The 72,089-nt window shown below is 37.7% G+C and overlaps 2 protein-coding genes across 3 annotated transcripts; one reads left to right on the forward strand and one right to left on the reverse strand.

Moving 5' to 3' along the window:
• Positions 1-1,969: 1,969 nt before the first annotated feature.
• On the reverse strand, positions 1,970-11,620 carry znf281b (zinc finger protein 281b). 2 transcript variants are annotated; one of them, XM_065242619.2, is made up of 7 exons: positions 11,404-11,620; positions 8,915-9,334; positions 8,700-8,813; positions 6,342-6,465; positions 6,145-6,228; positions 5,925-6,043; positions 1,970-5,734 (listed from the first exon to the last, which is right to left on the reverse strand). In XM_065242619.2, exons 2-7 carry the CDS (start codon positions 9,281-9,283, stop codon positions 4,049-4,051), a joined length of 2,496 nt encoding a protein of 831 aa, XP_065098691.1. In that variant the 5' UTR covers positions 9,284-9,334; positions 11,404-11,620; the 3' UTR covers positions 1,970-4,048. The 2 variants fall into 2 exon arrangements, with proteins under 2 accessions (XP_065098691.1, XP_065098690.1); XM_065242618.2 differs by having other exon boundaries at positions 8,700-8,816; positions 11,404-11,617.
• Positions 11,621-13,346: 1,726 nt separating this feature from the next.
• Positions 13,347-25,232, forward strand: kcnj19b (potassium inwardly rectifying channel subfamily J member 19b). Its single transcript, XM_065242620.2, has 3 exons — positions 13,347-14,601; positions 20,975-21,191; positions 23,433-25,232. The coding sequence occupies exons 1-3, from the start codon at positions 13,936-13,938 to the stop codon at positions 24,068-24,070; spliced, it is 1,521 nt and encodes a 506-aa protein (XP_065098692.1). The 5' UTR covers positions 13,347-13,935; the 3' UTR covers positions 24,071-25,232.
• The last annotated feature ends 46,857 nt before the right edge of the window (positions 25,233-72,089 follow it).

The raw sequence follows: 72,089 nt of genomic DNA on the forward strand, positions 1-72,089 counted from the left end.
AACTTTTTGAAAAAGAATGTGAAAGATTGTTCTCCTTGTTTCACAACTAAATGCTATCAGTGTGATGCTGTCTGAAAACTGGCTATATTTTGCCACCTGGTGGTAAACAATAGATAAAGGTTTAGTAAATACAGCTACACATGTAAAAGGTAAATTAGCTTTAATATTAGTAAAAATCTTAAATCATTATATTGCCAACAGCTACAGAAGCAAATGTAAGATCAACTTGATCTTTATTGCACTTTTAACTGTTTAGATTTGTCATCTCCCTATTATTAGATCTCTTATGTGATATATGATATATCCCTATACGTGATACCAGTGGCGGCTTGTGACTGCTTATCCGAGGGGCGCTAATTGAAAAAAAGTGTTCAGAGTGTCATGTGTGTTGCTTGCGTCATGTGAACAACAAACTATTAATTGTTGTAATATTTCATCAGTGTTTTATCAAAAAAATTATGTAGGGAGAGAAATTGATTAGTTTGTGAAGAGAGTGTGCCTCAAAACATTTTTATCCTGCTATATATCACTGACCCGCCAGTGGGAGGCCTACGTTTACTTCATGTTTTGCATGTGAATTCTTATCTAATCATGACAAACTATATAACATTGGAAAGCTCTAAAGCCCGGAAAACACTGGACGATTTTTGCCCTCCTATAAGATCATTACATTATCACACTGTGCGACATGTATCGTTTAAACTCGGATACGAGAGGCATGTAGACTGTACGATGATGACACGGAAGCTTCGGCGGCAGCATCAAACCAGCATGCGCTTGTGGTAAACAAATACCGGTGCGCAGGTCGTAGCAGCAAACACACTGCACGGTGATCATGCCGAATTTCTGACACTGTCAGAAAACTATTGTAGGCTATCTTTGGACGCAAGACTGGGAAAACGGCCGTCTTTGAACATCTCTCATTGAAAGACATAGGACCACCGATGAAGAGCCACGATCACAGAAATCGCGACGATTGTTTCACGTTGGAAATCTTTCGTCTGGGACAGCCAATAATAGTGCAGTGTATCCCGGGCTTAAGAGTGTAGTTTTCAGAGATCATCACCATTTTGGGAAATAAATGACATAGTGAGAGTCAGTTTCTAAAAGGTCACGGCCCACATGTAGGCTCCAATTTGTTTTTACATATTTGTAACACTAAACCCCTACTCTAAACCACAAAAATCTTGATAAACCATATATCAATGGAAAGCTCTCAGAATGTACTTTTCATTTTCATGTGTCAAGGTCATCTGATGATAGAAATAATGTAGTGAGTTTTTTTGTTACATGCCCCCCCCATATGTATACACACTATATCCTAGTATAAATCTACAAAAATGTTGATAAACAGTCAAATATCACTGGAAAGAATGTAGTTTTCATATGTTAAAACGTTTTTGCCGTAATAATGCAGTGACAGTGATTTATTCATTTATGACAAGAGTATGCAGCAAACAGTTGACACCTAGTGGTCGTTGTTGGTAAAACCACAGAAAGTGTGACACAAACCTAATTTTTGTGATTTTAACTTGAAATTTGGATCACAACTACTTGAGAAATGTGGCTTCATGTTTACATTACTACTTTTGTTAAACAGACATTTTTATATTATTTTATTTATAAAACTAATATTTTATTTATACAAATAATATTTTATTGGATTATTTTTAAGATAAATTTAAACTGTAATAAAACTATAACATTCATACAAAATAAGACCAAGATTTGGCTTCTATACCAAAAAAAATGCCAGAGTTATATTCATTTGAAGATGCACATCAACTTTTAACCCCCCACTCTACACTCTTAACATTGGCTGCCATAAATCTCTCTGCCTGCTTTTAAACGCATTGGAAAGGAAGTTGAAACGAGTTTGTTTTATATAACAAAAGGTTTTTATTGGCTTACCTAATCATTTATAAAGTCATCTGACATGTACAGCCCTGTCACAGAAACGAGACTGAAGTCGGGGACGCATATGCTACAAACTTTTGGTGCAATGGTGATCAGGGAAAAGCCATAAACAAAAACAAAACAAACTTCATATCATGCATACTCGAAAACAAAAAAGAAAGCAAAAACATTTTAGTGTTTTTGTACATTACTGTAAACAAAGTATTTCTAGAAATCATATATCAAAACACATGGCAAGTAACAAAAACAAAGAGGAAAACAGACAAAATCATGAAATTCTAGGCATTTTCTACAATGAAACACTGCTTGGCATCACCGCTTAACAGACAAAAAAGTAGTACATTTGTTTTCCATCATATCAGCTTAAACTGTAAACAAAGGTGGTATTATATGATTATACAATAAGCTGATGCATACTACAATATTCCCACTACATGAAACACATGTCCCTGGTTTTCTCATTTTTACAATGATATGAGGTATATTAAGGTCAATCCTATTCTTCACACCACTCTCTTTTTATTTTATTTTTTAAGTTTTTTTTTCTTTCTATAAAAGCATGGAACGAGTTTGGAGTGCAGCATTCAGTCTTTGTTCTCAACATCACAGCAATGGCATTTCTGTGACAGGACTCCATAAAAGGCAAGGAAAAAACAAGGCAGGACAACTGAAGGCTCTCATACAGGACAGCAATGGTTCACTGCATGGGCCACAATCCACAGGAAGTGGAAGACAAAGCTGCCCACCACTTTTTCCAAGGGCATCAAAATTGCATTGGGAAGACGACAACCTCGTTTCAAAGTCAAGTCTCTCTGTGATCGGCTTCATTCCTAATTCATTGCTCAATCAAAACCAAACAAGATTTAAAATTAACACACCACAGGTTTAGGTCCTTTCGTACATTTCACAAGTCGACGCGTTGCGCTCTGCTCCTTGCAACAATTTAAAAGGGAAGCTTGGAATTTTGTCAGGCATTAAATTTAAAACTATGTGGTGAGAGGTTTGCTACTCAAACCATGTCGAATAATTACCTGAACACTTTGAAAGCATTAGACCTCAAAGCTTGTCTGCTCTGCAAGGGTACTGTTGTTAACCTAAGGGCCACAACCATAAAAAAAAATAAAAAAGGTACTTCATAACAGTATATCCCCAATACCACCAATGAATATTCAAAAATTCGAATGCCCTTCGTCAATCAGCAAATCTGCCGCTCCTTCCCTCACTTTTAAAAATCACAGCTTTCTTCATCAAAAATAATAATTTTTTGTGTCCTGAATCTGAATTCTTGCTTTTAATGGTGTATAAAAGTGCTTATTTCATTCCTTGAGACATAAAAATGATTTCAACTGACAAAAAAAGTAAAGTTTAAAGAAGGGGATAAGAATTACTGCTCACCCTGAGACAAAAGTTATGTAGTTCCATGTAGCTACAAATAAATATCTACAGATTCTTAAATGTTCCTATCTGCCTACTTGACTACCAGTATTTTTTCTTTACATGGCCCTTAGTGATTAAAGTATGCAAGTGTTTTCACATTAACATTAGAAGTACCGTAAGCAATGTAAAGTAGTGAAAAGAGTCACCAGTGTCAAAAGTTGAATTCCAAATTGACTTGTCTTTCTCTTTAAGGAACTTCAAAAACAAAGCTTTACTGTCATTTCAAAGTACACCTGTAAAAAACGGCGTTCCAACACCTCATTAAAAAAAGGTTACTGCTTTTCCTGAGTAATACTTTAGATTTTTGTAACAGACAATACATTTTTTTGCCATTGAATACTGGGCCACTCCCTGACATCTTTCATTATTAATTTAATCTTACACCTTAATTGGACTACGCTAGCTAAGACATATAGGTATCTGAAAAAAACAAACAAGTCCATTAGCTAACCTCTAATTTTGTTGAAAATGTCATTAAATCTAATCTTACATCCACTATACTAATAAAACAAATGACTAAAATACATTAAAAAGAACATGAAAATTGCATTTGAGGTCGTGTAGGCCTTCCCTGGTAAAGTCCTCTATTGACATTTAATGGCAGTGTAATATAAAAGTTTACTCGGTGAAGAGGAGGAAGCATTAGAGAAAGTCCTCATCCCCCAAAACAGGGTTAGGTGAGCTACCTAAACCCTTACCTGTAACTTTGGCTTGTGGGGGTTTTGGATCCTGAGCTAGCTGGCTCATTGACGTCTGCTAACAGACTAGTATACCCTGAGAATTCAGACACGGTAGTCCGCTGTATTCTGTGGTCAACTTCCCCAACCCCTACCCGCGGGTCGCCGACGTAGCCAAGCGGGGTCTGGCGACCAGACTTGAACTGGGACCCAAAGGCTTGGGCAAAGTTCTCAATCTGGTAGGTGGAACGCATGTCCACTTCTTTAGAGGGCTCGAGTGAAGTGAGGTCAGGAGGTTGGCCCAGAGAGTAGACGGAGCCATTAGATGAACTGCCATTAGTGCAGTTTCCGTTGTTGTTGGCCGAAGAGGTGCCATTCTTGGTCTGCTGGTCTTTCTGGCTGCTGCTGTTGGTCAGCTCCTGAGTCGTGAGAGGATATTGCGGTGAGTGCTGCTTCTCTAGCTGGTCAGTAAGCTCCTGAGATGGGGTAAGCTGCTGGTGTGTTGCTGGTTCCAGGCTGCTAAGATGAAAGCCTTGTTGGGAGGACGGCGAGGCATGGGAAGGCGACGGAGAACCTACCAGCATTGCAAAATGGGACTTAGTTAGGGAAGACGAGGAAGGCGCTAGAGGGGAGGAAACAGGCTGTCCAAATCCACACTCCATCGAGGAGGCACTGTAGATGTTCTTGTCTGTGAAGAGAGTGCTAGAAGGGCTGCCACTTGACGACAGGAGGCTTGGGAAGGGTCCGGATGGACCCAACACGAAGCTGCTGCTGTGGCTGGTTCTCTCCAAGGTCTGTAGCAAGAACTTTGAATATTCGTTCATCACCCCACTCTTGTCACCAGAGGACCCGTCATCTTGAACGAGCTCAGGGGTGGATGAGGCCGGCTGCAATTCCACATGGTGTGGATCTTGCAGATCAAATGTCACATCAGATTTGTGGGTATAGTGGTCAAGCAAGCTCTGCAGCACCTCATCTGGGATCCCTGACTTGTCATGTTTGTCGACACTTATTAAAGGTGAAGTGTCAAGCAAGGCCAATGTGGGTTCTCCTATCCCTCCCTGGATGACCGTCGGCTGGGGAAGGTGGACGGAGCTGAAGTCAGGACCACCGCTGCTGTTAGCAGCGTGCAGGTACCGTCTCTTTTTCAAAAATTGCATGGCATCGTCATAGTTGCTGCTGGTACCTCCCTGTTTGTGTCCACCGGAGGTTTGGAGAAGGCCAAGACCGTCCATGCTTCCAGGGCCAGACATGTCCAGAGTACCTGGCTTCTGTTCATGAAGACTAGAGGCCTGGTGGGCCTCATCCATAGACACTTGATCCTTATCCATTCCCTTGCGACCGCCTTTCTTGAAGACAAGCTTTGGCGTGCGTCCATGCTGGTTGTCCATGTTCGTCTCAGCCAGACCTCCTGAAGAAGATGCCCCTGATCCACTGGGGAGGTCCGCATCATAGTGTCCCCGTGTCATATGCGCCCCTCCTCCCCCCGAAGCTTTCTTCCGTCGTCGCTCCCCTCCCTCGTTGCCAATTTTGGACTTGCCCCTCTTGCGTGGTGGAGCGCTGGTGTTTCCCTGAGTGAGTAGGTAGCTGCCTTGTCCCATGTCCTCATCTCCAAGGTCTAGCATCCCTGGGTCCAGACCTTTCTTTATGGCTTCTCCACAGGTTCTCTTGTGCTTTAATAATCGATCCGTTCTTGAGAAATACTGCAGGCATAAAAAGAAACGATGAGGGTTTACATTTAGCCATTTACCTCACGCATGTAGTCGCACATAATGCACACTAGATACCAGCAAACAGAAAACAAAGCATACATTTAGCTTTACTCTTACTTAAAAGCTAAGAAATATTATATAAGAATATGAACATAGACATGAATCATCTGCTATAACCTACCTGTAGACAGGTGTCACATTTATATGGCTTTTCCCCACTGTGTGTCCTTTTGTGCCTCTCCATGTGATACTTCTGAATAAAGCGCATGTTGCACTGGTCGCAGCTGAAAGGTTTCTCCCCTGTTAGGCAAGCAAAGCAATTTCAGCACAATCTCCATTTTAAAAGCTTATGACATGTACACTTTCCCTCTTATAGACCTCAAAAGCAAACTTAGACTCACCACTGTGGATTTTCTCATGCCGCTGCAGCAGATACTTCTGTATGAAGCTCATATTACACTGACTACACCTGAAAGGCCTCTCACCTGTGCAGTCGAAAAACAAATCCAACATTTTCCACATTAGGTTGCATCCCCATAAATGCTGCTTACGTTCGAATCTCATTGCTGTAGTGAAGTTGGCAGTATAAGCTTGTCACCTGTGTGAATGAGCACATGTCTGCGCAGGTGATAGGAACTGCGGAAGGCTGCGTTGCAGTGCTCGCATATGTGTGGTTTAGAGTTTGGAGAGAGAGGTCCAGCATCCCCATCTAGCATGAGCGACTAAAACAGCAAGGTAAAACACACAGGCATTAAAACATCAGCACTTAATAACCTTGATATCTTTAATACTGACAAAGAATGAAATCAATGTGAAATCAATAAGTAAAATCAAACTCAGGTGCTCCAAATCTCACAATTAGATTTTAAGACTTTAGCCCGGATTTCGGTCACTTTAATTGACATTTATTGAGATCAGTGGTCAGTTTCACTAGTATTAAAAGTTATTCATGTCTTTTCTTCTTCAAGACTGATCATAACCTTTTAGGCATGTTACATAAAAAGGTAGATTGGTTGAATTTTAATCCAAAGAGTAAGAATGATTAGCCCAAACTAATTGCTAGTTAACTTCATGGCTATGTTTATGCAATAGGCCACAGCTTACCACTACGATAGCAATATTTCACAACAACAATATTTAAATTTTTAATGAGTGCGTTTATGTGCAGTCTTACACTGATTATTTTTATTAAACTGAAAACATGTGGGGTCGTATAAATGCGTAAAATGGTTATCTGGAAAACCCATTTTACGGCATAAGCAAAAAACAATCGGCAGAGGTTATTTTTTTGCCCCGATTTCACGTTGCATGTAAACACCTTAAATAGCATTCTCACAGTTTTGTTCATGTGCGCATGTCTCTGTGTGTAAAAGATAAACATCACACGTGGAAGTACGCATAAAGTAACGCATAAAAGTCTGCGCTTGATTCAAGCAATTGGCAGAGAAACTGCGAAAATAAAAGCTTTTGATATATTTACAGAAAAAGAGACAACGAAAATTTCATATCAAGATTATTGTGACCAAAGTTATCACGGTTTTGTTAAAATGACAATTTAATATTTCATGTCGATGAAATTATTTCTGTGGTAAAAAATAAATAAATCTGTCTAATAAGTTTACCGTGAATGAATACAATACTTTATCCCTTAAATGCCTTCTTGTGCATGTGCATGCCTGCGTCAAACTGATTCTGGCTGTACAGGATTTACCGTGGGTTTTCAAACTACCGGTAATCAAACACGGTTGTAATGATAATTTAACTTTAAACGATAATACTAAATGTCTGGACATTTTATTGTGGTTAATCGTGAAACCGGTAATCGTCCCATCCCTAGATACAACAGTATAGCTTCAGACTAGGGGTGTAACGATACACTAAGCTCACGGTTCGATCTGTATTTCAATGCTTGGTTGGCGATACGATACACAACACAGGTTTTTATTAACAATTTCAGTAACTTTTTTGTTGAACATAAAACTTAAAGAATTTTTATAATTTTAAGGCCTAACTGAACCTTCTGTACTGCAGGTCTGTCACTGAAAAAAGGGAATTTTTACATAAAATTAGAATTAAGGGACTTAGCAGGGGCGTTGTTAGATATATGGCTCTACTTGGGCACAGGCCCCCTATTTTTTTCTGACTTTTTTAAAAGCCTAAGACTTCTATACAATGTCCTTTGCTTAACCCACATGTATTTAAAAATATTTAAGTATCATGTTCATTATACTTAACATGAACATTGTTATCATGTTTGGAGGCATAAAAGGTTTGGAAATGAAAATATTTTCTTGCACATTTGCATTTTACATTATACAAATATAACCATGATTAATAACTTATTTTTTACAAGAATAATTTTACAATAGCACTATTTTAAGAAACCATTCATTTTATGACTGCTATACTAAAATAATCTTCAGTCATAGTTACTGCCAACTGTGTCCTACAGCTAGTGAACTAAATATTAATTTCATATCTGAAAATGCAGAATAGTAGAACACATACATTTGTTGATTTTTTTTAGCAACAATGCAATTCTGTAGACTTGACAGAGGTTTACTTGAGATTTTTCCTCTAATGTTTAAGACCTAACTGGGTGAGGATTAAACTACTTTAAACTCATCATCTCTCATTTCTGCTTCCTTTTCCCTGCTTTGCACACAACATTTCTGATGTCCATCTACAGATGCCAACAGTGATCGAGTGCGGGTCAAAATAAGATTACCATTATTATTTAGAAACTTACTATAGTTTTGTTATGTTTTCATCAGATATCTCAATCGCGTGGCGTCACCCAGACTTTTTTAAGCTTCTGCGCGCGCCTGAATGGACAGAAGCGCGCGTCTCGACATGTTTTGGTGCGTGTACGCGTCCGTTCGATTGATTAAGATTCCTGTCAAGTGATATGATAACAAAATGCTGGAGTAGATTCAGGATTTAACAAAAAACAAACCTTTGCAGAGTCCCCTTGTTTTCTTCTGGATTTGCCCTCTGGTCCTTCTCCATTTGCCTTCTTCCCTCTTCTATTTCCAGATTCTTTTGGGTCTTTCCCTAATCTCCCAGAGAACTGCTAATGAAGCATAACATTTTTTTATTATTATCATCATCCATTGACACTCCAATGTATATACACTGTATAGTGTATATTTCTTATTCAACTACACCTACATTTGAAAGGCTTAGGTCATGCAGAAGCATATTTTGGTGGTTTCCAAGCGACATGTCCAGCATATCAGTGCTTTTTCCTCCTGTCATTCCAGTTCCTGCATACATCGGGAGACGGTAGTCGAACTCGCTGAGCTTCTCCTGTTTGATACCCATACTATGGAGAAAGCCACCACCATGGTCGGGAGAGTCACGCTCCTTCTTCAGGATCATTTCCTGAGGCAGATCCCCCATGGAGGCTTGAGAAGTCAGCCGTGTGAAACTGGTCACTGGTGGTAAATGACTAAACATAATCATGCTGGGGGGAAAGTTGGGGTCCATGCCTCCGTTTCGTAAAAACTCATTGCCTAGCTTGTCCTGGATAATACTCATGCTTGGGTCTTCAAAAGGCCAAAGTTCATTCAGCTTAGATGACAAAATAAGCTGTAAAGGAAGAAGACATGACATTGCTTATTCGGGAACAATAAAATTTCTGCAAGTAAATGATTGTGCTTACTGTATACTACTTAAATCATATATATATATTAAATTAGGCTTACACACATGCATATTAACCGAATTAGAAATATAACTTACACTGGCCTTATTAAAAATAGCTGATGATTCAGTGATATTCATACATTGTACATGACCGCAAACATGTATTTAGGGCTAAAATAAACTATGTTAACTGTGTAATTTTAAGTATAGCATTGCTATAATGACAAAGCAAAATCAGAGAATACAATGTTTGTATAATGACCACATTGTTGCTGTTGCATTGGGATTATGAGACACCATAGGTCACATACCACCAGAGGTTATCAAATATCTTCAAAATAAAGATTAGAGATCATATGCAGTGCATACTTAATATATAAACGCTTGATTAAAGACTCAATAGGCCAGGTAGACTGCACAGCTTTACCTTCTGACCTCCAGAACCTGACAGACATGAACGGCAACTAAATTACTAATTTACTGATAACCTTGAAATCATTGTGCCGGTCATTTTAAACAGCCACAAGTAAATGCAGATATCTGCCAAAATGGCAGGAGTTCATAAATTATCTTGGCAAGCTTTGTCATGGTAATGAAGGTCTATCATAGGTTTTATATAGTCATGACTATAATGTGCCTAGGCTGAATGAAAAATAAGGTAAAAATCGACATTTATATAGGCACTTTATAAAAATTATAATTCTGCAATCACACTAAAACATAAAGATTTGATGGACATAACACAACTTTAAACATATAAATGACATAAACATATTCATGCTATAAACAGAACAAAAGAACTCACATTGCTTCAGTTTAATTTAAATGCTAAAGCACACAAAATTTAAAGGAAACAATACAATATTAACTCTTATGGGAAACCAGATAAGCACATTCGATTTAATGTTAGCTAGCCTTAGCAATATCAGATCGGTGATACTTGCTAAAAATGACGAGTTGTGTTTTCCGTAAAGACCTTAAATGGTTTATAATTAGTATTTTAAACACCTAAATGTAGTTTATTTAGTGCCTGTCGAGGCAAAACATGGTCCTGGTTTTGTGTGTGTCGCAGCATTGTTCTCTATTGTGATCAGCTAACGTTAATAGAAAGCTGCTTAATCGTGTTGATATGGCTCAATCTTTTGATACGTATGGTTTCATTCATAAAATCAAGTTCAGGCTTTCAGATACTTAAGTTTTACTTCGTATATGTTAACTCACAGCTTTCTTCTGAGCTAAACTAGGTAAAATTGATCCAGTTTTATCAAATCCGGCTAATCTAGTCGTTCATCACAATTACCAAACACATCTCCGTCTAAATGACTCCATTAGCAGCTAACGGCTAACTAACACCAAAGAGTGAGGCAGGGAAACTTAAGCAAGCTTTTAAACAAACTTATTGGTGTAAATATGGAAATATCTGCAAGTCCACACAACGTAAATGCAAAATAAAAATTAAACTCATAAGCAAAGTTAAGTGTTTTATTGAAGTGAGTGATGAACAGGGCTAGCCAGCAGTAGCATGCAGATGAAAGAGCCATGGCTACACTGCACGCGACACACCAAAACGCTATCATTAAAATCTATTAATCTGATACAGTTTGAATGCAAAATTATATACGCTTTATTTGATCACAACTGCAGCGTTGTACTTTCTTGCACCGTACACGGTGTGATATATTGTTACCATTCATTGCGCACACCATCACTAATTATAGCCCGCACACAGTAACACAATCCGCAGAGAATATACGACGATAAATACGATATCGCAAACACACCAAGAGTACTACGCGGGTAAGGGCTCTAAAAGAAAGAAAGTGATTTAGTTAAAGTAACTCTAAACGAGTCGGTCTAAAGCAATGGTGCGTGTCCCTGAAACAATGATGCTCGCGATGAACGCATCTCTCGCTCGAGCGACTGTGATTTCATTTGAAGATTTCAACCGCGCGGAATCTCTCGTCTTTGTAACCTTAGGGACAAATAAACGATAGAAATTGAATCGCACTTACTTGTACATGACCACGGCCGACTCGCAGCGTTCAGAAGAATCTCGGCGTTCGGGTCTTGAAGTTATTTCACAGCCATAACATTGTTCTCTTGCAGCTGTTGGCCTCTTCCATGTTGTGTCGACGCTGGGAATTGTGGGTTGAGCGGACGGGTCGTGAGAGGAGACAGACGGAGACAAGCAGGACTCGTCAAGCAGGGGGCCACTATGCAAATGCGGATTGTGCTTGAGCATCTGCTATTTGTGTCCAATTGCTAGCACACGTTTTATTTTGGCCACTTATTTCTTTAATTAGGATATAGATTAATTTTTGCAAAAATAAATATATACAGTTGTTATTAAATAAATATCTATCTATCTATCTATCTATCTATCTATCTATCTATCTATCTATCTATCTATCTATCTATCTATCTATCTATCTATCTATCGGGTAGGGTGTAACCTGAATAATAATTTGGAAAATCAAATTGTTCAATTTTTCTTTATTGTAACCCTGAACTGATTTAATTATTTTTTTTATTAAGATTTCTTTCTTATTATTTAGTTTCATATGCAAAACTTTTCCTCTGTATCCATGGTTTAGACTTGCACAAATACCAAAAAATGGCACATTTGATTGCAGCTATCCTATGTTGATTAATTGAATGTTTTGACCCAGAAGCCAAATTATTAAACATGATCAATAAATAAAAAACAGAAGCATACAGACTTTGAACATTAATATATTGTTTAATGTTTAATATTTAAATCAGAAGTTTAACTTTCATTGGCATGTTTATGTCAATAACATTAATTCCTTAGCATTCCTGAAATAGGCTAAAAAATGCACAAAAGGACACTACTAATTGTACCTGCTGTGCAAATAATGCAGTGTTCCTCCCACGGTACATTGAGGGGTGGTTTCCTGAGAGAGATTATTTTAAACCAGGACTAGGCCTGTTTAATTTGGAAATATAACTAGTTTTAACAAACATGGCTCACTAAAAACATCACTTGTGTGCATTTTGAGGCAAAACAAAGGGCACTGATGTAGCCTATTTTAAGATATGTCAGCAAAAGTTGTTTTCAGTTTGGACAGCTCTTATAATTTATTTTAGTCTAGGACTAGTCTAATCCCTGTCCAGGAAACCACCCATAGGCCTATGTTTTTTAATAAAAATCAAATTGGTCACATCTATAAAACCATCATTTGTGTACACTCTAAAAATATTTAACCCAGGGCTGGGTAACTATAGGACAGAACACATTTCTGGGTTAAAATTACCCAAATAATGGGTTGTTATAACCCAACTGCTGGGTTATTGTTAATGAACCATGTTGAAACAACCCAGCCCCAGGTTAAAAACAACCCAGTATTTTTTAGAGTGAATGGTAGTATCACTCACATTAGCAAACCTTATTAATTAATAGTTGAACTTAAAACCGTGTATATTAAACAAAAATTTTTTCTTTTTATAGTAAAAACCCCCAAATCCCTGTATATATTAATTTTAACTAACCTTTCTTGCAAAAACAAATAGACCAAACTCTGACTCACAAGTACATAACATGTCAATATTTGACAAAATGCTTAAAAGTAAACTCTTTTAGCAATAAATCCAACTCTCCATATAAAACAATGATTTAAACATCATTATTTAAAATTCCAATATCAAATTCCTGTCATTCCTTGTAATCATTCCTTGATTGAATTTCATAAATGTTTATAAAATTAGTCAAATATCTCATACATGCAATCATCTGAGACATCCAAACTAGATCTGTTTGTGAAAAATATGCATTCTGTACTAGTATATAATTAGTATATAATTAAACATGGACACTTAGTTTAAACTCTCATGCCTCAAAATGTCTTAGGTGTTGTATAAGCATGTGAAGTTTTGTTTCAGCCATAATTCCCTATTCATTATCTATATCTTATATATTGTTAATCTCTCTATATAATTTATTTGCTACTTATACGTGTTTTTGTTTTACACATTCCTGTATTTGATTTTGAGGGGTGTGTCTCATTCTTAGCCAATTATTAGTTGGTGTTATGAGCAGTATGCCTTCAGCAGATGGCACTCTAATGCCAGAATTTCACACCAGCCATACGCGTTCTCCCCACCACACTACAGCTATTCACTGGTTTGGACACACACACGCACACATACACACAAGCACATTTGCCCAACCCCTGCCTATCTCATAGCATATAGGCAGCACAAGCGTCCGTACAGAAGTAGCCTTATTACACAGTGCCGCAGTTAATCTACACCAGAATCTATAGAGCTCAACAGAGATGTAACCTCATGCTGGAGACGCTGGCGCATAGAAAACAGATTTACTATGTTTTTAACTTGGACTACTTTTTGAGTATCCCTACTATGTTTTAATAATCCGAGAATATCAGACTTTACGCAAATGCTCCAAGTGAAGTTAGACAACTCGCAACATCTATGGACCCCTACGTGCCATGCGTAAATAGACTAGTGTAAACCTTAAGGCATTTTACGCGTGGCTTTATCTGTCAACCGCGGTCGGTGTCATCATGTCTGCGATCAGGAGGAAATTCGGCGAAGACTATCAGGTAGTAAACACCAACCGGGGCATGTCGTTTTCTGCCCCGGCCAAAAGAAAGCGCCAGCGATTTGTGGAGAAGAACGGACGCTGCAACGTCCAGCACGGTAACCTTGGCGGAGAGACCAGCCGGTACCTCTCCGACCTCTTCACCACGCTCGTGGACCTAAAGTGGCGCTGGAACCTGCTCATTTTCCTCCTGACATACACGGTCGCGTGGCTCATAATGGCATTTATGTGGTGGATCATCGCGTACATCCGTGGAGACCTCGGCCACGGCCACGACGAGTCGTACACGCCGTGCGTCGCCAACGTTTACAACTTTCCCTCCGCTTTTCTGTTCTTCATCGAGACCGAGGCGACCATAGGCTACGGGTACAGGTACATAACCGAGAAGTGTCCGGAGGGCATCATACTTTTCCTCTTTCAGTCCCTGTTGGGCTCGATCGTGGACGCGTTTCTTATCGGCTGCATGTTCATTAAGATGTCACAGCCCAAGAAGCGCGCAGAGACGCTCATGTTCAGCCAGGACGCGGTCATCTCGCAACGGGACGGAAAGCTGTGCCTCATGTTTAGAGTTGGGAATCTCAGGAACAGCCACATGGTGTCCGCGCAGATCAGGTGCAAGCTCATAAAGGTAGCTTATTTTATAGAAAACAACATAGGATTGGTGTTGAAATCCTAACGTTTAATGTATTGTGAAAATTTGCCAACGGGTAAAGATAACACTCTGAATAGCAAAGGGATTCTCATTGGGAAAAGCTGTAGTAGATGTATTGATGCAATGAAAGCAGGGGAGCTTTTATTGATTTTACTGTAAAACAGGCAATTGGCTAATACACGTTTGCACCTCTAATGCAATTTAACTCAATGCCACCCTTAGCAATCTATGATTTGCATAAAGATTTTATCTGCTCCTGGAACAAAGACTAAGGAACAACATGAATAATTTGGATGGGTTCCCATTCTGATTAAATTGATTCCCACGGGATGCCTTGGGGTAAAGTGTGTGCTCCTTGGACACAAGTAGATTTCCCATTGCTATGTAAATTGTCAGAAGAAGCTATTGGATCTTGGTTGTACAAAGGAGTTTTATACTTGTGATATGTAGCTTAAAGGGAACATTAGAGAAGGAGAGAGAGAGAGAGAGAGAGAGAGAGAGAGAGAGAGAGAGAGAGAGAGAGAGAGAGAGAGAGAGAGAGAGAAGGGGAGTTAATGTGGGGGCACTTTCCAAGGTCCAAGGTCACATTGCCTGATCAATACACAGGCAAGATGTTTGTATATAGTGATCGTAAACATGACGTTCAAATCTTGGGGTTGCATGAAGAATCACATGCATGTTGCAAATTTTTATGTTTTTATTGTAACACATTCATAAAGAATTCTAGTAAATAACATATTTAAGCTGCAACAATTTACTTTTAATTTAAATATAATATTCAGATTGATAAGACATCCATGCAATCTATTACAAAAAACAGAATCTGAACTTGGACAGGTTCCAAAGGTCAAAATTTGACCGCAGCTCCCATGTAATGACAACCTAAGAGTAAGACATTGTACATTATGAAGAATAAGGAAGGAAAGAAAGAAATAGAGGCTCAGGTGAAACTGTATGAAATACAGCAATTCTGTAATTGTGATAAAAGGCTGGAATTGAATGGGCTGATCACAACAGATATTGTAGAAGTGTGTACTGAGAAAAGGAGATCATGATTGACAGACACATGGTTCTCACCATGTACTCTTGACAGCAGTGGAGCTCAGCAGGCGCATTGCAGCGAGTACAGAATGAGGGATGAATGACTTCAGAAGCACCTTCCTCTCCGCTCTGTTCTTTAACCGTTACTGTCCAATACACAATGTTAGAGAAACAATAGGGGAGGAACATTAACCCATCTATTGCTCTCAAAGTGGCCTGCCATGTAAGCACTGTGTCCCACCTCTGAAATGTACAGCATCTTTAGTTAAGTACAGTGTCTACAGTTGTTTAATGTTAAAACTCTGAATTGGCTAATGCTCAAGCATTTGTGATTGCGTTTAAATTGGTAATGTTACAGCATTTTGAGATTTACAAATACGTTTAGAAGTTTTCCTTTAGGATGTATGGTAAAGAAGTTTTTTAAGCACATGCAAAAAACATGCTTTGAGACAAACACACCACACCAACTCCATGCCGTTTCATGTAAGCTTTGACACATTTCACAGTTCTAGATATTTGTTAAAATTTATGTTGGAGGCCCCTCGCACCCCCCTAATTTTCAGAACAATGTGAGAAACTTTTATAAAGTGTTTTTCTACCTTGTAAGAAATAATTTAAGCAATAAAGTTATCAAACATGTTTTCCCCATAAGTTCAAAATTATGCAAAACCACACTTGTTAAACATTTTAAGGCAGATAAATGTGTTGTTGTGCATTGAGTAATTTATTTAAAAACCCACCGCTTTTGGGATAACACAGGAGGTTTGCTTTCTCCAAAGAGTTAAATTAAAAAGATAGCACTGCATTGCAAAAACCCTAAAAGATGAACACCTCCTGTAGACATGTCCTGAAATGACATTGATACACAGAACAAAGCTAATTTTTTTCTACAATGCATTACAAAATACCTGCATCATGTGCTGCACTGTCCTTGCATGCCGGTTACGCTGAGCAGGAAACAAAGGACGTCAGTGTCACTTAAAGTCAGTCAGCTGCAGAGTTTTGAATGTTGTTCATCATACTGCTAGATTTCATGCGGCGCTGCAAGAACAGACAGGCGGATGACATCAAAGTACAGCGAGAGCGATTCGAGAAAACATACAGAGGGGTCTACTTATCAATTGTTCTCGCATTACTTTGATGTTATCTATCTGCGGTACTTGCGGCGCTGCATAAAGTCGAACTCACCTTGTAACTTAGCCTATTGCTGTCCGTCGTGATCGGTGAACTAGCGCACATGAATTTAGTGGTTATGGAGGCCCTAGGCATTTGCCTATATGTAGCACCGACCCTGGTTAGAAATGTGAATCTGATTGCCTCCTTTCCCTAATCCTCAGTTTTCCCTAGAACTCCAGAGAACCTTCATCTCTTCCACAATAGCGTCCATATTCAGGAATGTAAAATGGATAGCTTACCCAAATGGATTTTTATCATCATTTACTTATTATATTGTAAATAAACATATGACATTTATTTGTCGAACAGAAATTTAGATTTTTAGTAAGCTCCTCTTATAAACAAGGACAAAAAGAGGACGGCTTTGACCACGTTTCTTTTTTATTGTATAGCAATGAGCAGCTTGGATAACACCTTTTTCCTGTAATGCAAAAAGAAACCCATTGTCCTGTGGTTGCCTTTGATATGTTTGCTGGTGCCGAGTTTAACACACTTTGCTTCTAGTAGCTTCCATCTAGCTCATATCTGGGTAGCATTGGTATGCTTTTCTTTAAACGTTATAACAACTTCTTTATATGTTACTTTCACTCAGAATATCAGTAATTCGATATCTCAAGCTGGACTATAGTTGTCATATGTGGCCCTGGACCGTAAGGGTTAACGTTTTTATTGAAATTGATTATCCAAAAGGTAAATAAATAATGGTTTGTTAAGATAGAACAATATTAGGCAGAGATACAACTATTTGAAATTTGAAATATTTGCCAAAAAAAGGTAAAATTGTACTTTCTGTAATTAACACTTTGATTACCTGGTTCCCCTGTGTTTGATTGGGGTTGGAGCTAAAATCTGCAGGACAGTAGCTTACGAGGAGCAGGGTTGTAGATCCCTTGGTAACGCATTTTAACAAAAATGTTTGGTTTAGTGGTCTCTACTGGCTTACAGCTGTAATGACCTTGTTGACTGAATGGGGGAAGTTGTGTAAACTACGTAACCGAAAATCTGTGATAACGGTGACATCATGAGCATGTGCATGTGTTAATTCAATAAATGCTTCTCCAACAAAGTTTACTAAATTTTGGTGCTTTTATAGTCCAGGGCCACTTGTCGTAATATACCTACCTCATCGGCTGTTTAAACAAAACTGCTCAGTGCTTTTGCCATTTTGATTATTTGTATTTAACGCTTTGTAGAAGAATGAGTATGTTCACAGAGAGCAGTGCTTCTTTACAAGGTAGCATCGCCATCTACTGGCCTGGCACACGTAATGCAGCAGAAGCTCCAACGTATTTTTACAGTGTTGTCATGTTTACGTGAACTTTTTTCAAATGCACAAAGCAAAAACTTTGTTGTGTAAACATAGCCTTACATGCATAAAGAAAGTAAAGGAAGGATGAAACCCAAAGTCTGTCTGATTCTGATTTGTGATGCTTCAGTCCAGACACACGCACACACACAAGAAGTGAAATTCACAGTGTTTCAAGAACAGTCAGCAGATGTCTCTACCTTTATCACACTGGCAGTTGACACATCATGTGTTCCCCTTTGAAGTTATTACACTAGGTGTTTTACAATTCTCTTAAAAATAAAAAACTGGGTCTCTCTCTCTCTCTCTCTCTCTCTCTCTCTCTCTCTGTGTGTGTGTGATGGTGGCACTGTGGGAGCACGGCATCTATACTTGTGAAAAATCTCACTCTTTTAGTTGGAACACCACTGTGATTGAAGCTCTCAGTCTGGTTTACCATCTGTGCCCTTAGGCACACGCAGCCCACCCGGCTGACTTCACCGATCTTTAATGTTAGTATAGAAACCTAAGCATGTGTGTAAAGGCATATACAGCACTGTGGTTGGTGTTTAAAGACAGTATTTTAAAGATATTCATATGCATATTGCACATTAAGTGTCATTGCCATTCTTGGTGGGACATTTGGTGTAATTTTTTCCAGATGACCCTAAATCAGTCTGTGGGTGGGTGAAATAACATGACATGTCAAGCACTAACAGCAGTGTCATATGGTGTGGTGTGCTACCCTTTTGAATTCTTAGTATGATGAAAAACTGAACAGTCACATCACCTCAAATAAAAACTGCACACAGTCTGAAGTAGTTTAAGTCTTTTTTCCTTTTAATTTTATGATTTTGGCTCACATTTAACAAATCCCAACAAATTAGAATATTTCGTAAGACTAATAAAAAAATGTTTAGTGAATTGTTGGCCTTCTGGAAAGTATTTTCATTTTCTGTATAATGTACTCAATACTTTGTAGGGCCTCCTTTTGCTTTAATTACTGCGTCATTTTGGCGTGGCATAAAGGTGAGCCCAGGTTTCTTTGACAGTAGCTCATTTGTATTTTTTGGTCTCTTGACAATACCCCATAGATTCTCTGTAGGGTTCAGGTCTGGTAAGTTTGCTGGCCAATCAAGCACACCAAAGCCATGGTCATTTAACCAACTTTTGGTGCTATCGGTGTTGTGTGGGCAGGTGCCAAATCCTGCTGGTGACATTGCACACCAAATCATCACAGACTGTGAAAACTTCACACTAAACTTTAAGCAACATGGTCTATGAGCTTCTCCACCCTCATCCAGACTAGCATCTTGGTTTCTAAATGAAATACAAAACTTTCTCTAATCTGAAAAGAGGACTTTGGGCAACAGTCCAGTTCTTCTTCTCCTTAGCTCAGGTAAGACGACCCTGACGTTTTCTTTGGTTCAGGAGTGGCTTAACAAGATGAATACGACAACTGTAGCCAAATTCCTTCACACGTCTGTTTGTGATGACTATTTCTTGTGAAGATCAACGAAATTCTTTAATCGATTTTGCTTGCCAAGCCTCTCAAGGCTGCAGTTCTCTCGGTTGGTTGTGCATCTCTGTCTTCCACATTTTTTCCTTCCACTCAACTTTCTGTTAATATGCTTGGACACAGCACTCTGTGAACAGCAGCTTCGTTTGGCAATGAATGTTTGTGAAGGGTGTCAATGATTGTTTTCTGGACAACTGTCAGATCAGCGGTCTTCCCCATGATTGTGTAGCCTAGTGAACCAAACTGAGAGACCATTTTGAAAAACCATTGCAGGTGTTTAGCTGAGTGTCATGTCACCATATTCTAATTTGTTGAATTGGTGAGTTTTTGTTAAATATGAGCCAAAATCATCACAATTAAAAGAAAAAAAGACTTAAAGTACTTCAGTCTGTGTGCATTGAATTTATTTAATACACGAGTTCCACAATTTGAGTTGAATTACTGAAATAAATAAACTTTTCCACAACATTTAAGTGAAAATTTCAAGGTTAAAAAGCTTGAATTTTCTAAGTGTTACCAATTGAAGTCATTTATTTAAGTAGATCCAACTTTCACTTTATATAGTGTAATAGAAATACTAATAAGAATTCTAATATTTACAGTCTAAACATTATGGGTTGTTTCAATCCATAATTGGGTCAAAGAGGAACAATTTTTAGGTGAATTATTTATCCCAAAGTTTGGGTTTGTCCCACCGATCTGGTTTGTCCATATTTTACACAGCCATGGGTTGAAACAACTCAAACAAATATTTTATTTCACATCACATACAATTAAAAAGCTTTTCATTTCCATCTTTTAATTAGATTTTATTGTCCAGATTTTCAATGTGGGCTGTACTGCACTTAATTTTTTAAAATCTTAAAATTTTGATAGAAAGCTTAAAATTGTACATTTAAAAAAAAAAAGAAAGTTGAAGAAACCTTCATGTCTGCAGTATTGGTCATAGGCTGAAATAATATAAAGACTCCAATAATATAAATTCTCGTATGAAGAGTTCAGATGCAAAACCCTCTGACACATGCATCTGACATGTTTTCTTTTAAATGAGCATTTTTATATGCCTCTTATTTTTAGGTTGAGTAATCTCCCTTTAATGGCAATAGAAAGGTTATTAGTCAGTGAAATGCTGAATTGCCTGAAATTTACAAATCTGACTGTCTTTCACTGCAAAAAAATAGGAATTAATGTGTGCCGACTCCGAGAGCATTCAGTCAATATCATTATCTCATTTTATACTGAGATGGCATTTAGCGCTTTTGCATCTGAGCTTCTCATATGTTAAATGGTAATTCAGACACTCTTAACAACCTCTCTGTTTGTTTTAGTCCCGTCAAACCCCTGAAGGAGAATTTCTCCCGCTGGATCAGAGGGAATTGGATGTGGGATTTGGAACAGGTGCTGACCAGCTCTTTCTCGTCTCGCCTCTGACGATATGTCATGAAATTAATTCCAAGAGCCCATTTTTCGACCTGTCCCAGCGCTCCCTCATGAACGAACAGTTTGAGATAGTTGTCATTCTGGAGGGCATTGTGGAAACTACAGGTTAGTATAATACAGAGGTTACAGCAAGAATCTTAAGCATGCATCACATTCTTCCTTTATTACTTTAAGTTTGCTCTTTTCAACCTTTTATTATAACCAGGACAAGGGTAATAGCTCAGTTTGAAAGTACATGACCATTTCAGTGGAGACCGGTGACTTCTTTATTTGAGGGCGCTTGATGCAAAGTTCGTCACAACCTGTATGTAGCCCATCATATGTGTGGTTCGTAATTTCAAAATATGTGTTCTGTGCATCAAGTGATTATGTGCATCACGTGTCTTGTCAAAATAAGTGCCTGCTGCAAATGTGTCTAACGCTCACGTTTTTCCAGATACTCGCATAATCTCATGCGTGATCAGAGTTTACTGTTAAGAGTGTCTTGGGTGTATTTTGTGAACGTGAGCGTCTCTTTAACATAAACGGTATTGACGTGTGTGCAGCAGGCACTTATTTTGACAAAACACAAGATGCAAATGGTTCACATGACACAACAAACACATGTTTAAAATAAACACAAGCAACACACATGACACTCCGAACACTTATTTTGAATTTGCGCCCCTCGAATGAGCAGTCACGAGCCGCCACTAGACAATTTTATTAAATTATTAAGATATAACACCATGTCCTTGACATAAATTTGTTGCTATAGAAAACTACGCTCAGAAAGATATTTAATATGATTCACAATTGTTTAAAAGCAAACTTTAAAACATTTTAGTTAAATTAATTATGTACATGTTAGTAGTTACTGGAATATATGTTCAGTGTCACAGTGGAATGGATAAACTTGCAACCATTTTTAAAGGATTATATCTGTAATTTATTTTATATCTTTTTTTGCAGATTTTGTGTTATTCATTACTGAATTTCTACCTTTTATCTTTTAATTTGGTTTTCACTTGTCAAATGTAATAAAAATGTATATGATTCTGTAATTTAATTTAGTATTTTGGCATCAGCATTCTTTTCATTATATAACATACCTAAAAATGACCTGCCAAATTTTTTAAAGCTTTTTATATCTTTTGTCTTTTAAAAATAGTTATGATGTCTATTTCAATTCAAATCAAACTTTTTTAAAGCATTGGATTCATAAGGGGCCGATCAGACAGAATGCATTTATATCAGTGAGAGGCACCTTTTTAAAATATTTTTTTAAAACACCTCGTGTTTTTGCCGCCTGCTGCGCCATATATTTTGCAGGAACGCTCTGAGCGCCTCAAGTTAAAAAGTCCACTCTGAGCAGAAAAGCGCCTAACGTCATTTGCCTTTTTTTGAATTGTCAAATCAGATGAAGGGAAAGGCAGGCCTTTGGTTGTGGTGACAGAAGTTTCAAAGTTTCAAGAGCGCTACTTGAATGAGAGGACAGGTGATTTGATGGTGTGGTGGTGCACCTCGCATTTATAACCTTTAAAAACGTGTTCTGTGTGATCGGCCCCTAATGCATGCAGCAAAAGAAAGTTAAATGACTAGTCAATATTCTTTAAAAAAATCCAGATAATTTACTCACCACCATGTCATCCAAAATGTTGATGTCTTTCTTTGTTCATTCGAAAAGAAATTATGTTTTTTTGAGGGAAAAATTCCAGGATTTTTAATGTAGTTTTAAATTGCAGTTTCAAAGGACTCTAAACGATCCCAAATGAGGCATAAGGGTCTTATCTAGTGAAACGATTGTCATTTTTGGCAAGAAAAATATGCACTTTTAAACCACAATTTCTCGTCTATCTCCGGTCCTGTGACGCGCCAGCGCGACCTCACGTAATACGTTATCACGTCAAGAGGTCACGGATGACGTATCAAAATTATGCCTCAGTGTTTACAAGTGTGGAGAAAGAGGACCGCTCTGACATTGTTGTATGTCAATGATACTAATTAATGTCTTTGTGCCAGTTTATTATTTAAAATGGTCCGCAAACGTGCATTTTATATGTGTTACACCTGACCTCTCTTACGCAATTACATGAGGTCACGCTGGAGCATCACAGGACCGGAGGAAGATGAGAAGTTGTGGTTTAAAAGTGCATATTTTTTATTTTTCTTGCCAAAAATGACAATTGTTTCGCTAGATAAGACCCTTATGCCTCGTTTGGGATAGTTAAGAGTCCTTTGAAACTGCAATTTTAAACTACATTAAAACTGTTAAGAAAATTGACTAATCCTTTAAAGCAACAACAGGGAATTTATGTTTTTTCCTGTTTTGAATCCCTCTTAAATAAATCTGCCTTTCTTTTCTAGGCATGACTTGTCAGGCACGAACATCTTACACAGAGGACGAGGTGCTCTGGGGTCACCGCTTCCTACCCGTCATGTCACTTGAGGAGGGTTTCTTCAGGGTCGACTACTCTCAGTTCCACAACACATTTGAGGTGCCAACTCCTCCCTACAGTGTAAAGGAGCAGGACGAGAAAGTGTCCCTGCCCTCCCCTGGTCCTCTTCTCTCCCCTATGATGATCGATGGGCATAGTCGCAGAGAACGCATGTTCTCCTTAGACGGGGTTCCTCACTCCGAAGAACCAGGATCCAAATTACCCAGCAAACTCCAGCGTATGAGCTCCAAGAATGGAAAAGAGGTCCTCAAACCTGGAATCACTCAGCCAACGGAAAAGGCCTCCAGCACAGGCGATCTGCCCCTCAGGTTGCAGAGGCTCGGATCTTTGGTGGGCCACGAGGAACCGGAAAATATGCTCCAGCTGAAAGCTCTAAAGATGAGTTCAGAAGCCCACACCCAGTCAGCGGGGGAACTGGAGCATCATAGACTGCTCTCAATCCCTGCTCCGGCTCAAGGGACAAACCTCAACCTCTTGCCTGCATCCAGTGGCCGGCCGGAGGATAACCTACCCCCTAAATTACGAAGAATGAATGCAGACCACTGAATGGGACATTGAGCCCGGTTTGTTTTCACTTTTCTCACACAGAGATGAACATTGAACTCTTAAAATCATTTAACATTTTGAATAATATTTATTTATTTATAAAGGACTATACTGTGATCTCTTTAAGCTTATGATAAAACTGTGTTTCATGTCAACAATCAAGCTCATTGCTTTGCCTTCAATAACTTTGCCAAACTTAATATACTATACTGTTGAAACAATTCATAGGAATAAAGCACCTTTATAGAATTATGAACACAAATATCAACATGTATTTCTTTGTGTATTTATATAAGTTATTTACCAAGTATTTATTTAGAGAAAAGTGTACTGATATGTACTAGCTTTAAGCATTTTTAAGGCATTTATCATGCATTTCTGTCAGCAATATACAGCTTGAATTACTTTCAAATTCATATCCATCATCCCCGGTAAGAAACAAATATCTGTCAGGTTTTTTCATCATATTGAAAAACAAAAAGTAGCAGACAAGGTTTGTTTTTTGCAATTTTTGGGGGCACTGGGTGGAAAGCAGTTTGTCAACAAAGGACAGTTTTGATCATTTTAATAATTTCATTATTAATTTCTACACAATATAATAAAACCACTTGGACAGCATTTTGGTGTTCCATGGCTTTTAAGGAGGTCGAATGTAAGTCACTTGTGGTGCTCAGACATGCACCGAAGCATATTACATTTAACATGTAATTGAAGCTTTCAGTCATCTCATTTGCATCATGTCCCATCTGCGTAAAGGCGCAGCGACCTGTGAGTCCACTACAGCGAACACAAGTACAAATGACCATCTCCTTGGAAACATCTTGGTCGTACCTCAGGCAGTGGGTGGAAGTGGAAGTAATTCAATTTGCCTTCATGAAGGAATAACTTACTCTCAGCGCACGAACATGTCATAAAGTGTCATTACTCTTAATTGAGGATGCACAGAGGTTCTAATATTGTTCATTACTTATGCAATTTATTTTTGATCAAACGCAGCAGTGTCCAGCGAGGCAATGCGTTTAATCCCTATTAAAACAAATCATGAACATTACGCAAAGAACAAAATAGGATGACTAATGCGGTGATCTTATTATTCAGACTATTATATGTCAACATGTCTACTATATGTATGGGATAATGCAATAATAAATCCTGATAAGGAGATCTTATTAGTCTGAAGGGATTTATTTGCGATAACAACTGGCCGGATGTACATTATACGAATTAATGCATGGCTACTTGCCACATAAGTAAATGTATGGACTTGAGTTGATATATTAGCTCAATTGCAAGATATATAACCCCCCCCCACAAAAAAAACAAAGTTTTATGTACATTGTACGATTATATGTTTTATGTCTTATATTTACAGTTTAAATTAACAAATCTTTATCATCAATTGAATCAGTTGTTGAGAGGTCAGTTGTAAATTCCTCAATCACCTTTCCTGGGTCACTTGAGAAGGAAATACAGAAGTGCGTTCTATTATGAAGGAGCGTACCTGACCCACACTAAAAGGGAAAGGTTATTTTCCTCCATTTGACCAGGTGCCAAGAGACTGCAGCCTCGACTGAGACAATATATCGATCGCCGGGTGCCGTCACATCAGGCTGGACAAATGTTACATCTGAATAATCTCCTCTCCAGAGATGAAGAAACAGACGCATGGAAATGTGTTCAGAGTCAGTGTGGGATCATCCACATGAGTCTGATTACTCGAGTCGACAGCTGCTTTAACACAGTGGTTGGTATTGATGTTAACAGCAGTTAATTTCTCTGTCTTCGGTACATGCCGTGCAGGCAAGGTGTTCCTTGCAATTAAACCTGCTTTGTGTTGAATTGACTAATGAATTACTGCTTTCAAATAGTATGCAGACTTGCTGAAATTGATGAAGAACGCCTCGGCTGTTAATGAAGCAGACTGTAGGTATGAATGTGTGTGGTATTTATAGTACAAATTAGCAACAAAAACTCATATGACATTACTGATGGGTTAGGTGAAGAATGAGAGTTTGTTTTATTTGTAAGTGCCATTTAAAGACAGGTTCCTGTGAATCAGAAACAAAACATACCCAATTAAATTAATGAATCAATATGAAAATATAGCTGCAAGCAGCAATCACCGGGGTCAAGCCAAAAAGGGCACAGCAGAAAGTAAAGTTGACTTCGGATGAGCAGTTTAAAGAACCTAAGAAAATCTCTTGATTTCAGACAAAACAATATAACAGTTATCAGCAAAAAAGCTGTGTTCTCATTTAGTGAAATCTCTCCCTCTCTTTCGACGAGCATTGATAACTAGAACACTGACGTAAAAATGAGTGGTGCTTGCAGTGGCAATACTCAGCTCTCAAAATGTTACAGTGTTGTTAATGAGTCAAAAGAGCCCACCCCCGTGTCTCTACGATGTTCTGACGCAGAGTTATAGCTCTTGCAAAACGGTTGATAAGGTATTCTCATTGGTTGCTAGGGAGTGAATTGGCATCCACCAGTGATTATAGTCAAAGCCATGAAAGGAATAATCCATGATGACTCATGGTTTTAGATGTGCTGTTGCAGTAGATTTAGGCAAAAATAGCTATTTTCTATCTCCAAACCACTAGGGGGCGCTATGACAGAATCGTGCATGCAACCTCAGGTCATGACTGCGTTACATCTAGCTAGTTTCATGACTATACACTTTAGTTCGGCAAAGAAATAGTTGTATGACCATAGGGCTTGCTTGATATGAAATATTTTGTTCAATTATAGGGCCACCTAGTGGTTCAGGCATACCAATTTTTTTGTGTGGTGTCAGACTCTGCTCATACATCAGCGTATCAAATCTGGTAAAAAAAAATTCTTTTCGTTGCGAAGTTATAACCATTTATGTGTAAAAACCACAAATTTTAAAGGTAATTTTTTGTTTTTTGCAATTTTCGGCCATTTCTGATGAAAATTTTAATATAACGCCAATAGAACTTTTTGTTCAGAAGGTAATGCAATGTTCTTCCTATGGTGTTTTCGAGTCGATCGGAATAACGCTCGCGGAGATATTCGCGCATGTTTTTTAAGTGCTGTTTTGCTGCGCAGGGCTAACCGTAAGGCGAAATCTGGCATGTTTGGTATCGTTGGACTCTGCGTCTACTCAGGACTCCTAAAAATCAAGTCCCGTCAAAATACGTTGATCGCAGCCAAAGTTATAGGTGTATAAAACATCTGTCTGGCCACTAGGTGGCGCTGCGACGAAACTGTGCATGCACACTCAGTTCCTGACTGGCATCACAAGTACCAAGTGTCGTGTCAATAGGCCTAAGTTTGACGAAGATACAGCCTAAAATCTGTTTTTTTGTGCTCTACGTAAAATTTGTTGACGCACTATACGACAACGGATTGGTTTATCAAAATTCTTTTAATAACTTTTTGCCGTGAGGGTCTCTAGATGCTACATACCAATTTTCGCGGCAATCGGGTAAAAACTCTAGGACGAGTTCGCAAAAGTAGGTTTTACGAATAATTCAAAATGGCGGAAAAATTTTCATGACGGAAAATGACGTCATAGGGTCCAATCGAATCGTCTTGAGCCAAGGAATCATATCAATCTTATCCTAATCCTATCCTAAACCTTACCCTAAACCCAACATTTTATGGGATTTAGGCCGTAGCTGTATCCCCTCTATCCAGAACCGTTTCCCAGGGACAGTCCTGGTTTTTGGTGTTCTGTCCAACACCATCCCACAACAATAAAAAGATGAAAACATTCAAAAAGCATTTTTCCTTGGTTTTTAATTCATAGATAACAACAAATAAGATTTCAATTATATTTTGACCAACTAGTAAATGTCCTTGCTTTTCAATTTAAAATCTTACTTTAATGTCACTTGGCAAACTTGGCTAATCAAATTATTTTTTTAATAAAAGCTTAAAGGTGTAGCGGAGGATTTTCTCAAATTTTAGAAAAGAACCGCCTTCTCCACTTTTTAAAAAACTGCAATTGCGCAACACTCCTGATTGACAACTAGGAGCACCAATAGTCTTGATGATCCACCCGGAAAAAGAAAATCCTCCGCAATACCTTTAATATTAAACACTGAACCAACCCAGTATTAGTAAACATGACTTAATTTCAGGCAGATATATACAATCAGGGTTATTCTCAACTCAGCATTCGGTCAACAAGGGATGAACCCAACCCACTGGGTTGATTTAAAAACCTTTTCCATGTTTAAGTGCTATAATTGGGTTCCCAGTGCTTCTATCAATCTAGAAAATGTGGGAAAAAAACAGTAACTTAGTTTTGGTAAACTCCTCTCTGCAAGCATGTGAAAAAATAGGTTATTGAAATTTGGCTTCCCTTGTGATGTCAAAAGTGATATTAAAAAATAATATAGATTAAAATAAAACCACCTCTTAATCTGAACTATCCAACCATAGCAGAGAGAGAGAGAAAGAGAGAGAGAGAGAGAGAGAGAGAGAGAGAGAGAGAGAGAGAGAAAGAGAAAAGAGAGAAAGAGAGAAAGAGAGAAAGAGAGAAAGAGAGAGAGAGAGAATAACAGAGGTGTAAAGAGTAGCTGAAAGCCATACTTGAGTAAAAGTACAAATTCCTTACTGTAAAAATTACTCCACTACAAGTTACAAGTCACCAATTTAAATACGACTTGAGTAAAAGTATTAAAGTAACCCAATTTAAAAGTACTCAAGTATTTTTACTCGTACTGAATGTTGGCTCAAAGATGCACTAGTCCTCAACACAAAGAGACATTGTAGGTCTGGGCAGTGAAAACTAAGAAAGTTTATTTATGAGCTTTTATTTCCTTATATAGAAATGAAAACAAACACTTCAAAATTTTGACCTGGCAGAACAAACACAGATTAAACATAGTCATAGTCTTTTGACTAAAATTTTATTTAGTTTTAGTCAAATTTTTGTCATCTGAATTGATTTAGTTTTAGTCTAATTTTATTCAACTAAATGCCATGAGATTGTAGTCTAGAAATCTACATTAAATTTAATTTAAACCCATTTAATTTTAGTCTAGTGTCATTGTGTACTTGAATGTGCCATGCTGACAAATATATAGCATAACTTTGTGATATAAATATATGGTAACACTTTACAATAAGGTTCATTAGTTAACATTAGTTAGCTACATTAGTTAACATGAACTAATAATGAACTGCACTTATGCAGCATTTATTTATCTTTGCATTAAAATTCCAGTAAACTAAAATTACACTAACAGAAATATGATAATGCATATTAAAAACGTGAAGTTGTTCATTTGAAAGATTAATTGAAAACACATGTAGTACGTAACACCATCTCACATTAAGTGCACTACATTTCTTCCGTCATGCATCCCTCTTTACAGTAAATACATTACAGCATACTTGATTAAATGTGAGGACAGTGAAATTGTACACTTATTATCAATCTTATAATGTACTTAAGTTACTCGGGCAATCAGTACAGGACCTCGCTGGTTTATTTTGGCTTATATAGTAAGTTATATCAAGTTATGTACCAGCTCAGGTTAGCTGATAAAGTAGCATCAGAGTATATAAACATTTGTGCTTGCCTTTGAGTTGCGGGATGACCCTCCTGCAATCGCGCATCACTTTTGTTTTGATTGTAGCATCACATGTTTAACAAAGGGTCCCTTGACTGAAGCAAATGTGATATGCATCCATAAGTTTGCTCTTTATCTCTTCTCTCAGACCAGACGCGAACTTTTCTCTACAGTTTATGACATACGCAGCACGCAGATGTCCCGCTACGGTGGCTCAACGCAACCTTCAGTGTTTGACATCGAAGTACCGCGAGACCAGACTTCTCCATATGCATTTGATTCGCTCTTGCAGTACTTTGATTTCATACGATTGCTCTGCGCAGCGCCAAATGAAGTCCCTCAGTTGTGTGTGTGCGTGTAACCTCGCGAACACAGATTCTATCCATCATCACCCTCTGACACTTTCGTCTCGTTTTTATTTGACGAATAAACAATGTAGCGAGTAACGTTAAGTGTCATTTCAAATGTAGTGGAGTAAAGAGTACAAATACCCAATCAAAAATGTAATTGAGTAGAGAGTAAAAGTTGCCTATATTTTTGATACTCAGTACAAGTACAAAGTAGCCCAAAAAATACTTAAGTACAGTAACGAAGTACATTTACTCAAGTACTTTACACCTCTGGAGAATAATTGACAACACATTTGAGTTTTAATTTTAACAAACCACCATTATGGCAACCAATGTTTGAATTTTTTCAGCTTATTTGCATATAAAAGGACACACCCAAAAAGAGCACATTTTTGCTAACACCTACAAAGTGGCAATTTTAACATTGAGTTAGAACTTCACATACATACTCTGGGGACACCAATTATTTATTTAACATCTTAAAAAAATCTTGTGAAATCCCCTTTTAACGTAAAATGCTGGGTTGCTTTATCAATTATTGTGTCAATTTTCTAGGTTAATTTAATTAACCCAGTGGTTGGATTGAAAATAACCCAGCATTTTTTTGAGTATATGGTAAAATGTTTACATACTTCTGATGCATAAAGCTAGCCAGAAGATGCATAAAGCTAGCCAGAACTTGCTATTTCATGTGCAATACATTTACATTTAGATTCATGCATTTGGCCAAAGCAACTTACAATACATTTTCTCTTTAGTATGTGTGACAAACCCATGATATTTGCATTGCTAATTCAACACTCTGCCAGTTGAGCTATCAATTGAGGAATACACATCAGATCAGATAGATTTCCAGACAACATTCTTCATGCCTGGCCATACTGCACCTTTTAAGGCATCTTCTTATTGACATTGTCCAATGTCCACAGTCACGCGTGCCATGCTCTCCAACACAATTCCAGATGCTCATTAATACCTAATGAGCACAGAAAATTCCGTGTCATGTCAAAACCACGAAAACAGAGCACGAGCAGCTCAGCATATGAATAAGCAATGTTGAGCGGCAAAGGGAGATGTAGAGACAGAAAGAAAAAAGTAGCCATGTTTACTTCAACCCCTCAGACGTGACAGATGCTCAGTGGAAGGACTTACAAAAGTCATATTTGAATTTTTTTCTTATGTGTCATTTTCCATCCCTACAGCTTCTGGGTACCATCCTTTTGTGTTTTTATACATTTTTCTTTTTTTTAACTCTAGTGAAAACTGTGTTTGAAATGCATCCTCCAATGGCCCTTCAAGGTGGTTGAAGAAAATATTCTGTGAAGTGTTTGAAAATTTCCCATTACGCTGTCTTCATGTAAAGCACCCTTCTGAAAAGGAGAATAAAAGTAACTCTGAGCTGTCTATGGCATATTTATGCTGGAGGCTTGGCCTTTGGCAGTCCTGAGAAAGTGCACGGTCAGCTATGGCCCTGAATCTAAATGAATGAAAACTGCTATGCTCTGGGTCACAACTTTAGCTGGGAGTATCTGCCGGCTTTTGACCAATACAGGAAGATTGAACACATTTGTATTACAGAAAGAGTCAGGGGAAATTATCAATTTTTTCTGTGCTGATTAACTAAAATGCTTTGGTGAAATTGTAATGCATTTGCATAATTAAGCCTAAACCAGCAAAACATAACAAAAAGCCTTCGGGCCATTTTTGTGGCCTATTATGTTATGTTGTCCTGTTATGCATACAAATTTCTTTTCAGAATTATAAGTGCGATATTTGAGGCGAATGGGACCTAGGTTTGTGTCCCATGAGCTTTAAGTGTTGAGTAGCTATAAATCATAATATTGTCAGAAGTGCAATGACAGGTCCCACACTTATGCAAAAATCTAAGTACAGACATAAATATTATCAAAATATATGCTTGTTGTCATGTGTGCTGCATTAAATTATTTCTGAAATTAATGAAGGGAAACCCTTTGTTGTTTTTTGAAAGAAAACACATCTGTATTGAGTGCAGTCTAACAAATTAACTTTAGCAAGTTATATTTCAGTGAGAGCATGTGTCCATCTAAAAAGCGACCCCATTGGTCGTTTGTGCAAGCAGGTTATTACAACCTATAATTATATGTTAAAGTTTAGCATTCTATAGGCAGCATAAAAAACGACAGTGTTGTGTTTGCATGTTGTGATAACATGACATTTTTGATGGTTGCTAAAATGTGTAAAATGTTTGTTTACATAATGTGTAAACTTTTTACCAGATCCCTTACCCAACATATTTTCTATATTTACTTGTGTTTTTTGTGTATACATTTGGCAGATGCTTTTCATAACTGACTTATAATGTATCCAAAATTTACTTTTTATCAGTATTTCACAATCTGCTCAGCTTCTGGGATTTTCACACACAACCATTTCTAGGGTTTACAAAGAATAGTGTTAAAAGGGAAAAACATCCAGTATGCGGCAGTCCTGTGGGCGAAAATGCCTTGTTGATGCTAGAGGTCAGAGGAGAATGGGCCAACTGATTTAAGCTCATAGAAGAGCAACTTCGACTGAAATAACCACTTGTTACAATCGAGGTATGCAGCAAAGCATTTGTAAAGCCACACGCCCAACCTTGAGGCGGATGGGCTACAACAGCAGAAGACCCCAGCGGGTACCACTCATCTCCACTACAAATAGGAAAAAGAAGCTACAACTTGCACAAGCTCACCAAAATTGGACAGTTGACGACTGACTAAAGAGAATGAGAACATGGATCCATCATGCCTTGTTACCACTGTACAGGCTGCTGGTGGTGGTGTAATGGTGTGGGGGATGTTTTCTTGGCACACTTTAGGCCCCTTAGTGACAATTGGGCATCATTTAAATGCCACGGCCTACCTGAGCATTGTTTCTGACCATGTCCATCCCTTTATGACCACCATGTACCCATCCTCTGATGGCTACTTCCAGCAGGATAATGCACCATGCCACAAAGCTCGAATCATTTCAAATTGGTTTCTTGAACATGACAATGAGTTCACTGTACTAAAATGGCCCCCACAGTCACCAGATCTCAACCCGATAAAGCATCTTTGGTATGTGGTGGAACGGGAGCTTCATGCTCTGAATGTGCATCCCAAAAATCTCCATCAAGATGCTATCCTATCAGTTTTGGCCAGCATTTTTAAAGAATGCTTTCAACACCTTGTTGAATCAATGGCACGTTAAATTAAGGCAGTTCTGAAGGCGAAATGGGATCAAACACAGTATTAGTATAGTGTTCCTGATAATCTTAAAGGTGAGTGTATTTCCATTATTTTTTTATACAAACAGATATTTTTGAAAATGTCCTTTACAATAGGGTTCAGCTACTTCTAGCCCAAAGAATGTGCATCATCCCCTTCACAAAAGTAATCCACACGGCCCCAGCGGGATACATGAAGGCCTTCTGAGGGTAATTGATGCGATATTGTAAGAGAAAAAAAGTTGCATCAAAGTAGGAATACATTATGTAATATATTTTTGTAGAAATTATTAAATCACTAAAAATGACTTTCACAGGCAGGGTCACAGTTAGTAAATAAGAGAACTGACAAATGACTGTCTTATATGATGTCTGAGCTACACAGGTGACTTTAAGGAAACAATAACTAAGACTTAATGGTATGGGAAATATTTCTGTACCTAACAGGTTTGCTGGAGGAGCCCCGCAGTGAAGCATTACAGTGTTCAAGGGATTGTGTGCCAAGTCATTAAAACCCACTTTATCAACCCTGTTATTATTATTCTTCTCTGTCTGCTGTAGCAGCGTAATTAGCTTTCCTTAGCCAATACTTTCCTAAAACACACCTTACAACCATCTATTTTCTGCATGCTCAGGAACTGACGGACTAGAGTCCAAACATATCAGGAGAGCACAAGCTGTGAGAGGTTTCATTACTGATTGACATGAAATCAGAACATCTAGTTTTTCCGCTCAGGTAAAGAGTCTGTCAGCAAACTTGACAGTGGAGTATTTATGTATGTAGTGGTTGTTATTATTATTATATTAAGAGCCTCTCTCTAAAATATCAATACACTTGGCAGCTCTCTGCGATTTCTAATGCACATTTGCTGGCATCTCTCAATTCGCTGATGTATAATTAAACTGTAATGCATTGTTCAAGGGCATTTTAATGATTTATGGTGTGATAAATAATAATGAAGTTGATCTGACACATAATATAGATATGCATTTTTCAGCTCTCCTGTCTATCAGTGCTCCTGATCACAGATCCATGGGGGTAACCCACACCTGACAAAAATCCATTCGTTAAAGGATATTAGCAGAAAAACGAGTGCCAAACTAATTAACGATAATTTTGTGGCCCAGAAGTCTTAGGTGAGCAATAAATTGTGTGCATAAAAAAACTAAATAGATCTATTAACCAGGGCCCGGTTCCCCGATAACGTTCACTCTTAGCGTGCTAAGAAGACTCAAAAAGATATATCTTACCAAAGTTGTTGATGTTCCTAAGTGTGTTCCCCGAAGTGTCTCTTAAGAAGCTTCTTAACACGCTGCCTCTAAGAACGACGTACAATGGCGCTGTCCCAAGTGAAGGTGCTGAATTATTTGCAATCGATCACTCAGGGATCGATTTTCCACTTCACGCGAAGGTGCATTACGACGTTAAGAAAGACAACACGTTATATACAAATGGAACATTACTCAAATTATTCCAGTCACATTTAATTTAACATAGTTTAAGTTATCCGTAAAATATAGACTATTAATTAAATGATCAAATTGTCAGTAATACGGGTAGACGAACCGGGTATCCCTCGCTCTTTATCCACCCTCCTTATCCCGTTGTGCCACTTGTGCCGCTTCTTGACATGGGTTTTGACTTTAAAAAAATATGTAATACACTTTTATACGACTGTTAAGGTACTTAACAATCAGAATTGATTGCAGTATTTCTGTTTAATGCGGTAGGCTATTGCTTACCATTAATGTTTTCAATAAAAAGCAACCTAGGTAGAGAATATGGTCTGAGAAGATCTAGCAGCTCCATAATGAGTTGTCTTGGAAGGCGATTTTTTTATTTAGTCTCGTCAGGCAAAATGTCAAAAGGTTTAAGGGTTGACGAATAAATAAATTGGCATGGACTTAACAGTTACGCGGCCGGTGTTGTGTGGAAGTCTGTTTCCCCTATGTTTCCCATAGTGTTTTTATAGCATTTTTATCACATTATACGTTTATTATTTATATACATTGAAAGTTTTAATGGCTACTGAGATGTATATGTGTGCATTTATGTAATGTATCTTGACTGTTCTTGATTTTAAGTCATTTATTTTTACAGTATGAATCATATTATATGTATAATATATATTTATTATGTTTGGAAACATAACAGTTTTAAAACAAACAGTAGAGAAAAAAAGAAAAGAAAAAGACAGGCTATGTTAAAAGACATAAAACTGTCACATATGAAATATTTAATAAATTGTATAATAGAATACATGATATTATTGCTTTTTAGTATAACCAATTGAAATCTTTAATCTTTCTAAATAAATTATAAATGTAACGTGATGAAAACGCTATAAACATAGAGGGAACAGACTTCAATGAGGAACAAACACCGGCGCCGTCTTTGATTCATTAGTTCTGATACCAAATGAAGTCAACTGCATAAATAGTCCTGTATCCATTGCAAACATATTTTATTACAAGTCTTAAAAATGTCCATAACATAAAATCATTGTCAGCATACCATAGTTTGACTTGTACTGCGCTGCGCTGATTTCTAAAGACTGTGACGATAGCGTTTTGCGCTCAAACAACGCTAAGAGAGAGCTTACGAATGGTCCAGACCAACCTTACGAAACTGTGACTTACAGAAGATATACTTAGCGTACGAACGTTTTGGGAATCATGCCATAGAGTTAAGAGAGAGGTTAAGGAATAGGTTAAGAACTACTTAGCGATAAGAACGTTTTGGGGAACCGGGCCCAGGTTATTGATATGTAAAACATACTGGGATGCCAGAACCTTGGCCCACTAATGCAGACACACGCGCACACACACATCCCTTTAATCTTTACCATTTAAGTGCACAACCTTCTCCGAAGTATTCTTGAATGGAAGTCTATAAATGCAGTCCTTTCTGCCAAAGAACCCTTTTAAATCATAATAGTCCAATATCCATCACACTCTTTTGCAAGATGCGCAAAAAAGAACTAGACCCACAAGGACGGATGTTTCGTCATGTTTTAGAAAGACAGCAGCTGTTCGGGAAATCTGCTGAAAAACAAGTCGACCTTATAATGTCCTTTCTTTTGGAAATCCAGATTGACAGGGGAGAATATATAAATAGCCATTAGGACTTTGACCAAGCTGTATCAACACAAACACTCTTGGGTGTCTGTGCCAACTCTCACCCAGAACAGATTGGCACAGGGCGTCCCATTGGTCGGAGGAATGTCAGGACAGCAGGACGGTCCTTTGGAAATGTTTCACTGTCCCTCTAATGTTCTGCCAACCAACCAACACACTATATAGAAGACAATCTGGATACGGACAACGAGAACTGTCTTATAACTTCTTGGAAAATTCAGTGCAACCCAAAAAAAAAGAAAACCTTCATGCAGGTGTCTAGGTATGGGTGGGCCAGGCCAGCCAATCATAATGCTAAATTTTTAATAGATTAAAATAGAGGAAACATGCCAGTGAAGTAATTAGTATAAATGGCATAATAAATAATAGTGAAGGCAAAAGTTATATGGAGAGCTCAGATGCAAAAGCTAATGGTAGTAACCAAATACTCTCTGCACATATTACACAATGTAAAAAATTGCAGCATTAAAGGGATAGTTCACCCAAAAATGAAAATCTCATTAATGGTTCACCCTCATGTTGTTCCAAACTCGTAGGACGTGTTTAAGTTTAAGATGTTTTTGATTTAGTCTAAGAGCTTGTTGACCCTTCATTAAAAATCTATGCACGGTATACTGTCCTTGTCCAGGAATGTAATAAAAACATCATCAAAGTAGTCCATGTGACATCAGTGGGTCAGTTAGAATGTGTTGAAGCATCGAAAATACATTTTGGTCCAAATGTATAATTGGTCACTGCAGTCACGTGACTTTAGTCTCGAGTCTTCACAACAGACACGGAAGAGAAGACAATGCTGAATAAAGTCGTATTTTTTTTCTTTTTGGACCAAAATCTATTTATAATGGTTGAACACATTCTAATTTCAACTATCCCTTTAAGTTAAACAACTTGGCTATACAAGTCAATTCAACCAAGTATGTTTTAACTTGACAAGTTGAAATTGCTTACTTTGTTAAGTTAAAATATATGTTGATTTGATATGATTTTTTACAATGTACATTCATCAAATACTTTTGCTTCCAATTCGTCTAACCCCAGCTTCAGGGCATCCAGAAATAATGGTTTGTTGCCAAAATCTGTTAAACCCCTCAAAGTTCTCAAAGTGGATGGAAAACAAATGTGAAATGATTGTGGACAAATTGGTTCCCTTCTAAGTACTTGGACCTGAATACAACCCAAATGTGGCAGCCACATATCACACCGCCCCCTAATTTGTGGTTCAGTTTATTCATTTTTATCTTTTGACTGACTTTTATTATTTGCAATGTTTGCATCTTTAGTGATTTTGCAACTGTTTAGTATGTCTTGTCCGACAAATCAGAATTTGTTTTAGAATTCAAGTTAAAAAAAACAACAACTTAGAGGGTTTTGCAGCGAAATACAGTTAAGTTTGTTAAGGGAAAACACAATCGTTTATCAATACTTTACTTTGTTCTTACCTCAACCCAGACGAATTTATACATACCTATCTTTTTTCAATGCGTGCACTTAATCTTTTTACGTCGTGAATGTGTTAGCATTTAGCCTAGCCCCATTCATTCCTTTAGACCCAATCAGGGCTGAATTTAGAAACCAAACACTTCCATGTTTTCCCTATTTAAAGACTGTTACATGAGTAGTTATACAAGTAAGTATGGTGGCACAAAATAAAATGTGGCGATTTTTTAAGTGGATAAAAATGAGAACTGTATTGTAGGGCAGAAGACCACTTAATTTGCAGCACTTCGACCTCGGTGCGCAGTAACATCATCACTCCTGACTACCTTCCCTCGCTCAAACCTTTGTCAATATTACTGCGCTCGAGGTACAATATAGTTCTCACTTTTTATCCGCTTAGAAAATGGAGAACTGTATTGAAAATAGTATTGAAAATTTAAGACTTGACTCTTCTGTAGTTACATTGTGTACTAAGACCAAAGGAAAATTAAAAGTTGCGATTTTCTAGGCAGATATGGCTAGGAAATATACTCTCCTTCTGGCGTAATAATCAAGGACTTTGCTGCTGTAACATGGCTGCAGAAGGCGCAATGATATTACGCAGCAGCCGAAAATAGTCCCCTTAGTATCTTTCGAAAGCAGGGGAGTATTTTCGGGCACTAAGTAATATCATTGCGCCCCCTGCATTTATGTTACGGCAGCAAAGTCCTTGATTATTAACCCAGAATGAGAGTTTAGTTCATATCGGCCTAGAAAATTGCAACTTTTCATTTTCCGTCGGTCTTAGTACACGATGTAACTACAGAAGAGTCAAGTTTTCAACAGAAAAAATATCAAAACTCTTTGGTTATTTTTAGGCGTGATGCTAATGGTCTAATCAGATTCTATGGATTGTGCTAAGCTATGCTAAAAGTGGGAGCGCCAGACCCAGAGATCAGCTTTTTAAACAGTAAAAATCAAATGTTTAACTCTAGGAAGCTGGAAAATGAGCAAAAGTGGGTTGACCCTTTAATTCGTCTAAGTTGAGGTAAGAGACGGTGCTGTTGTCCTTTAAATACCAATAAAATGGTGTGAAAGTAACATTCTTGAAAATAAGGCATTTCAATTAATGGCTAAAAACCTTTCCATTATGTCAAAGTAAAATTACTGAACCCAACCATAAGAGCATGATAAATCATAGATCATTTACAAGAAAACATGTCAGATGTTTTTAGAGGGTTTTGCATCAGAAATCTTCATATCCTCCTAGCCATACAGTATGAACTGATCTTCTTCTAAAAACAGGCGAAGGCAAACTGCAGAATTTGTAAAAATGTGAGATGCTGCTCCAGAAGGTAAGCAAAGTGCCAGACTGAGGGCAGGGACAACAGCGTCTGTTGTGACTCAAAATCCAATCATCGAGCTGAAGGCAGAAACATGTTTTGTCGCAAGAGAAAAAGATAGCAGGTGAGAGAATAGCAGGAACGAGGCAAATGCCAGTTTGTCCTTCGCTCATCTGTATTCATGAAAGAGAGCTATAGCTTTGTGTTGCTTATGCATTGAAAGAGTGTGGCAAACTTTTCTATCATGGTACAGCTGGGGTTTTTTGCATTATTATTATAAATGTGTATATTCAAATAGAGAGCAATGGCTTATTCAACAACCAGATAACACTTTTGATGAATCTTTAAGAATTCCTGTGATCACAAATGTCACACGATATAATGTTACTAACAATTGCAGAGTGACAAAAAAGACAAATGAGAAAAGCTTTGTGTAAAATATAAAAAAGTATCGTCCAGAAGCCCTCAAGTACCAATTATAAAATCTCTACCCCAGTTCATCTAAAATCCTAATTAAGTCTCGTATCATCATTTAACTATTGCTCCAAGTTCTGTCCCTTACTCCAATAAAGAAAAAGTTTCCATCGAGGACATGACCTGATGTAGTTTAATGAAAGTTCTGACAGACGATTAGAGTCCTTATTATAGACCGAGAGAATTATGTCAATAATTCATACATCTATTACCCAAAATAATCCACACATCAATTACCCATTTCTGCAATAAAGTCGTGAAAATAGATAAAGCTTAATTGAGAACATTATATTATCTTCTGGGCACTTTTAATAATCAACATAAAGGCAAAAATGTTATAATAGTGCATTAAGCATGTTTTATAAGCTCAAATGCATGTTTCAATCAACATATTAAGCAGTTATGACAAGAGTAGTATATGTGACCCTGTCTGTGAAAACCCAGCTAAAGTAGTTATTTGCGATTTGCTTTATAAAATTCCTCTAAATCATATATAGAACAATCTATGTCAATATAACATCGATATCTTTAAAGGGGCCATGGCACAAGACTTTAAGATGTCAAATAAATGTTTGGTGCCCCAGAGCACATATGTGAAGTTTTAGCTCAAAATACCATGTAGATAATTTATTATAACATGTTAAAATTGTCACTTGGTGTGTTTTGGGTGTCGTTTAAAATGCAAATGAGCGGATAAAGTGCAAACACTGATCACAATGATGGTGGTTTGCTGCAATTGAAACTCAATTGTGCTGTGAATTATTTTTTCTCTCTCTCTTTTTCTCTGCACTAAATGGCAGTGCTGTGGTTGGATGGTGCAGATTAAGGGGTGGTATTATTATAATAAGAGCTCCTTATGACATCATAAGGAGAGCCAAATTTCAACAACCTATTTTTTCATGGTTTCCCAAAACTAAGTTACTGGGTTGATCTTTTTCACATTTTCTAGGTTGATAGAAGCACTGGCGACCCAATCATAGCACTTAAACATGGAAAAAGTCAGATTTTCATGCCATGGCCCCTTTAATATTGACTAAGCAAGGTCATGTCAAAGATTGAAAAAATCCGGACAGGGTCACCTATTATGTTAATAGATAATGTGATGCTTTTCGGCATTAGAAACATACATTTGGTCTCATATACAAATTGTGGATAATACAATGTACTGTAGGTACAGTGTGAGTTACAGTACAATTTAGATCAACAACAGGACATGTAGGGCTGTAAGCATAAATCTATGAATCTAACATGAATCTTCCCCTTATCTAAGCCTTTATCTCTTTCTGTCTATGTGTGTGTGCTGGGTGATTTAAAGCAGGGTCACAGATTAAATCGCACAACATGCGCAGATGTATAGGATCTGGCAATATTTCATTCCCACAGGCCCAACGATACAACCCTTTTCCTTTCTCTATGAAAAGCAAGACATCACAGCCGAAACAGCTGATGACCTGCCCGTGGCGAATGTCGTGACGCTGTATGAACACAAAAGATCACACACGCTCAGGTAAGAGGATCTGTGCGATTTTAAAGTGCTGATGGAACAAAACCAAGCTGTCTCGGTTAATGAACTTAGACTGCTAATTATTACCCTGGTATTAAAAATGTCTTGAGAGCAGAAGAGAAATGAAGTCTCCACATATTAAAGTATCATTAGAGAAAGAATTACATGGATTGATTTGAATATTTTATTGTTCTCTAATGAGCATTCAGACTTTATCCTTCTGGAACATTGTGTATCAGATCTTATAATCACCATTAGAGACTATATGAGAGGCTTATGCTGGTGGTCCGTGCACTGTAGGTGAAATCATAATGTAGTTGTAAATTTAATCAAAAGAAGAGGTTAATGAAAGTAAACAGGTTTTAAGACTATTGTGAATCATTTAAGACGTGAAAATGTCGTCCCATGGGAAAGGTTTATGTATTTAACCCTTGTGCATTGTTCAAATTTACTACCCTTTCGTGTTGTTAGTGGATGAAAACATCCACTAAATTCAACGGCTATAAAAATGTATCGGATGAATATTTTTTCCAAATTTTTTTACATAAATCTGTTAATCAACCTCAGTACTGATCAAAACTACCAAATCTTCACAAAAATTCAATGATTTTAACTCTTTAATTGCCAAGTTTATAAGTGGTGTCACTGATTTGGGGAAAAAACACACACAAAATGACCGATTTTCAATATAAAATGTGATTGTAAACTGGATTTTTTAAAACCTTTTTCACAGTCTTGGGCATGCCAAAGATTGGTAAAAACATTGGCTTTGAAACATTTTTAGTTTTTGTGTAGCATCAGTTTAAATTTTTTTCTCCCTCATTTATTGTTAGTGGCTGTTTTTGCCCCATTGACTTCCATTATAACCACATTTTTTGATTGCAGAGCTATGACACCTTTTTATCATGCATTTTTGAATGTTGGTGTTTTTTCCTTTTGCTAAGAGGTCAAATTAGTCATTTTTTACTGTTGATCACCATGTGGCACTATTAACCCTTTAGTAGCTCTGTGCAAAAACAAAGCTTAATTTCTGGCTTGTTTTATGGAGTATAACTCCATAATAAAAGCATATTTGTGTGTGTGTGTGTGTGTGTGTGTGTGTGTGTGCGTGCGTGCGTGCGTGCGTGCGTGCGTGCGTGCGTGCGCGCGCGTGTTTGTGTGTGTGTGTGTGTGTGTGTGTGTGTGCGTGCGTGCGTATGTGTGCGTATGTGTGTGTATATTCTGTAAAAATCTTCTCTGCATTAGACATTAGATTTATGAACATCATTATTATGAACACATAAGTGTTTAGTCATTCCAACAGGACTTGCAGCATATCACTTGGTGCTCTCTGCAAGTTTGTCTGGAGGGACAGCAACTCATGCACGAGGGAGGTGAAAAGCTGTTTAGGAGAAGGCTTTCCTAGAAGACCTGGGAAAATCTCTGCAGCAATATTGAGGAGAGAGCATCACCCTCGCACACCACTTGCTACTGCACTGGTGAGAGAGATTCAGTCTCCTGCAGCTGTCTCTCTAGACACAAACCACAGACACCAGCAGGCACCAGCAGCTCAGGAGTGAAGAGGGGAACATGCAATTGGTGCAAAGAACAAACATGTCAGCACTTGCATCTGTTGTGGTGGACAAACTTGCAGAGAGCACCAAGTGATATGCTGCAAGTCCTGCTGGAAATACTGAACACACCCCCAGCACACATACACACTAAAAGTTAGTTTGATTGTTTAGTTCTCCATCCATCATCTACTCTTGCTTCATTGTTCAATTTATTTGAAGTTGTTTTTGTGTTCATAATAAATGATGTTCATAAATCCGATGCAGAGAAGATTTTTACAGAAAATTTCCCTAACCCCAACAATCACAAAAACCCTTCTCCTACTTCACATTTTCAGGAAACATCATTTTGTTTGATTTATAAACTTGTTTCCTCATGGGGACCTCAAAATGTCCCCACAAGGTCACAAAGACACTGGTATTCCTATCTTTGTGGGGACAATTGGTCCCCACAACGTGATAATTACCAGGTACACACACACACGCACACGCACAATAATATGCTTTTATTATGGAGTTATACTCCATATAACTCAATGTACAAGTCAGAAATTAAGCTTTGTTTTTGCACAGGGCTACTAAAGGGTTAATAGTGCCACATGGTGATCAACAGTAAAAATGACTAATTTGACCTCTTAGCAAAAGGAAAAAAATCCAACATTCAAAAATGCATGATAAAAAGGTGTCATAGCTCTGCAATCAAAAAATGTGGTTATAATGGAAGTCAATGGGGCAAAAACAGCCACTAACAATAAATGAGGGAGAAAAAAATTAAAACTGATGCTACACAAAAACTAAAAATGTTTCAAAGCCAATGTTTTTACCAATCTTAGACATGTTCAAGACTCTGAAAAAGGTAAACAAAAATCCAGTTTACAATCACTTTTTATATTGAAAATCTGTCATTTTGTGTGTGTTTTTTCCCCAAATCAGTGACACACCTTATAAACTTGGCAATTAAAGGGTTAAAATCATGGAATTTTTGTGAAGATTTGGTAGTTTTGATCAGTACTGAGGTTGATTAACAGATTTATGAAAAAAAATTTGGAAAAAATATTCATCTGATAAATTTTTACAGCCGTTGAATTTAGTGGATGTTTTCATCCACTAACAACACGAAAGGGTAGTAAATTTGCCCACGGTATATCGTTGAGTTTTAAAAAAAATTCAAAGCATTTTCTTAAAATATATGTAAATATAAGATTTGTCACCAAAAATCATTCAATTTGCTAAAACAGAGAGAAAGTTACGGCCAAATTAAGAGTAAAAAAAACTCTGTAGTGGATGAAAACATCCCCAACAACACATGAGGGTTAAACGTGAGGCCATAAATCAAGAGCACACAGCAATGTGTTGAACTGATAAAGAAGACTGTAGATTTACATAAAAGTTGTCTTGACCACACTGTATTTTGTACAACGATAGAATCAGATCTGTTGTTTAATAGCACATGATTTTAGAGATGTATGTCTTTCCCCATTTAAGTAGATAGGACTTTAGTCTTGCATGATCTGAAATAACTGCCCTATGGCGCGACCTCCCTAAAGGGACTTTAAAGGCCATTAACCACATTATTTTCAGAAGACGAGTATCTTCTGCATTCTATTGCATTCATCGTATGTAATCATATGTACTATGCCAGTTGTTTCCAACATGGTGCCCTCGGGAGTTACAGAGTTTGTGAGTTGTCTGCCAAAGCACATTCTATTAATAGCCTCAATTTTAATATGTATTTTTTATATTAGCTTGGCTTTTTTATGAATATTAACATTTTAAACAATGATAAAACATATCAACAAGTAAAATAAAATAAAATCAACAAGTAAAACAAAAAAGTTTTTGAGTAAACTATTTAAAAAAGTAGCCCTTCAGATTGTTTTATAGCCCTTGCTTACAAAAAGGTTGGATACCCCCGTACTATGGAAATAAATGTACTAGTACTCCATATACAGTAGCTTAGTGGTTAAAGTCATGGGTTAGGGAACACACAAACCGATAAAACAATTTTTACCTTGTAATGCACTGTACTGTAAGTTGCTTTGGATAAAAGCGCCTGCCAAATGCTTCAATGTAAATGATAGAGCATTGCATTTGCACCGCAAAAGGTCATGGGTTCAAACTCAGGAAACAAACATACTGATTAAGAAAGTGTATACCTTGTAATGCACTGACTGTACTGAAGGTTGATTTGGATAAAAGCATCTGCCAAATGAAAAAAAAAATTATAGTCTTTAAATCATAAAAGAGTTGAGTTAAGCCCTGAAAGAATCTAAACTTAAATTTGAACATCTGTGGCCACACATCTCTGACCCAACTCTAATGAAGACGCCCTGACTCCAGATAAATTTCACTCTGTCCACGTTTTAAGCCTGAAATAAAAGAGCACTGACCTCTTGTTCACTAATGAAAAGCAAGCAGAGCAACCGGTGGCACACACAAACACCATCTGCTCGGGATCAGCCTGCATGAATAAAGAGTCGAACCGTATGCGAGACCTACTGAAAGGTCAGAATAGGAACAAGTCACAAAAGCCATTTCATTCTTGCTCATATACCTGTATATATTTTAATATAAAAAATGAAACTCTGGTAAACATTTTCCCAAATAAAACATATATGTGACCCTGGACCACAAAACCAGTCATAAGGGTCATTTAAAAAAATGTATACATCATTTGAAAGCTAAATAAATAAGCTTTCCATTGATGTATGGCTTGTAAGGATATTGCACAAGATACAACTATTTGAAAGTCTGGAATCCAAGAAATATTAAGAAAATCACCTTTAAAGTTGTCCTTAGCAACACATATTACTAACGATAAATACGTTATATATATATATATATATATATATATATATATATATTTATTTATTTATTTATTTATTATTGGAAATGTACAAAATATCTTAATGGAATAATTAATTTTGGCATAAAAGAAAAATCGATAATTTTGACCCATATGTGTCGTTGGATATTGATACAAATATATCTATGCGACTATGACTGGATATGTGGTCCAGGGTCACATATGACTTTTTCATGTACTTTTGGAAAAATGAACTCTTATTTGTTTTAAATAAATCATGGGGTAACACTTTATTTCGATAGTCCACTTTAGACATTTTACTAATTATAAGTAACTTTGCAACTACATATCAACTACCAATCTTTAGAGAATTAGTAGACTGTCTGCTTAATATCTACTAACACTTTATTGTGATGATATCTCAACAGACATTCAACTGACTATAAGTATCTTTTCAGGTGCATGTCAACTTATTCCACTAACCCAAACCTCTTCCCTAACCCCAACCCTTACAGTCTACTAATACTCTAATGACAGTTAGTTGACGTATAGTTGCAAATTATTGAAAGGTAGTTGGCATGTAGTTGCAAAGTTATTTATAGTTAGTAAAATGTCTAAACTGGACTATCAAAATAAAGTGTAACCAATCATGGTCAGACATCATGTGATGTTTAAGGCTGATCATTATTATCTATCCAAATTTTCCCTTTTTAAACCATAAACAGAGCAATGTTTTGGTAATGCAGAAGAGCCGCATTTTACATTTTTTAAAACAACAAACACTGTCAGAAAGGTACAGTACAACAGCTGTCACTATCCCCTTTAAAAAGATTATTTAAGCAATATCGCTCGAGTAGGAGTGTGATATAGCTCTATATCATCACGGCTGTGATTAGGCCAGAGGCACGAGGCCGTACGGCCGAGTGCCGGAGGCAATCACAGCCGTGATGATATAGAGCTATATCACACGACTCCGAGAGCGATATTGCTTTTATACAACAGTTCGACGGCACACGTTTGAAAAACGAAAACTAAAAAACAACAACTGAGTTATTTTAAAAGCCTCTTTGTTTGAGAACTACTTCTTCCGCCACGGATTTGAGGGCGGCCAGAATGACAGGTAAAACTTTCGGCTGCTTTGAAGCTCATAACAACTCAATGGACGGAAAAGCCGTTTCTTTATATTACCGTTTCTTGGTCACAAAGTGTAGTTTTAAGATTAGTTTAGTCGAGAATGTATATGTATTATATTTAAATCTGCAGTCGATTAGTAAAGATAGCGCCTGTTTGAACGAGTGCTTACTGAGATTCGGTACGAATGAGAACCAAAGCATGAGCGGACGTGAGTGTTCACTCGCCCCGCTGACCACCGCCCTCTCTGGGCTACATCTCTGACAGAGATACCCTGGCTCTCATGTTGGCCTTGTTTGTTTATGATCGTCAAAATGAGATCAAATCAGCAGTATGTGGTGTCATGATCAAACGATTACTTGTTTTTTTATTCATATTTAGTGTCTTTTGTGTTGTTATTGTTTTGGCGCGAGGTAAAAGTTAATAAAACTATACTTGTATAATGTTACTATTGCTTTCCCATTTATTCTTAACGCGATACGAGCACTCGATTATTATTATTAAACTTTGTTCTTGTCAGTACTATACAAAATGGTTTTTTATAAGTGTCAGAGAGATGTTTTTGCATGCTGCTTATAAATATACCAGTGGCGATATCTCATAACATGTTTTAATAGTCACGGTAAAATAAATTATCAATGTCCACATTTAAAAGCTGCGGTGCTTACCTGCAGTTCCACGGTGTTTTCGCGTTCTGAGAAGAGATATCGCTCCAGAAAAAAACGAGTGTTTATATTCCTATTTCCAAGTGTTAATCGTCCACACGATGTGACAAGACATTTCTCCCATTAACTTTAACGTAACATCCAAGAGCGCTGATCTTTGACAGAATAATTACTTCCGATTGGGGATTCACAGACTGATTTATGAGCTAGTAAACTAATGAGACACACGGAGAGTGATTCAAAACAGCGCGTCTGTGTTTTTCCATTCAGAGATGAGCCTGCTTAGGACCTCCATTCACTAGGTGGCGGAATGATACAAAAGGTGATGCGTTTACAGTGCCGTTATCAGCACAATATCGCATAGCTCTTAGCCAATCAGATTCGAGAACCAGAAAGAACTGTTGTATAAAGACTGTTAAGAAACGCTGATGTTTATTTGAACCAGCAATGGGTTAAAACTACCCAGCATTTTGGGTTGAAACAACCCAGCAATGGTTAAATTACAACCCAGCCGGCTGGGCTCGTCCCTTTTTGACCCAATGCTGGGTTGAAATAAATATTACTTATATAATATTCACTCTTTAGGTAGAAATATACTTTTTATAAAGGTATAGCCCCAGTGACACTGTAAAAAAAGCTGGGATATTTTCAACCCAGTGTTGGGCAAAAAAGGGAAAAACCCAGTCATTGGGTTGTAATTTGAAATCGGCTGGGCTTGACCCTTGTTGACCCAACACTGGGTTAAAAATAACCCAGCATTTAAGGAGCCATTAACATTTTGTGTCTTTTGTGCACTCAAGTTCATTATTTCAAATGTAGGTGTGCGGTATGCGCGCTCATAATGGAAGCTACGAGGTTGTGACGCACACACGGTGTGACACGATAGTTTTTTTCCAGGCGCGTCAGCATCGCATCGCATGTAAATCATCTCAACTTTTCAGAATGTCGCAAGCAGCCGCAGCAGGACATGTGACAAGAACCAACCAATCAGTTTCTCACCTTTTCCATTACTTTGAAACCTCAGCAGAGAAATGGACGAGCAGCTCATAATTGTGGTCCAATGACAGACGCCTCAGGAGCGGAACTGCCCAAGCGCTTTGGAAAGAAGGAGAAAGCAGTGGGCCAAGCGTTTTCCACACATTTTAGGCGTGACAAGTGAATGTCCCCTTAGAGTGTACAGTACTTATCCTCTTCATCTTAAACTGGGATATGATAAAGTAGTTTAACAACAAACATTTCATCTTTAATTAAAAAACAAACAGAAGATAATTGAATAAGCAGGCTAAGTTTTTCTAACCGCCTTCATCAGTATGCATAACAGATAGGATGTTTCAGAGCACTACAAGATAAGACAGAGCGCGCTTCACCGCAATGCAAAATGTGAGTGTGATAGAACAACAGACTGTGAGAAGAGTCTCAACTCCGAATCAGTATTCCAAAACCACTTGGTCTCGATTGCTCCTCTTCTCCTCCTGTTAGCCTTTGGACAAAATTTACTCAGGGGCATGAATGATCAAATCAGTGCTAATGACTCTCTCTGCTCAAGTGTTATTAGATAGACCAGAGCAGAAAGGAGCACTGAGGAGACACAAATGTCAGGCAGGAAATTAAATGGGACATGGAGGACAAATGCATAAAGTAATTCAATTGGCCTTGAAAACATAACCTTTGCTATAATCCACATAAGAACCATTGAATGTGAAGAGACCGGAAAGTGACCCTTGCAGTTTTATGTAGTGCTCAGCATCACTGCATGACTGATGGTTTGTTGGAGGGACTCTGAAATTCACTTTAGTCTCAAACATGTGACTGAAGTCCACAACAAATAGGGCGGTTTCACGGACAGGGCTTAGCCTAGTCCCAGACTAAAATGCAGGTTTGAAATTAAAAACACCTTGTACTGACATCATTTAAATGGGACATATAATAAAAACCTGACTTTTTTCTTAAGTGCTATAATTGGGTCCCCAGTGCTTCTATCAACCTAGAAAATGTGAAAACAAACAACCCAGTAACTTAGTTTTAGTAAACTATTTTCTGCAAGCATGTGAAAAAAAGTCCAAAGGGGATCTTATTATAATAATACCGCCCCCTTAATCTACACTATCCAACCACGACACTGCCATTTAGGGCAGACACAGAGAGAGAGAGAGAGAGAGAGAGAGAGAGAGAGAGAGAGAGAGAGAGAGAGAGAGAGAGAGAAATAATTGACAGCACAATTGACCTATCGCTAAGCCCCGCCCCTCAAACTCAGATGAGCCAATGGCAGTTGAGTATCAGTTGCACTGGGATTGGAACTCGAACAACTGCAGGTTTCGGCGCCATAGAAAAGCATTGTAAGATCCAAAGCTTACATTGATTTTATTTTGTTTATGCTGCCAAAAGGGTAAAATGTGCCTGAGGTACTTGTAACACTAATCCCAGGTATCTTGGGAGGATGGGTAATAAAAGACAGAGCAAAATGTCACTTTATCAGATCAACAAGGATGTACTCTATACATTTGTTCAATATGGTAAGTCGAAGGAACAAAGCTTTTATCTGTGCTAACATTACTCAAACTTATTTAATCACAATCATTATATACAAAAAATTAAGTTTTTTTATTATTACCCCACTGGCAAATATTTTACCTTGTTTTAAGTTTACATAAACCTCTTGATTTTTATAATTTATTTCAATAAACAAGACTTTATATCTTATGCCACTTTATTTGCTTACCAAGTAAATGTATCTCAATTAAGGAATACTTCTTATTTTGCAGTATAAATATTTAAGTAAGACATTCATTTTTTGCAATATGCATTTGGAGCAATAAAGAGTTTTTGATGGTGTTTGATTAAAATATAAATTTTCTGTAACAGATGCATGACTGTCCTCCCTAGGTAGCACTAATCTGTTTTGGATCATTTTTATTAAAAAAATCTGTCTTTCCCTCTATTGCTCCAGAGGGAGTTTATTAAGTCGAACATGAGTGGCAGGCATTTCAGCTGGTTCACATCCTAGATGCAAATGTCACAAGACAAAGTTATTAATTTTAAGGGTTCACACAACCTCTTGCCTGTCACAGTACACTCTTAAAAATAAAGGTGCTTCACGATGCAATAGAAGAAGCATTTTTGGATAAACGGTTTCATAAAGAGCCTTTAACATCTGAAGAATCCTTTTGGATCCTTTTAGATTTTTAGATTATATAAAAGGTATGAAGAATTGGTTCTTTTAAGAACTTTTCAGGCGTTTCTTTGAAAAACCAGAAAATGGTTCTTCTATGGCATTGCTGAGAAGAGCCGTTTAAGCACCTTTATGACTGTACGTTAACGTGCATGTTTTAAGATAACACTAAACAGACTAAAACCCAAAAATGATTTAGGACATTCTGCTTGAAATGTGATCCGGCAAAGCAATTTTAACCATAGTTAAATAAATACAGGGTGCAATAGATCAGTGACACAGGAATGCTTTAACAATATAGAAAGTAAAGATTAGAAAAAGATGTTGGCCCCCGATGGGAATACTGCTAAATCAATAATACCAGCTGAGTACCAGTAATTAATGGGTAACAGGAGGCAACCCTGACTGGTGCAAGGTATTTCCTCATGAATAAATCAAAAACATCACATACTCCTTTAGACATAGACTTTAAACACTTTAAAGTGATCTGAGCCATATATTAGGGATTAATGGGTAAAATGATAACCTCGGAGCAATGGCATGTCACATTTAATGACACATGAAGGACTTGCAAACAAAGGCGTGTGAAGGAATAGTTTACCATCCATTTTGAAGAATCAAATCATGGTGATCACATTATAAATCTACTAAAAGGTCAAAAAAAAAAACATAAAAGCGATCCACCTTATATTCATACAAAACATGCAAAAGCTTTAAGGGATAAAAAACTTAGAAAGAATAATGCATGTTGGAAAAGCTTTTATCCAAGTGACATTCAAAAGTAAGTAAAACATTGAAGGAAGTCTATAATATGAAAAGTGCATACACTCACAGAAATAAAGATACAAAAGCACAACTTGCTATAAAGCAATAATGCTTTACGTTTGTTAAATCAGTCTAAATAACAGAATATATTTAAAAACTGCACTGTAAAAATTATTTGCTGCCATTTTGTTGAACCAACTTAGATTCAGAAGTCATGTCAACTTACTATTATTATCTTGACAAGAGATGAGTGGCTTATAAATGACTTTGACTTTTTAACTATATTTTATAAGTTATAACAACTCATCTGTAGTTGTAACAACTCGTCTCTAAGATAAATAATAGTACGTTGAAATGACTTGTAAATCTGAGTTGATTCAACAAAACAATTTAAGGCAGCAAAGATTTTTTTTACAGTATGAAAATTATATAACATAAATAATTTTTTTGTGAAAAGAAAGCATCAGTTTCTCTTTGCATCAACCTATAACTTTCCCAAAACATAATTTTTTGAAGTATTAAAATCAGTGGCGGCCAGTGACTTCTTTTTTCAAGGGCGCACAATGTGAAGTTCATCACAACATGTATGTAGCCCATCATGTGTATGGTTTGTAATTTCAAAATATTTGTTCTGCGTGTCGAGAGATCCTGTGTGCATCACGTGTCTTGTCAAAATAAGTGCCTGCTACAGACGTGTCTAAAGGGTTTATGATAAAAGATATGCTCGCATTTTCCAGATACTCGCATAATCTCATGCGTAATCAGAGTTTACTGTTAAGGGTGTGTCTTGCGTGTATTTTGTGAATGTGAGTCTCTTTTATCATAAACGGTTTTGACGTGTGTGCAGCAGGCACTTATTTTGACAAAACAGGTGATGCACATGATTCACATGACGCAACAAACACATATTTTGAAAACATAAGCAAAACACTCCAAACACATATTTTGAATTTGCATCCTCGGATGAGCAGTCACGAGTCGCCATGATTAAAATCATTCAGTTATTGCAAACCATTGGAATACGTGTATTGCAAAATGCACATTTTCGATACAACCGTAATTTCAGTATATCTCACACCCTTACCTCAAATGAGCATACTGGTATTGAATCTCGAAGATATATGTTTGAACCTTAATCGTGTATATTAGGACCTCTTAATATTGCACTTTTTGGAGCATTATTTTCTGACAGTGTAAACATACCTGTGAGGGTGGGGTCATGTAGAGCAAAGAGATTTTTGTTATGAAATATTAAGGGCTCATCCCATCATTTACACTTTCTGTGTTCACAGAAAAAAAGAAATTTTTTACTAGTTCTTCTTTTACATTTTGAATTTTAAATATGTTGAATACTTGCGTTTAATCGTATAGAGTTTGTATCGTTTCACATCTTAAGTTTTGACTTTAAGAATATAACTTATAAAAACAAGTTGAATTTTTTTTAACCTAATTTATTAAGTTAAAAAACATAAAAATACATTGATTTAACATAATTGTATAATGTGAATGAATGGCAAACTGATTTGGTTTCTTTTAATTTGGTAAGGGAAAACCTGGGTTGGAATCAGGATGAGATGTAAATGGTTAGAGTGTATACAATGTGTGGACAAAAACTTTGCAATAAAGATTTTTCAAAGATGAATCTTTTGTTCCACAAGCAAAACAACATGTGAAAACACAAGGGTTTGAAAAAAAAACAAGTGTGAGTAAATAATAACAGTCTTTTTGTTTTGGGCCAACTATTAATTTAAGGAAGGAAATAGCAATTCTGGCATTTATAGCCATGTACCAATTCCCCTAATAAATACTGTAAATAATGGAAGAGACATACCGAGCTGCACTTCTGTTCCTTGCCCAAATCATTTCCAGTATGGCAATAATGGAACCCAAAGGAAATCTGTTGTCATCCAGTGTTTCTAACAAAGCTTTCATATTCTTTGAAACATAGCTTTGTGAAGCACTTGAATTGAATAAAAGAATGAAGAATCCAAGATTTCAAACATCAGAATATAGAGAAATTTAATAATTCATGGTCCATTCAAAAATACATGTTTTAATACAGAACTTTTTCCGGTGTAATAAAACACGTGCAGGATAAAGTGCAGAGGAAGAAAAATAATAATGACAAATAATTACATTGATCAGCGCTGTTCAATTTTTTTCTCTTCAAATAGACGTTTCTCTCCAGTGAAAATGTGTAATAATTGTTGTTTTTACACTTTTAAAATAATAACCATCAACATTTCAGTCGATTTCAAACATTAAAACTTTTAAGAAAGAAGATACCTTCAATCAGATACCACAGCCAACTAGAATAATGCCTGAATCTAAATCAATATCCCATGCCTGTTCTCTCTTACCACAGGTTTTTAATGGCAACAAAAGTTCCCTCTGGGAAAACATTACTTGCATGATTATTTTTTGACATACTCACAAAGCTGCTTTGACCAGCAGAAAAATGTTCATTGAACTGGTGACAACATCATTCTTACATTTTATAAATATATAAATGCATTTTATGTCTGGCTGAGCAGCAATCCACCAGGCTTCAGAACTCAGACATAAAATCGCTCACCGTCAAAAATTAAATTTGCCACTGGGGTGTTAATGAATCTTGCAGTAGGATTTAACTTCACATGCATCAAGTTTTTCAAATAAAAAAAACTTGACAAATTAGATCTAACAAAATTTGCCTTATGGACATATATATTACATGCATCAGCACAGGCCAATAAGGCGTACAGATAAGATCATCAATTACCACTTACAAATACTCCCTTGTGGCAAACATATTCCTGATGAAACAAACAAATCTACTCCGTATCAGCGCAATGGTTTGACCTGGTTTGTGGTCCTCTGAATGAACCCATTATTCATGTTACACACTTCCAGCCCCTTATTAAAGATAAATTGTATAATTTTTTCAGCACTAAATGGATTTGCACAAATAATAACAACTTTATTAACAGGCTTTCTAAACATATAGGCCTGTTACACATTTCTCCCAATGGATGTCATCCCGTATGTATATGCAGTGAATACAAACTATTATGAAATCCAGGCTATGTTCTCATAATCCAAATTTGATTTCAGTCATTGATTTCAATCTTTGACATGACCTCACTCAGTTTATGTAAGATATTAAGGTTAAAATTTCACACAATCTTCTTTACATTATGTAGGATGATTTCACAAAAAATGACATCACATGTATAATCGTAATTTTGCAACAAACATCTAAACTACGATACATCGCGTTCCCCATTAAAAAGACCTGCCTGAAATCGATTCTGAATCGCAAGGCTCAAATTCTTTGTTTCATGCACAGCTTGTGCATGTATTACGGCTCTGTGATCAGTAGGAAGTCCTTATCAATCTAAAATCAATATAAGTTTGAGTCGTATATAATGTGAATTTAAAAAATCAGCACTCGTCAAACCCAATCATTCAAAATTTTCTTTATTATCATGAAAATACCTGAAACAATCTGAAGAACAGCGATATAAATATTCCTTTAGACATTTCCTGGGATAGCGTTTGTAATGCTACTTCTTCTGTGGCACAAATTGCGTTTCTACACGAGAGCGCCCTCTGGCTTTTGGATGTGGTGGCATTTCACTGTAATTCATTAAATTTCATTCATTGAGAAAATGCGCATTTGCACGATAAATCGTCACAGCCCTACTGCAAATGTTTAATTATATTACATTGGATGGAAGACAGTGTTTTAAAGGATTCTTGAAAGTGAGTATCTTTCTCTGTCTGATTCCTTTGAAGTGCACATCTCCGGTAAATCTCTACTGAAGGTCTCGGGACTGGACATGGGTATGTCGAGATGCCTTTTTCTTTCTCCCTCTCTTTAACCCCATTCACACAGAACTTTGGTCCCAGAAAATACCCGTAAAATTGCCAGACAAGCGTCTGTGTGAACATAAACTCGTCCCGTTAATCTTCTGGGATCGTTGCCGGAAAGAGGACCTAGTCAGATACCCGGATAACCCTCTGTGTGAACAAGAAGCCGAACGAATGCCGTAATGGGCGTGTCGTAGTGAGGACGCTCGCGCCATCAAAACAAAAGTTATGGTTCAGCTCCTTAAAATGAGAGATAACGTGCATATAAACATTCACCACGAGAACTGTTGCAAACTAGATTGAAGCAGTTATCAGGAAATGATAAATGAGACGCATAATCAATGACGCACGTGCCGCAGTGAGGACGCGCGTGACATGGCAACATGAAGTTGGTTCAACTCTTTAAAATGAGGGATTTACAACATTCATGATGAGAAATGTAAGCAAACTGGCCTGAAGCAGATATCAGGTAAGTTAGCTCGTTACTTACTGCGTTGAAACGGAGATCATTCAGCAGCATAAAAGAATATCGCGTCACGTGCTCATTTGAGCTATAATAAACGAAAATACCCGCGCGTCATCCCAACAAGATATATCGTTCAGCTCCTCAAAATGCGGGTTTTAAATCCCGGGTTTTAAATGCGGGTTTTAAATATAAACAATCACGATAAGAAATGTCTGAAAACTGTATTAAAGCAGAGATCACGGAGTTCGTCAAATCATTCACCAGCATAGAACTGTGCGTTCAAGCGCTCCTTTATAGTCTTATCATAAACAAAAATGCACGTGAGTGGTTTCTGGAGAGAGAAATAATAAATAATTTGCAAACTTCATACGCTGCATAAAAGAGAGGGTGGGACTTTCAACAGGTCACGTGTCTTTCCGGGACCATCAGATGCCGGGTAATCATGGCAGGGTGAATGAACAAAAAAATCTAACGATTCCGGAAAAATCCAGGATGCCTTTCCCGTGTATTTTACGGAATGTCTGTGTGAAAAGGGCTTTTGAGACATCAATATATGAATGGCTTACTTATAGCTGTTTCTGTGAACTAGAAGTATTTTTACATTAAAAATGAACTTGCTGGCTGCAAATGAACTCGCCTCTGGCTCACTGTAACAGCAAGCATTACTTATAGTGACAAACATCTTTAATCTTACACTGCTGTATGTTTAATAATATATAGAGTACATTATGTTTATTATTTAATAAATGTGTGTGCTGCTGTCAGTTGCTTTCCCCGACCTTTCAATTTCTTTTCCTATATATGTTTTTGTTATTTTGTTACTTATTCCTTTATTTTGGGATATAATGTTGTTATAGTGTAGATATTTTGTCATTATTATAGGACAGTGAAGAGATGTAGTAGCATGTAATGGAGAACAGGTTCGAGGACCTTGAGCCTTTGATGCAACCTATGATGCAACATTGCAATATGCTGCCCACAAGGCTATGACTCTCTTGTGCTAAACATTCATTCTTGATACTGAATATTCATTTAGCGTTGTAGACGTAGGGTATGTAGAGCATTGATGTTAGTATGTCAAAATGAATTGTTTGTATATATGCTGAAACAAAAGAACTAACCTTTTACAACAAAATCAAAGACTAATGAATTCAGCTTTTGGATGACAAGGTTGACTACTTTCCCCAGTTTTACATTACCGTAAATGTGTGCTAGCTGTTATTGAGAAGAGCTAATATTGGTGAAGATTGGTAAAGCCAATGAGCTTTAATTGAGTGAGCAGACAGCTGTTCAGAGCAACTGACCAATAAAGACTGTTAGCCAATGAGCCATATCTGTAGGTAAGCTATGTCACAAAATCACACATAAACATATTCACAAAGACTTATAATAGTTCAAGAATTATAGAATTAAAAGATTTTACCTTTGTGTGAAACTTTATATTTCAATTTAATATTGTGTATTTATTTTGTAAGTATTAAAAACTAAATAAAGCCATAAAATAACATATGTTGTAACAAATTGGTTCATTTAATGAAAGCATTTAAAGAATGGCAATGCACATGTACACATACACACACGTACAAACACACACTATGAGTCCACATAGCTGCTTACATTAGCCATAAATGAGGGTAAAAATAGACTCTTGAAATACACATTCATGTATTATTCTGTAAAAAACTTTAAATAGGAATTGAATCTGTTTGTTCATTCAAACAAAACTCTTTACTCCACTTGTATGAATGATTTAATAATTATTAGGAAAACCATACTAATACTGTGTTTGACCCCCTTTCGCCTTCGGAACTGCCTTCATTCTATGTGGCATTGATTCGACAAGGTGCTGAAAGCATTCTTTAGAAATGTTGGCCCATATTAATATGATGGCATCTTGCAGTTGATGGAGATTTGTGGGATGAACATCCAGGGCATGAAGCCCCCATTCCACCACATCCCAAAGATGCTCTATTGGGTCGGGGCCATTGTAGTACAGTGAACTCATTGGCAATGTTCAATGATGGGGATGGGTACATGGTGGTCATAAAGGGATGGACATGGTCAGAAACAATGCTCAGGTAGGCCGTGGCATTTAAACGATCCCCAATTGGCACTAAGGTGCCTAAAGTGTGCCAAGAAAACATTCCCCACACCATTACACCACCACCACCAGCCTGCACAGTGGTAACAAGGCATGATGGATCCATGTTCTCATTCTGTTTACGCCAAATTCTGACTCTACCATCTGAATGTCTCAACAGAAATCGAGAATCATCAGACCAGGCAACATTGATTCTGTGAATGATTCCGCCTCAAGGTTGTGTGTGTTGTGACTTCACAAATGCTTTTCTGCATACGTCAGTTGTAACGAGTGGTTATTTCAGTCAAAGTTGCTCTTCTATTAGCTTGAATCAGTCGGCCCATTCTCCTCTGACCTCTAGCATCAACAAGGCATTTTTGCCCACAGGACTGCCGCATACTGGATGTTTTTCCCTTTTCACACCATTCTTTGTAGAAATGGTTGTGCATGAAAATCCCAGAAACGGAGCAGATTGTGAAATACTCAGACCGGCCCGTCTGGCACCAACAACCATGCCACGCTCAAAATTGCTTAAATCACCTTTCTTTCCCATTCTGACATTTAATTTGGAGTTCAGGATATTGTCTTGACCAGGACCACACCCCTAAATGAATTGAAGCAACTGCCATGTGATTGGTTAATTAGATAATTGCATTAATGAGAAAGTTTTTATGCTTATGTAAACATGAATACTTTTTTACCTTTTAAAATAACTGTTCAACACAATTGTTTACTCAATGTTTACATCTGATTCCACTTTCCCTTTTTTCACTCACTCCACTCCCCTCCTCTTTTTCCGATAGAAGGCCTACTCTATAATGTGCAAAAAGCTCTTGGCCCAGCACTCAATGTCTTAATAATTGAAAATGGAGAATATGGTCCATATCCCATCAGACTGTCAGCAAGAGGAGAGTTAGCAAAAATACTATGAAACTATTATTAATTACATGCCTGTATTTTTAAATTCGGCAAGTCAGTGATCACGTCATATAGTATGATTAAAGATTTCACCACCGATTAAGCTCACATCAGCAGCAGAAATCATTCACAGTAACCAGTCACAGTACATTGCTTGTCAAGCCTGTTCATTACATTTTCTGTTAACGTCACCAAGATCTCTCAGCTCAAAGTGTTGACTGGTCAACTAAAGTGTGATAAAACACACATGCAGTGATGTGTCCATGAACCATAGTAACGCCGGTATTCTAAGAGATGATTAAATCTCAGAAAACATGTATTGTACATTACAACATTACATTACATTTATGCATTTGGCAGATGCTTTTATTCAAAGGGACTTACAGGTATACATTTTTTATCAGTTTGCATGTTCCATATTAAACCCATTACCTTTTGTGCTGGTAACGCAATGCTCTGCAATGAGCTATATGGCATTTCTATCCATTAAATGAACTGGAAGTTGCGATTGACTTTCTTTCTGTGTTGCGATGTATTTTCGGGTAAAACAAAATATCACATGAGAGAAATAGTGAGCGTAGCTTGTGTTTTTGACTGTGGCCCTGTCCCAAATGGTGCACTTCATGTGGACTTTCGGTCTCGTGGCCTTAAATTGCGCGTGCTTGCTAAGTCTACGAGTCCGTAGGGTGTCCCATCCATAGATATGTATATAAAGGCTAGATGGCTCAAGGCGGAGTCAGCTGTGTCGTCACTTGGCGGCCATCTTAGGTCAGTGCTGCCATAGTGCTGCTCCCTTCTGCTGTGGACGGAAGGTGAGTGACCTACGCCAACTAAAATGCTCGTAACTTGCTGAATTCTTGACGGATTTACAAACGGTTTGGTTTTTTACAAACGTTATTAACGTGGCTATAATTATGGATGCTTTAACATGTTTCATGAATTTTTTATTTATTTTTAGTATACGTATTCAGTGTCATAGGTACATCTTTGACGTTTATAACAAACCAATCCGTTTGAAAATCGGTAAAAAATTAAGCAAGTTATGGTCATTTAAAAGTACCTGCATCATTAAAACTCAATGCTACGAGTGAGCGAGCGCCCTGTCCTAAGATGGCCGCCAAAATGCGGACGTTCAACTAACTTGGCCATCAGCGCGGACGAGCCATCTAGCCTTTATATACATATCTATGGTCCCATCTGTCATTTTTACGCTTTGAAGTGTGCTCATCTTTGTCCCCTTGATGCGGTCTCCGGCGAATCATGCACTGCAGCAGGCTTCGCGCACTTTACCAACCCAGAAGTCCTTGCTGAAGAGCAATCGGACAAATCAGACGACGGAAGGGAGGAGTTCACACTGACGGACAACTTCTCTTCCTATTTCCGGCGTGACCCTGGAGTCTGTCCCAAAACACGACTCCGGTGCACCCACATGGACTCGCATCAAGGGTCCCAAAAGTCTGCACTCTATGATGTCATCAAAGTGTGAACTCTGAGGAGGACCACAAGTCCGGAGTGTGCCATTTGGGACAGGGCCATCGCTTTGATTGGATATAGAAAAGCAAGCATTTCCTTCAGTAATGGAACTGGCTGCAGACTGACAATTGGAGGGGGCGGAGTTAACGTATGCTCCGGCCTGAGCAGTCTAACTAATTTATGAGGCCACATACATAAAAAACAATAATGCCTGAAATTGTTTATAATAAACAACACTGCAATATCACACAAAAAATAATTCCAGTTTTGATTTCATTGGAACTTAAAGGTTAAAATTTAGATTCGGAACAAAATGAGGGTTGTTTGAACTTTATTTTTTGCTGAATTATTCCTTCAACTCTATTTTCTAGTATCAACAAAATATATCTTTCCAGAAACATGTCTTAATTTTCTAAATTATAGTAACTATCATGCAACATGCTCTATTTCACACAAAAAAACACACTTCCACACACATATTTAGTGTCACTAACATAAACACGGCCTTTCTTTCACGCACTTCTCTTGAAGAGCGTTTAAGTGCATGTAAATGCGTCACATCTGTCTTCATTAGCCATCTAAACACTGAATGTACTCCTCACCCACACAGTTCAGTCACAGCGGCTCTTGTAAACTACTGAATGAGTAGCATTACAGTTAAGCTAATGACTCTCCGCGAAAATGAATCAGCCAACTTCCTCTCTCCCTCTGCCCACCACACAAATCTGTATCACAGAACTTAATAGCGGGGCAGGTTGCAGGACATGCTGGGTTGCCATGGAGCTCTAATAATACGATAGAGGGGTGAACACACTCATGAGCAACGGGATCAGCCAATTGATTTTCAAAGCTTCTCTGAGGGTCGCAAGCATTTCTGGACCTGTGAGAATAATGAGATTAAAATCGGGCCGGTGTGCGTGATGCCATCTACATAGTAAAGAAATAGGATCTGGGGTTATTTTCTCATCAAGGGCACCTTCTGTGTCGCCGGCTCGCGCCAGAATGACAGAGTCGTTTGTCAAGTGGCAGAAAAATGAGTTTAGTCACCGGCTTCCCCCCCTAGTGAAATGCACCTGTTTAACCTGTAAGGTCCCACTGAGCTCCCACAATGTCAGCCTTGATTTTAAAAGGAACCTGCTGGGACTCTGGCAAGAATAGTCAACAAAGCAACATCCTGGTATCGAACGCATGTGGTGTTTGTGCCTGAATCTTTAACAAGCAACCCTGAAGGCTTCTCAGCCCGTACAAGAAAACCCTGATGAATTTTTAAACATGGTGTCAGTCACAGAGCATCACAAGATCGATAAAGAACAGAAGAAAATTCAGTGAAACCGTTGCTATTTACATCGCCATGGGCTGATTTCATGGTTTAAAGTATTTCTCTTTTTGATTTGTTTTTGTTTACTCCCCGTTGGAGCTCATGGCTCGTGCCTGAGCTATGTTTGACAAAGTCAAAACACATACTCAAAATATACAGCGCAGAGCATCTGTTCTCATTCAGGCGAGGATAGGTGAATCATTCAATCTGTAATCACTGTTCTGTGTAGATTAAGGTTGGATGAATTCAGGTTTTAAGCAGTTAGAAGTTGGAACAGCAGTGATCAAATAAATACCATCATCTGGTTAGACTAAATAGAGCTGTTCAGCCATATTGTCAATTTGTAGGTCAAGCCAGAAGGCTAAATCGGCATGAGATCCCTAGGGAACTTCAAATGGGTTTTTGGCATATTTTCGATATAGGCCTATGCATGAAATAAGGTCGGGGGTTTTGAAATTGATATATGAAGTATGAGTGTGTATATTTTGTTGTAGAACATAAAAAGAATCTTCAAGTATGGCTAAAGGTGGATTTTTATTCATTTATTCACTCACACACAAGAATAGACAGCTTTAAATAGTCAAGAATTTAATCAGTTCAAACTCATCTTTCAGCATCATAAAAGCATATATAAAAGTTTTACCTGTCACAATAATAATTTCCTAATGCTTTAAAACAGCTTGAATGTAATTCATAGCCTCATTTAGAATACGCAGAACAATGAATATGCAAATGAGTCCCCACCTCTACTTAATTGTACAGCTTGTACCATATATCAATATGCAAATCATGCAAATACGCCTCCACTCTTTCGCACCATCTCGGACCATAGATATATATGGAAATAGATGCTACATTCGGCAGTTGCAGACACTTAAAGGAACAGTATGTAAGAAATGTATATCAATTAATCATTAAATGGCCCTGAAATGTCACTTAACCCTTATTATATTTTGGGTCAAATTGGCCCCCTTTTGGTTTTTAAGCTGTCGGAAAAAAACAGTTGACCTGTGATTTTATTCTTGTAATTTTGTGGCTTTTTCTCATTTATAGCCATGAAAATGTTTTAAAGTGTACGCAAAAATTTTGCGATTTTGAGGTTTGTGGGTCAATTTGACCCACTTTTTTGTTCCAAAGTAACTGTACAAACCCAAATTGGTGTTTTACTATCCTGAAGTGGGGTAAAAGTCCTTTTTCTCACTCTTTTAAGTACTGAAAAAGACTTTTACAGATACAGATGGTAAAAGTGAGCTATCATTTCTATTTACAATGTATATGAAATCCTACTTAAAGGTATAGCGGAAGATTTTCCTGAACTTTTTAAAAGAACCGCCTATGCACACTCTACCTGCTCTAGAGAGGGAACGCCTATTAAATGTGTGCATGAGAGAGAGCATGCACAAGCCTAGTTCTTCTCTTCGCTCTGTGTACAAGTTGCTGTCGGCATGTTTACCGTGTCTGCACGGTTCGTGACTTGTGCCAGGGCTAACATCGCTAATCATAGCTTACATCAACTTTTACTAGCAGTGATTTTAAATGGATTTCTCCAAATAGCATGACAAACTTTACCTTTCGAGTGGAAACTTTGCGTGGGAAGCCCAACCCTCTGGTCTTGTTTCTTTGTTCATAGGCCTTTCTCTTCTTGTCATACAATTCCTAGACACTTTTTCTCTTGCGACCCTCAGACATTTTTAAAAAACATGATAAGAACGCGAGCTTCAGTGAATGGCTGAAAACGTAAACCACCACACATACACCTGAAAGTGGCGTGTGCAGAAAGCGAACCTAGGGACGAGCACGTACGACGGCCTTACGTCCACATATCATCAGAATGATTGACAACTGTGATGACCAATAGTCTTGATGATCCACCCGGAAAAGAAAATCTTTCGCTATACCTTTAAGTTATCTTCTTCTTCCAGACATTTTGTCACTTTTTCTCATTTGCATGCAACATGCATGCAAAGTTAGGATACACTGATGTGTTTTGAAATGTTTTTTTTTTACACAAATAATGTTTTTTTTTACGGTTTTGATGTTCACGGGTCAATTTGACCAATATTTATATTTTATGTATTGACACAAATTAAATAAATTTATTGCGTATGTGTCTGTGTTTTACTACCCTGGAAAGGGAAAAGTGAGCTTTTGCTTACTATTTTCAGTACTGATAAAGACAAGCTATTTAGGTAATTGCATTGAATCCAATTAGGGTCAAATTGATTCGCTCCATCAAAATCTTTACAAAAATCTAACACCATACAAGGGTTAAAGCATCTTAAAAACACCACATAGAGACATAAAAACAAGATAAACCAGATTCTCCGCACAGGGGGACTTTAAAATGGAGTGGGTCACCTAATGTGGGACGACATGTTGAGATCACATGACCAACTGAAAGCTTTCTTCCATCATGCTGCATCCATACCACTAGGTGTCAGTAGACAGCTCAAATTAAACAAAATTAACAAAGTTCACTTTTAGACAGAAAAGTTCATTTCTAAAAACCCATCAGAGATTCCACAGGGAACCCATCGCTTGAAATGCTAATTTTTTTCCTGGATTTATAAAACAGACAAGCTCTATTAAGATAATAGGTGCAAATTACAATGCTTCCTCATACACAACCTCATCTCGCTTTCATACGCCTATTACAAGCCCTCTTGCTTTTTATCATCCATCAGCTATTAAACTGTATAGAGACGGTGAGTGGGTTGAATGATGAACGAGAGCAGAAAGGGTCGCTAAAACCAGGTAAGTACTGAAAACACACCATCAGCAGGAGGGATGATCAACAACACTTTACAAACCATCGAGATCACTTTGGACACAGTGTGTTCATTATTCCCGTGGAGTAAACACAGCGTGGGGTTCACTCTGTGCTTTTCACCCGCGCACTCCCACCTATTTTCCCCATCCATCCATCTCGCTCTGCAATGGCTTAAACTCATTGTGTTTTGAACGCAGGTATTGAATTGCAGACCCCACCGACGTATCGTGCTTGTTATTGAGCACTCACAGCAGTTATTCACAAGTGCGTGCTGTGCTGTAGTCATCAGCTACAGGTTTCATTTACGACTAAGAGTTCAATTTGGGTTTGAAACAACGAGGCGCACGTCGACCACTCAAGTGCACAGCTATTGTAAATATAAAGCTATGTAAAGAACATGGGATATTTTTTAAGGTGAAAACCTTTTGAAGTGTGATAAACATTGCAGCCTAATTGCATTTCTGTCTTAAGGGGAGAAAAAGTGGAACACTGACTGAATAATTTCCATTGAAATAATTCACGTATGTGTGCGAGTGTCTGAATGCACATGGGAATCTATAATTGAACGGACTGTTGGACTTAATTATCCGCAGGTCCCAGAGGATATGAGGAGTTGGTTGGCACTTCAGTGGAAAACTCAATTAGCTGTTAGGGTGCGAACGCACATAACCACCGTACAGCCCATAAAAAATTTTGTAAGCTCCATCCCAAACTCTAGTGACAACTGTTTTGAAATAGTGAACACTTGGAAAGCTGTACCAAACTGCTAAATACATACTGTAGTATGCAAATCATGACTACATGTAAGGAATATACTCTGCTGAAGCTTTTGCTAATGAATGATGTCACTGGTTTATCATGCTCAGTAAGGGTGTAAAGTATTGATCAGGCCTCTGGTTCGATTGGGTCAACTGAACTCTTTGCTAAGTGTAAATGGTTGTCAGTCAGGTCGATCTCTGAGCTCAGATCCTGTATCTTTATCCCGTCGACAGCTTTAACTGTGACACTTCACCAGTCATCCTTCTGAGCCCCAGAGCGAACACAGTCACTGCAGCCAATATGACGCCTGAGCACCTTTTCATCTCAACACAATACAACGCTGCCTTACAAAGTATTTAGAGCGCACGTTCAATTTTGGACTTCAGCTGCAAAATTTCTCATTAGTGGGATAAAAATGAGGTCATAAGCAGTGGTGAGTTTTAAACCGGGCTGAGCAATCTGTGATTTTGGTCTTTTTCTCTTACTGTCAGAAGATGATCTACCGTGAATTTGTGAAAAGTTTTGATGTGTTTAGTTTAGAAATTGAACAAAGTGTTTTCAATTTCTGAGTTGGGTGTGTAAGTCACCAAATCCAACCTTATATCATTTGAATCACAAGCCTCTTTCACACAGTAATTAAAAGCCGTTCTAAAATTTTTTACATGCATCATGGGTCTTCTACAGGGGGTCTGGGGCCCCTTGGAGGTCCGTGGTGGTATTACTGGGGGTCCTCCAAATATTGTTTAAATTAAAGGACAAGTTCGGTATTTTAGACTTAAAGCCCTGTTTTCAGATTGTTTATGGTGAAATAGAATGGTTTTGACTGAAATTTCGACATTTTCGGCTGTCCTGAGAATTTTCGCGTGTTTGTGTTTCAGCTCAGACCTCTACAATGGGTTTAATGGTGCACTGGAACAATCCTTCCTAAAATGCATTAAACTTTCGTTTACAAAGACGTGAAACTCACCGAGTGGTCAGGGGTGTTCACTGATATGCTCACACAAAAATCGCTCCAAAAGATGCCTTCCAACAGCTGTTTTAGCATTCGTTGTTAACTTGTGGACCTATTTTCCCAAACGCCTCACACCCGTACATTCTTCCGCTTAGAGCTTGAATAATAAACACTCCAGCCCAGGTGGTGGCGCTAATCCGCCTTTGCCAATTGCAAGAATAGAAACAAAGTTCCCGGCGCGGAGTAATACCGTACCTCACAGCACATCTAATACATGTCAATGGAGTTGGTAAAAACTACGATAAAACCTGTTGGAATGCGTCTTTTGGAGCGATTTTTGTGTGAGCATACCAGTGAACACCCCTGACCACTCGGTGAGTTTCACGTCTTTGTAAACGAAAGTTTAATGCATTTTAGGAAGGATTGTTCCAGTGCACCATTAAACCCATTGTAGAGGTCTGAGCTGAAACACAAACACGCGAAAATTCTGAGGGCAGCCGAAAATGTCGAAATTTCAGTCAAAACCATTCTATTTCACCATAAACAATCTGAAAACAGGGCTTTAAGTCTAAAATACCGAGCTTGTCCTTTAATTAAAATGGGGGACGTTTGATTTTAATATAGTCAGTATAAAAAAATATGATGTTAAGGAAGCATGTGTGTATTCAAAAAATCATAATTTTAATGTCTTTGTAACGTCATTGTCATAAAAAGTATGTAAATCCATAATTTGTACGGGGGGGTCCATTGCTCCTCCTCTCTATCCAGTAAGGGGTCCTTGGCCTAAAAAAGGTTGAAGACCTCTGATGTACATTGATGCATATTACAAGGATGGTTAGATGAAGGATCATGGATGGATAAATGTGTGAATATGTATCTATTATAGACAGATATATAAACAATATCCACCTTTAGTATATAGACAGAATTTTATTGAATTATTTGTGTTTAAACTAAAATTTCTAGGAGGTGTTACAACAAACCATCTGTTTGTTACAATTAACCCCACATATGGGGTTGTACTCCTTTCATTTTCGGTGAAGTTGAACTATAACATGTAGGTTGTCTACAAATCGGAAGGTTGGTGGTTAATCCTTGAGCAAGACACCTTACCCCAGCTGGATGGTGCCTTGCATGGCTGACACCGCCGGCTGTGTACGAATGGGTGAGTGTGAGCCAATATGTAAAGCTCTTTGGATGGCCTTGGTCTATGAAAGCGCTATATAAATGCAGTCCATTTACCATAACAGTTTGTCCCACAAACAAACTTTAAGGGGCCATGCCAGAAGAACATATTATTCAAAAATATGTTTGCCATCCATGTTATTTTTTATTTGCTCGAGGTAATAAAAGAGGAGTCACTTGAAGTCACACAATACCAGGTGTTTCATAACTTGTCCTCCAGGTTTTTTGTGTACTATGGATTTCACACACCAAATTTTCCGCTGCGATGTCCTTGGTGCTGAATTTAAGCACATTATGCGTTAGTTGATCACCCACACCTCATCAGCTCTGCTTATTTGCGACCCTGAACTAATTTGCCCTGCTGTAAGTAGATTCGGTGGTCATTATGGTTGCGTCTGTTTTCATTTGCGCCTTTTTAGTGAATAACCCGCATATATTACCACTCCCATCAGAGCTTTTTTGGATATGCCCCATAACCTAAAACTGGCCTATGTGTTTATTTGTAGCAGAGATGTTGATTGTGTAAAAAATTTATATTCTAACTTAAATATTTTTCAATTATTGCGCCAAAGCCAAAAAGCGTTACATTGTGCCTCGCTTTCCCCTACTTCATGTGCTTGACCTGACAAAAGTGTGTGAACAACAGTTAACGTAGTATTTTTCATCAGTCACCACAGGTTCAAAACATTAGTTGACACGGTCGATTAGTGGTTCTTGAAAAAAAAGTATTTTCTGTATCAGCGGACATATCAGTGTGCTTGGATTGATTGTATGAGTTTCGCGCTTTTGGCGCTTTTTAATGAAGTGTGAAGAGCTGTTAGTGTGAAGTGTGTGTGTGCGTGAGAGAGAGAGTGCTTTTATTAGGTCATTTAAAGTTTTGAATTACACCATATTTTAACTTTGACAGGGTTGCGTGTAACACTCTTATGTTGGAGAATGCATGGAGACAATCGAAGATCCTCAAACATCACATTTTCCTATATTGCATTCATGCTTTTGACACTTACATCCTGAGCACCTTACAGTGCATTCAATCTACACTTTTTTATTGAATCCGTACATGTATGTTCTTAAGGTTGTAAACCCATGACCTTTGTGTAAAGCTTCACCAATTAAGCCCTTGGAGCCCAATTTCACCCCAATTAAGCAGCTGAACCAGAGACGCATGGACCTCTTTTGATCATGGGCTCCATGAAATTCATATGTGGCTGTTTTTCCATCATCATATCCTTTCTGCTCGTGTGGATGGTTAGCACGGACTACCCAATCAGAAAATGCAGATGCTTTTGGTGATAGCCAGGCTAAACGATTCTCCTTACGTCTGCCATAAGCAATAAGCCGAATGCAAACAACCTCATAGATGAAGATGCCTCTGGCACGTGACGTCAAACTAATGAGGAGATCCATTCATTAAACTAGGAGCTCCAGTCCGTGTGACAGCTTCATGCCAACCAAGCTGTTTTTCTTTCTCTGCATGAATACAAGCGGGGTCTCCGCTTTCACACACCGCTGCACATACGTGCTATACCACATCTGCTGCCAAAGCCTGAGACCATATCTCTACTGAAGGGACTCGGGAGGAGCGCGAGATGCGCCTTCTGATTTGTAGGGTACTTAGTTTTGGGAAATAACTGCAATTCAGGGGAAACTGGCAGGAGCTAAATGACGATGGGGAATAAATAGAAGGGATGACAATGGAAACGTAAAAGTAATGGAAACCGGGTAATAATGTTGAGCAGGAAGTGGAAGTTAATTAAATTGCACCACCATATCCCTACACAATGTCTAAAATCCATTTTACACTTGATGGCAAATTTACTCTACCCATGAGCAACACTGGGCACAATTAAAAAAATAGCATTAAACAGGATTTAAACAACATTGTACAATTCAAAGCAATTTCATAGAAAAAATGCACTGATGTGAATTAATGTTAAAGAGCAAAAGCTTTGGTATGCATGCAAGACGATTTTTGGAAGGAATTTCAGTAATGAATTGAATTGAACCAAACCAAGGATCTTCTTTGTGTTTGACAAGCTACAAGCCATGCAAACTATATAAATACTGACTTAAAGTGAAATGAAAGACACATAGCTGACCAGTTTAAGACCAGTTTGGACCGGCTAGAGACCAGTTAGCATGCTCCAAAACACAGCTATCAGTTTAAATTGGATTTCCCCGCCAATACAATAGTTGCACAGTGGGTTTATGCAGATTAAACCCCCTCACGGTGCAGTTAATGTTATAACAAAAGCCTTTGCATAACTCTCCCCGAGTCCCCATCCCAATCATGCATTTAACAGCTCGAGTCACGTGTTAAAGTGCAGAAGAAGAGCAGAAACGAAGCGACTTGGGTAATTTACTTCGAACAACGCACAAGCAATATCAAACATCAGAGGAAAGCTGGAGACTGCAGCCTCAGCAAGACTTAAAAATTGTGCCAGGCTTAATGCACTAGGCAGGAAAAGAACAGACGCATGCAAAAAAAAGCATAAATGGGGATGACTGATTTATCTGGAGGAGGGAAGCACCTTTGATTTACGATGGGGAATGATCTGTTCAGAATATAAGAGGGTGATTTCACAAGCTCAGCACAATCTGACTATAGTGATGCATCTACAACATTTAGTTTTATTTACGATTTTAATTGCACATCAACACAATTTGTTTAAAAAATATGCTCATAATAAACCATGCTATATTCACTTTGTAAACTGTTAGAAAAATGGTTAAAATGTGTATCCCTCCTGTCACTGGAGCAGTATCCTAATATGTACCATTAGGTACAGATATGTTGGGGAGAACCAGGGCAAAAGTAACGCGGGACAAAGTAACAAAGCGATTTTCTCCGAGCCCCGATAACGTTTGCATCTCAAACTATGACAGCATCTTAAGCACAAAAACCCTTGACAGAGCTGACAAATATCGCGTTATTTACTCACCGTTTTCCGCGTGTAGATCCAGAAAGGTGTTTTCAACCATGATAAATAAATTCCTAAAGCGGTCATTTTTTCATAAAGCGTTGTGTTTCTCGTTTCATGTGTTACAATACTGATCAATCTACAGGTTATTTAGAGGTCCTGAAGTTTAACTTCTCAGAGTTTTTCAAAATAAAAGTAAATCGTGTTTAAATGTGAGGAGATAGCCTGTCGGGACAAAAGAAACACACACTCGTTATATTTGTCCCGCTGCTAATACTGTTGTATATGTAAAAAAAGAACATTATTCCAATTTGATTTAATTTCATTTGCATGTTCGAACTATTGAAAAAATGTTTTATTCTCAAAAATTTAGGTTTGTACTGTTGGTTGCTTTTGAAACATTTGATAAAACGGAATTTAAAATGAAAATGTATAAAGGGTTAAATACAGGTGATTTATTTAATAAATAATTGCCTTTAAATTTTGTAAAAAAAAAAAATGTAATTGTTATTTGGTGTAATTATTTTGTTATGCCCTTTTAGTCCGTCCACCCATGCCCCTGAGGAGGTCTGTGCATGGCACTAATACAAAATAACACACAGGTTTGGAAAAAACATATAGTAAGCATAAATGATGACAGAATTTTTCTTTCAGGGTGAACTATTTCTTTAAGTATAAAATCCACAGATCCAATATGACCTTCATAATCTATACATGTGCATAAACTTTCTGTTAGCATGCTCTTAACATGACACAAATGTGTCACAAAGCCTCATTTATTGTCTGCATCACGAGGAACTTCATGCCATGCATGAGCACGTTGATGCTTGATTTGTATTCTGTCTGGCTTTTTTACAAAGATAAATTACAAAATATGTTTTTAGTTACATATTAACGGGGTCATAGTTATGTAAGGGATAATGTAGAGGCAGCCGGTAGTTATTGGGAAATAAGCCCCGACAGTGTGATCAGGACCCGACGCGAAGCGGAGGGTCTTGTATCACACTGAAGGGGCTTATTTTCCAATATCTACCGGCTGCCTCTACATTATCCCACTTATTACACGGCTACTTGCCACATAAGAAAAAAAACTGGACATGAATATGAATTTGAAACATTTTATTGGCATATTTGTTTTAAATTAACATTTTTATCCTTCCCCGAAACTTTCCAGAGAGCCGTGTAATAAGTATATTTAATAAAAACATGTGTAAAACAAAAATCTATATTGTTTGTTTGTGTTACTTTTGACCCACCTGTGTGTTATGGTGCGTTCCAGGCAGGTTTTTAAACCCGTGAGTTACGACTTCAAAACCACGACTCACGACCCTATGCATTCCAGGCAGCCTGTAACTCGTGTTTTTACAACCTTCTACCGGTGAAAGTGCACTGGAACGGCAGTCAAACCCGTGACTTCCCACCCGTGAACTCGTACTAGATCGATGTACTCCCAGTTCAAAGTCGTGAGTCGTGGTTTTGAAGTCGTGAGTTAGGGGTTACAGGTTGCCTGGAACGCAGCATTACTTTCATCCCTGCAGGTGGGGTCGAAAGTAACAATTCACTACTTAAAGGTGCAGTGTGTAATTTTTAGAATGATCTCTTGACAGAAATGCAAAATAATATACAAAACTATATTATTACCTTAGAACAGTGTTTCTCAAACTTTTTCAGCCCAAGGACCACTTTATCTTCCAATTTTTTTCTGAGGACCACCTTACAGAATCCCACTCTAACACGCCCCCAAAAAACATCAAAATAGGAAGGATAAGCTAAATTTAAGTTCAATAAGCAACTGTTTCAAGTCAAAAACTAATTTTTAAACACAAATGCAATGCTATGTTCAGAAATTATTATATGAATTTTAGTTCATTTGAAAAAGTAAATGTGAAATGAGTTACAGCTTAATATGAACAACAAACTGCACATATGAAAAAAAACTGCAATTCAACATAGTATAACAGCCTAGGTCCCACTTAATGTCATTCCAAAGAACCATTAGTTTAAAACTGAGGTGGTGGGTATATGAAGTCTATGGTTTTAACTATGATAACAATAAAATGCTGAAAAAAAATGTCCCCTTCATGTCCAAAATCACTGAAATTACAGGGATTTTCCACATGAAACAAAAACTAGTACATTACAAAACTAATAGATCTGTGGATTTTAGCTGCTTTCAGTTGACGCTTGATCTTTTCTTTTGACTCCTCTTTGGTTTAGCCACCGATCCATCTTTACGTTA

Source organism: Paramisgurnus dabryanus, chromosome 1 (genome assembly GCF_030506205.2).
Source record: "Paramisgurnus dabryanus chromosome 1, PD_genome_1.1, whole genome shotgun sequence".
NCBI lineage: Eukaryota > Metazoa > Chordata > Actinopteri > Cypriniformes > Cobitidae > Paramisgurnus > Paramisgurnus dabryanus.

Bases quoted from the DNA above. Each gene is read 5' to 3' on its own strand.
- kcnj19b (XM_065242620.2), top strand. From the start codon at position 13,936: ATGTCTGCGATCAGGAGGAAATTCGGCGAAGACTATCAGGTAGTAAAC. The intron at 14,602-20,974 runs GTAGCTTATTTT...TGTTTGTTTTAG, and splicing joins TCAGGTGCAAGCTCATAAAG to TCCCGTCAAACCCCTGAAGG. The intron at 21,192-23,432 runs GTTAGTATAATA...TTTCTTTTCTAG, and splicing joins GGGCATTGTGGAAACTACAG to GCATGACTTGTCAGGCACGA.
- znf281b (XM_065242618.2), bottom strand. From the start codon at position 9,283: ATGAGTATTATCCAGGACAAGCTAGGCAATGAGTTTTTACGAAACGGA. The intron at 8,817-8,914 runs GTAGGTGTAGTT...ATGCTTCATTAG, and splicing joins ATGACCTAAGCCTTTCAAAT to CAGTTCTCTGGGAGATTAGG. The intron at 6,044-6,144 runs GTGAGTCTAAGT...CTTGCCTAACAG, and splicing joins GCATGAGAAAATCCACAGTG to GGGAGAAACCTTTCAGCTGC.